Source organism: Schistocerca piceifrons, chromosome 3 (assembly GCF_021461385.2).
Source record: "Schistocerca piceifrons isolate TAMUIC-IGC-003096 chromosome 3, iqSchPice1.1, whole genome shotgun sequence".
Classification (NCBI taxonomy): domain Eukaryota; kingdom Metazoa; phylum Arthropoda; class Insecta; order Orthoptera; family Acrididae; genus Schistocerca; species Schistocerca piceifrons.
The window spans coordinates 942,612,476-942,684,564 of NC_060140.1; positions in this window are offsets into that span (position 1 = coordinate 942,612,476).

Sequence of the window (72,089 nt, forward strand, 5' to 3'; positions counted from 1 at the left end):
ACTCTCATCCAGTATTTACACTACGATAAAACAGCCATACTATTTCCATGCATAGCCCCCATTCACCGCATTCACACGCTCATTCCCTCTCTATCAATCAAGCAGAGTCCCCCACTACTTCCATTTCAAGTAAATAGTGTGAGTATGGGAGGGTTTCCACCCCATCCTCACAAATGACTCTTTTATCGTCATGAGGAGACAATCTGACTTTAGACTGTAGCACAGTGTACACCTCGTGACCTCTTGATCGAATGCTAGTTTGCTGAACCATGTGTGGATGAGTGCCTTGAACACTGTGACCATACAGGCATTGCAAATAATCCTTGACCATAACAACACGAGATGCCATGCATCTAACACCCTTTGCCCACCTCTGAGTACCCCCTTCCATTATACGATATGCATACATTTTGGACCTCAATTCCACAAACTCTTCAATTGGTAAACCATTCGAGTCGTTTTTGAGACCGATAACCTTCTTGCTCTGAGGGACAATACCATAAGGATTGTAGGTCCCATAAGAAGACGTGTCGAATTCTTTACCATTGCATCTAATTACTTCATATGGATTGCAGTTCTTGATCCAGTAGATAAAGTTATCTGTATCCATATAAAGTAATTTGGGTTCTACGAAATGAGATTTCGCAAACTCATAGTGGAATCGGTACATCTAGAATTTGGAGATATCCAGTATGCACATCCCCAAATAGATGGGCTTCATAAACGCTACTGCATTGTTCAACACCTCCACAGCAACAAAGTTTTCAAATGGCTCTGAGCACTATGGGACTTAACATGTGAGGTCATCAGTCCCTTAGAACAGAACTACTTAAACCTAACTAACCTAAGGACATCACACACATCCATGCCCGAGGCAGGATTCAAACCTGCGACTGTAGCGGTCGCGCAGTTCCAGACTGAAGCCCCTAGAACCGCTAGGCCACACCTGCCGGCTAACAAAGTTTTCTTTGAAGATTGTGGCCCACTTAAAATTTGGCCTGGCTATACATTTTCTCACCCCATAATGCCATTCCCATGTGGTTTTAATCACAACATCGCGTTCATTTCGCACATTCTGCATAGTTTTCCCGAAAATGGAATTATTCATTAATTTATAAAAGTCTTTTTCAAAATAATTACTCGCGACCGCCCTCTTTCCGGTATTTAGTTCAATATATTCCTTCAACCATGGGGATTGCTTGAAGGAGATTGCCCAGGTGTCTGTAACAGGCTTCATCCCAAATCTGAGGCACTGCTGGAGGTTATGATAATGAATGATATACCTCTGCCAACAGTAGCCAACAATTTGGGGATGGCGCTTCCGCGCGGAATTTGTTGCTCTGGACATAACAGCAAGTCGCTTGTCTCTTCACGCAAATTATTAGGGTATGCAATGTCTGCCTCGAGCACATACCCTACATCAGAATCAGCCGCAAAACCCATTATTTGTCCACTTAATCCCTTCAATTCGTCTTTGGATAGCCACCTAAACCCACCAACCAGCAACGGTTGCATCATGGCGTGCCTGTATAAGTTGTTAACATATAAGTACAAAATGTAACTAGAATCAAGGATGCGTTGAACACGACACCCATCTGTGGGTTATTTGCCTTGGCGTGCCTGTGAACACACTGATGAACTCCACCACACATCCCTCACTCAAAAAATAGAAGCATTGCAGGATCAGTCAAAAGTTCAATGCTGCGGCCCATTTTTTTTAGCATAGCGTACCACGACAACCCAGATGCTGTGTAATAAAAGGCAGGGTCCAGAGAGTACGTGGTCATACATACACTCCACAATTTTTCGAAAACATCTGCAAGCAAACGCACGCCCATGTCCATATATAACCTTGAATATTCTCCCAAAGTTGGGACGTTGAATTCCCGCCAGACATTCACGGCATGCTCATAATCTGCGGTGGTTACGTCATCGCCTGTAAGAGTACTTGTAAAAGCAGATACGTCGGGAAGCCTGGTTTCATTGAGTTTTGCCATACTATCAACATACTCATATGGGAAAAATCCTTTCCTAGTCGCTAGTTGGAACTTTTCCTCATCGAGAAATGCAGATTGTGTGATATGCATATCATTCTGAGGTAAAGTCTCAACCAGTTTCTGGAGTGAAGTCTGCACAAAGCGTAAAGGGTCAAGGAAGCGGTGCGTAATTTTTGGCGTCATTCGTTTCGAAAAAGAAATGTACTTCTCAACACTCTCAGGGAGGACACTGACCTGATCATTCTTCATACCGAACTTAGCCAAGAGCTCAACGAGAAAATGAGCGTCATACCCGCTAAAATTATGCGAAAAAGACGGTTATGTGTCTAGGTAACTGATACTTCAATTGCATGCATTGTGAGCTGCACCGCAGAACTTACCTGTAAGATGACAGTGGTCTCTACAAGGAGTTTCCGCTTTTCTATTAAAGCCAGCCCACAAATATGACAATTAACCGCCTTTTCATACGATTCATCATCTTCCTTTGATTTGGTCATGGGAATGTTGGTGCTGTAGAGCCTGTCAACTTCTCATGAGAGTTTTTCAAGCTCAGTGAGAACCCAAACTGCTGGATCGTTCCCTACATAAGACTGACAGTGGTTAGGTTTAGAATCATATCCACATACAACTTGGAATGCTGCCGCATACGGTATGTGTTTTTGTGTGAAATTTGTATGTGAGGCTAGGGGTTCCCTTCACAACGAGTAATAGGAGCCAGCAAGCATTCAAAATCGGCGTACACAACAAAAGAAAATCGCTGCTGGTGGTGAGCATTGTGAAATTTAATGAAGTTATTTTCCTCAGTGGGCATAATCACACGTACTGGGTCCTTGGAAGCACAATCTAATAGATGTGTCGCTAATAACTCTTCAGAAGAAAAATAGTTCAAACACCTTAAACAAATATGCTTTTTACACCATTCGTCACTTAACTGGGAACAAAGGAGTCGGGACATGTCTTTGATCCAGACATAGTAATAATTATCACCTTCAGAGAAGAGCAGCATGTTTACATGCAACTCTCGCTCACCTGCAGATTTTGAGAAATGGAGGGTGCTGATGTCAGTGTGCTTGTCTTGCTCTTCTGACTTGTCCTTCTTCTCCAGGCCATAAACGTGAACCGATATTCTGGTATTCTGATTCTCGAACTTATGTATGTCGTGGATCTTTACAGGGAACTCTAGTCCATCAAAGTTATACTGTCTCTTAATATCTCTGAGATTGTAACTGCCCGGACACTTGGAACTGTTCTTGTAATTTCTCTGATAAGCCAGGACTGACCATGCAAAACAAACATTATCATACTGATTTTGAACATTAATGCTGTGAGCGTGGGGTTGCTATTCTGTTATTCTGACATGTACCCTTTAAAAAATGGTTCAAATGGCTCTGAGCACTATGGGACTTAACATCTGAGGTCATCAGTCCCCTAGAACTTAGAACTACTTAAACCTAACTAACCTAAGGACATCACACACATCCATGCCCGAGGAAGGATTCGAACCTGCGACTGTAGCAGTCGCACGGTTCTGGACTGCGCGCTTAGAACCGCGAGACCACTGCGGCCGGCCCTGTACCCTATACCCCGTGGCTCCCGCAAGATGCAATTTCCACACCCACACTACTAACAGAAGTCAGACATACGCTCATACGTTCTAAAGGGAAATGCCTGAAAAACTTTCAGCAATAAATATCTTCTGGAGTCGTCCGCTGTAAGGAAAAGACACAAAAATTCACAAAATTTCGTATGTAACTAGTGGGATGCTTGGGTACTGGAGTAGTGCTAGTTAGTGTAAGAAAAACATGAAACTAACGAAAATTATTATTTATTTTGCAAAAATTCTGAGAAATCACAAAGGCACTTTTAGTTATGAACTGAACAAATTATTTCCAGGTTCTTTTCGGAATGTGAAGTTACCTGTTAAGGATAGGATTCGCTAATGAAATTTCTATACATAGTTTAAGATTGTTATTGACTTGGCAGGATAGCTGAGAGCTGCGCCTACTCAACTTGAATAATTGTGGGTCAGAATGTTGCTAGTTATGGTCGAGGCTGTCGTGTGTGAAATACAGAGAAGGGTACTGTCGTGGAGGAAATATGGGGCTCACAATAGCTATAGCGCACAATACAGTAAGCTGCAATGACTGCTGTCTGCGCCGCTCACTGCTGAAAAATAAGATAACTCTTGTTCTATCTAGATTGACCTTTGCCAATCAAACTCACCCTACGCCTTGATGAAGTCAAGGACTCCTATTCGCCCCTAGTCTAACTATTGGCATGGTACACTGGTCAGATAACCAGTCCACCACGATGCCACTCAAAAATTCGCTCGCAGGCGTTTAACTATAACTCTGTCCGTTCACACCGCACACTAAGTGTGGCGGCCAACACAGTGAACAACACTTAATCGCAAGGAGTCAATATAGAGTCGCACTTTGATTCGCTCTCGACAGATGTGCTCTCCCAGTGAAGTACTGAGGAGAGACTTGTTCCTCTCTCTTTGAGTACACGTACGAGCGCGCACGCTCTCGTTACGTGTTCTAACTCCAAGAGTGACAACGGAACGGCCCTCTCCACGCCAGACGTGAAGGGGTATATCTTTTGGTCTCTTCCATTACTCCTTCAGCTCAAGGTATCAGAAATAGTCTGCCAATCAGCATTGCTCTTCTAAAACGGGAGAATGACGTTTCGTTTAAGGCAATCAATCTGGAAATCTGTAGCATCAGCATTTGGCGTTTGCTGTCTCCCTGTGAAAACCTCTGAACCTGCATGCCATGTTTGTAAAGAATGCGTAGGCTGGGCGCTCCCACACAATGTAGCGGAATTTGCTTTTAAGCCGAACATGGGGTCGTTCCCCCTTTCCTCTCAGGCTAGCGCTGTCTGCTCTATGGGCGGTAAGCGGCTGACATAGATGGCCTGAGTCGTCCTCTGAAGGGACCAGCCCCCTGGCATGCGGTTTGCATCTCCTGAACTAAAAGCAAGCCCCCGCGACCATAGTGTCTTGAATGTGTGTGTGTACGCCAGCCTCAAGTATTTCAACCACGGTGCACTTACTTATTATTTGCATATCGCTTACACGAATTCATATAACATTGACTTTATCTTATCAAGTTTGGGTTTGAATGAAGTGTCTTGATGTCTGGAATATAATTGTGAGGGCGGAATATGTAAGCAATGAAGGTCAGGAGACTACGACGTCTTACGATGCATCTGTGCTTATTAGCAATGTCATTAGGGAATTTAATATAACTGGACCCTCCATGTATTGGATCAGAGACATGTATATGTATGTCGAGGTGTGGTATATTGCTGAGCGCTTTAGCGGACCCATTTACTCCCATCACGGAAAATCGGGCAATAATAGTGCTCAAGGTGGATTCTCGGTATCACTCAGCAATCGATGTGCTCCGAGAAATAACGCCATTATCACCCCATATACAGTGTAGAGTCGTTGTCTCCGCCTCAACTTGATGTTTAGGTGAGTGACTCAGTTCGCAGCATGAAACTGGGCTGCATGTAATGGCGTTAAATCCTGAATCTTGTAGGACTTTGACGAGCTCCGTCTCCAAGACAGGGAGGTCCACTTGTAAAAACCCGACAGTTCGTGATACCTCCCACACGGATTCTCAATTCTGCTGAATGAGACTCGCCCCTCAAAAGCCCTAGCTACTGCTGAGTATTCTAAGGGGGTCATCACGCCATTATTCTGATCGAATTGACTATCGATTGGACAGGAGAGAGAACTACCGCTAGCGACAGGAAAATTACTATTACTACTACTACAGCTAGGGGTCCACCCGGTAGAGGATGGGGCTGGCAAAGGTGCGTCGTCATCGTTTGCAGGGAGGGATATACGTGTAGGAACGCGTACCTTGTGCAGACGACAGCAGCGAGCTGGTTCAGTAAGAGGAGGAGGAGGCAGTGGCAGCTGACTTGATGGGCCTGGGGGTGTGTTGCTGCTGCCGCTACCTGCTGTGGTGTGGGGGGGCTGTTGTTCTTCTTCTCGGTCGCGACCAACCGCTTGAATTGCCCACGTACGCCAGAGGGGCTGCGGCGGTGCTGGGGACGAAGCTTGCGCGCCTTCCGCCACTTCTCGTGCAGCCCTGATTGGGGCTAGACAAGTCGCCACTTGTCTTTGCGGCTGTGCGCCCTGGATTCCCGCCCCTGCAACCACCGCTCTAGGTACACGGACTACGCCATGTGTTATACGTGTAACATAAATAAGAAGAAAAAATACTTTAATGATTTAGATTTAAAAGAGCGATAAATAATAATAATGAGAGTAAATAATGGTAATTATTTGCAGTAATGTTAATGTTCAAAAGTATTCACCTTCTCCGCTCTGGCTCCATGATTTGAGCAACTCATTGCCACATTCAACAAGGTCCCCAAACCAGTCGGGCAGGTCGAGTTCCTCTTCCTCCTCCTCCTCTAAAAACTGGGTGTTCCTTGGAGCAGACATCGTTTGAACGCTGTCACCTTGTACCCTTTGTTGGTACACCCCTCCCTGTGCACAGAATTAGTAACATCTACAAGAAAAGACAAGAACTTGAAGACTGAATATATACAAACAGAAAACGGGTATGTGCATATATATATACACTCCTGGAAATGGAAAAAAGAACACATTGACACCGGTGTGTCAGACCCACCATACTTGCTCCGGACACTGCGAGAGAGCTGTACAAGCAATGATCACACGCACGGCACAGCAGACACACCAGGAACCGCGGTGTTGGCCGTCGAATGGCGCTAGCTGCGCAGCATTTGTGCACCGCCGCCGTCAGTGTCAGCCAGTTTGCCGTGGCATACGGAGCTCCATCGCAGTCTTTAACACTGGTAGCATGCCGCGACAGCGTGGACGTGAACCGTATGTGCAGTTGACGGACTTTGAGCGAGGGCGTATAGTGGGCATGCGGGAGGCCGGGTGGACGTACCGCCGAATTGCTCAACACGTGGGGCGTGAGGTCTCCACAGTACATCGATGTTGTCGCCAGTGGTCGGCGGAAGGTGCACGTGCCCGTTGACCTGGGACCGGACCGCAGCGACGCACGGATGCACGCCAAGACCGTAGGATCCTACGCAGTGCCATAGGGGACCGCACCGCCACTTCCCAGCAAATTAGGGACACTGTTGCTCCTGGGGCTTCGGCGAGGACCATTCGCAACCGTCTCCATGAAGCTGGGCTACGGTCCCGCACACCGTTAGGCCGTCTTCCGCTCACGCCCCAACATCGTGCAGCCCGCCTCCAGTGGTGTCGCGACAGGCGTGAATGGAGGGACGTCTTCAGCGATGAGAGTCGCTTCTGCCTTGGTGCCAATGATGGTCGTATGCGTGTTTGGTGCCGTGCAGGTGAGCGCCACAATCAGGACTGCATACGACCGAGGCACACAGGGCCAACACCCGGCATCATGGTGTGGGGAGCGATCTCCTACACTGGCCGTACACCACTGGTGATCGTCGAGGGGGCACTGAATAGTGCACGGTACATCCAAACCGTCATCGAACCCATCGTTCTACCATTCCTAGACCGGCAAGGGAACTTGCTGTTCCAACAGGACAATGCACGTCCGCATGTATCCCGTGCCACCCAACGTGCTCTAGAAGGTGTAATTCAACTACCCTGGCCAGCAAGATCTCCGGATCTGTCCCCCATTGAGCATGTTTGGGACTGGATGAAGCGTCGTCTCACGCGGTTTGCACATCCAGCACGAACTCTGGTCCAACTGAGGCGCTAGGTGGAAATGGCATGGCAAGCCGTTCCACAGGACTACATCCAGCATCTCTATGATCGTCTCCATGGAAGAATAGCAGCCTGCATTGCTGCGAAAGGTGGATATACACTGTACTAGTGCCGACATGTGCATGCTCTGTTGCCTGTGTCTATGTGCCTGTGGTTCTGTCAGTGTGATCATGTGATGTATCTGACCCCAGGAATGTGTCAATAAAGTTTCCCCTTCCTGGGATCTAAGAACTACGTTTTTATTAGAAATGTACTAACATTCGAGCTGTGCTTGCACCCACTCCATCTTGAGCTGCTGGTCTACAGCAGCAAGCATTTGAGGGATGAAATCTAGAAAGATGGAAAGAAAAAAAAATGTTCAAATGTGTGTGAAATCTTATGGGACTTAACTGCTAATGTCATCAGTCCCTAAGCTTACACACTACTTAACCTAAATTACCCTAAGGACAAACACACACACCCATGGCCGAGGGGGGACTCGAACCTCAGTCGGGAACAGCCGCACAGTCCGTGACTGCAATGCCTTAGACCACTCGGCTAATCCCGCACGGCTGATGGAAAAGAGAGAGTATAATATCGAGTATGGAAAGGAAAATGTGCAGAAATCAGCAGACCAGTACATATAGGCAAAAAATGAAAGAAATGAAACATTTATATAGAGCACTACAAAACAAATATAACAATAAGACAAAATTTGTTAAATGACACATCAGTCTGGGTAGAATGCGCTACAAAACAGTTATAAGATAGAGACACACAAACAAAGAATCTGTTAAATGACACAGCATTCTGTATAGAATGCGGTCCAAAACAGATATAACACGTACCGCAAACATACAATCTGCTAAATGACACAGCATTCCGTATAGATTGCGGTCCAAACCAGAATAACACACAGAGACACACAAACATAGAATCTGTTAAATGACACAGCATTCTGTATAGCAGATGCAACACAGAACATAGAGACACACAACACGAGTAGGTTCAATCTTTCTAGAGAGCACTATAATACGGATATAACACGTAATAGAGAACACACACAATCTATTAAAATACACAGCCATCTTTATAGAGAGCGGCCAAAAGCGGATATAACACGCAACATACAGACACAGAACATGCACTATCCTTATATAGAGAGGTCGAAAACAGATGTAGTACTCATACGCAGAGTTAAAGAGTACAGCTATCGGAACACTGAAAATGTACTTACCAGGTAATGGAACTTCCTCTAAGCGGGATCGTTTGCTGCTTCCACTGGCACTGTCGGTGCTGCTGGTGGATCCTGATCGCTCATATCGAAAGTTTGCTAACTACGATAAACGCACTGGATCAAGTATAGGAGCAGAGTGAGGGCGAGTTGGGTTATGGTCTGGTTTATATAGGTTCTATGACGTAGAGTCAAGTGACTAGTGCAGTAACGAATAGGAAAGCCGCATCCTAGGGGCGGGGGCGGGGGGGGGGGGGGGCGGTCGTACGTCATGAAGGACCACAGCGCCCCTAGTGGGAAAATGTGAAACTTGTCATTTGTTCATTGAATATCGAAGTGGTACATTAAAGGTGAAATAGAATTAAGTACTTGGGTAATTCATACGTTAGATGCGGGATGTGAGTGTTAGAATATTTACGAAATACCATGCCCAGAGCGTGTATGGAGGGAGCGCTCGGCCGCTCACGGGCCTGTGACGTCAGGAGATGACTCAAAATCGTCAGCTTTCTCTCTCGCGCCGCATCACGGTGGCGACCTCTGATGGCACGGTTATGAACTAAGCCAGTTGCAGTCCAGTCTCAGTGGCGAGCACATCTGCTTCAAATTGGTTAATTAATAAAGACAAGTGCGTTTTTCTCGTCATTGTAGTACTGGAATTTGAACTTCCCACCATTTTCTGGGGGGAGGGCGGCTTAGGTTAGTGGAGGTAGCCCAAGTGTCGTATCTTCCCGCCAAAATCCACTATCTTTGACAACGTCACGGTGGCGCTCTCTGCTGGCGACAATATGAACTAAGTCAGTTGGAGTCCAGACCCAGTGGAGAACACACATGCTTGATATTGGTTACATAGTAAAGACAAGTCCCTTTTTCCCGCCATTTTCTTTGCTTAGTAGAGATAAGTGGGGTGTGATACATTATCATGTTGGAATTTGAACTTTGCGCCATTTTTCTGGAGGAGAGAGGTGTGGCACTTTCCCATCAAAATTCAAACTTCCCTCCAAAATCCGCCATCTTGAATGACGTCACGGCCGCCGTATGGGATGACGTCATCGTCGTCATCTTGGATAACGGTCCTTTGTGCCAAAATCACCCTTGTTCCAATACTACTGACACATATGTGCACAATGAAGTTAGCCTTGCGTTATCAGCAATCATTGGTTGGTGGACCAGGAGATCATATACACGTATTTAAAGGCATTTTACGAGAACTTGAATTCATCTTCAGTGAAGATGACATGAAGAAACAATGTGCAGTGAGAGAAACCAATGGAACGGGGAATAAGAGCAACCAATTGGCCTTTAATAATGTTTACAATTACAGTAATAATGTTCGGGAAGGTAATCGTTATGGGAAGAATACTAATCGCCCATGGGATAATAATAGCTATGGTTTTGGCAACTCACAGAGGTCAAACAATAACTATGGTTTTGGTGAGCTAGGGATTACAATAATGGATTTGGTCCAGAAATTATGGTGGTAACTATAATTCGTGATATGATCACCAAGCAAACGAAGCAGGAAGGCTTAGAGGTTTTCCACCACAAAACCCAAATTATTCGGGTGGAACTGGAATGCCTAGAAAGCAGAAAGTTTGGGAGAATCAGAGTTTAGCAGGACAACATACACGAGATGAACCGGTACAAGAAGTCGAGTTGAGGCCACCAAACCCCAGTAAAAAAACAGAATTGACGAGATGAACGGCACGAAGACCAGTCACAAGAGATTCAGTCGGCAAATGAAGTTGGTTTTATAATTAAATATGTAAATAGACTAGGCTTTGATCAACAAGATTCTGAAGTAGCTTTAGGGAGTTGGTTCAAATGGCTCTGAGCACTATGGGACTTAACATCTATGGTCATCAGTCCCCTAGAACTTAGAACTACTTAAACGTAACTAACATAAGGACATCACACAACACCCAGTCATCACGAGGCAGAGAAAATCCCTGACCCCGCCGGGAATCGAACCCGGGAACCCGTGCGTGGGAAGCGAGAACGGTTTAGGGAGTGATCAGATACAAATACCAGTATACTGGGAGACAATTGACTGGGAAGCGTCCGAGGATGAGGAACAAGAGTTGTCTACAGTTAATGTGTGTGGCTGTACAAAAACTGATGATAACCAAATTGTGGAGGATGTAGTTCATTTATACGAAAGCGAGAGAGAAATGGTATGCCAAGAGGATAATGCGCCATTGGCAATATCAGTATTGATACCCAAGTTATATATATATAGGACAGGAACGTATAAAGCGATCACAGAGGCGTTTTACAAAGAATATGGGCAAATAACTTCATCCCAGAACATTCAGATGACAGCTGTTAAGAGTAATAAGGAGAATAAAGTGACTGTAGTAAACCAATGGGAAATGAAGGCCCAACACATTGACAGGTTAAATATGACTCGATAGAGGAGGCGTTAATGCATGAAAATGAAACTAAGTCCCCTCATGAGATGCAATTGATCATTCGGGCTGAGACAGGTGGCAGTATTGTAGATGCCGTCCTTGATACGGGAATCGAAATGACGGCGATTTCGGAAGAACTTTTTGAGAAATGTAACGCTTAACAGGCGCTACCAGTGTTGTGGACGAAACGTGTTAAAGTTAAAGGACCGATTATGGGAGCGTCAGCGGTGATTACTAGGCAAACGCATGTCACTTTTTCCTGTCAAGGGCATGAAAGAGAAGCGAACATTGTAACTGTGCTGAAACTATCTGTGTTCATAGTCATTGGAGCCGATTTCATGCGTCAAATTTGTGTCACACTCAATATGGACGAAGGGTATATGATGCTCAGGAAGGTAGGTCATACTCTTGAAGAAAAACTCAGACATGAAGAGATGCCAGGTGCTTACACACAACTGACCATGCAACTGGCTCTGTATCATTCGGAGGAGGGACATCCACAGTATAGGTGGGCGAAAGAAACAATACCTGCGGATGACGAAGTAATGGTGGAAATTTGTGAAGAAATAGATAATAAGTTGCGACAAGTAAGGGGTATTTCAGATACAGACAAAGCCGAATTGGAAGGAGTATTACTGAAAAATGCTGAGGTGTTTCTACCAAAACCCGGTGCCACTAAAAATTCTCAATACGAATTCAAGGATAGAGCTTACAAGCCGTTTAGAGTATCACCTTACACGACTCCACTGTGTTACCGAAGACAAGTATTTTTAGAATTAAACGGATGCTAGATGATGACATTATTGAAACTTCAACCTCGACATACAACAGTCCTTTGCAAATTGTGGATAAGAAGTATGGAAATATTAGGTTGGTCATTGATGCAAGACAGATAAATTCCGTTATCAGTCCTGAGACCAATCGCCCAGAAAAATTGGAAGAGCTTCTACAAAATTTCTTCGGGGTTAAGATTTTATCTTCCCTTGATCTGAGGGCTAGTTTTTGGCAAATAGAACTAACACCTGAATGTAGAAAGTATATGGCTTTTATCGCATTTGGACGAAGTTAGCAGTTCAAAAGGAACTGAATATATCCTCTGCTGCCTTTATGAGAAGTTTAGGAAGTGTATTGGATAAAGAGCTCCAATAATGTCTCACCTGTTATGAGGTGACATATTAGTAGCTGAACCATCATGGAAACTTCATAATGAGGAGCTCAATAAGTTGCTAAGGACATTAAAAGAATATGAAGTAACTGTGAAAATAATGAAGTCCACTTTTGGAAACAAAAAGGTTAAGTTTTTAGGCCATATTATTGCTGGACAGGGAATTGAACCAAACCCTAGCAAACTGCAAGCAACAGAAAGACGCTACGTGGCTTCTTGGGAGTCATTAACTTCTACAAAAGGTTCATTTGGATAGAATCCCTTGCTACCCACGTTTATGTGTGTTAGCTAGTAAAAAGATGTCCTGGGTGTGGGATGCCCAAGCAGGAGTTTCAACAACTAAAAAAGTCACTGGCAAAGGCACCAATTTTAGCGCATTCCGATTTGACGAGGGAATTCTGTATGGCGACCGACAGTGGCAAAGCAGGTTTGGATGTGGTACTCTTTCAACAATATGAAGAAGACGATAGCTTTCGCTGGTCGAGTACTGACCAAATGTGAAAAAAATTACTCGATCACAGAGTTAGAACCCTTGGCAGTAGTATGGAGGTTTCGTAGATTCAGATACTTCCTGTTTGGTCGAAAAACCAATGTGTTTACTGACCATAAGGCACTAGAATTTATCTTAAGTGCAAAACTATTGCCAGAAGATTAGGTCGATGGATGTTAACGTTGCAGGAATATGATTTTCGTATCACCTACGTGCCTGGACCATCAAACATCATAGCTGATGTCCTCTCCAGATTGCTGGAACGAGTTAACGGAAGCAGAGTGAGTAATACAGAAGAAGAGCAAGTAGCAATGTATTACTTGAAAAATGTGCTATTTGAAAATTACGTCACCAATACCTTAAAACAGTTAGGTAGCGAACAAAATAAAGACCCAGATCTCGCCATGGTTAAAGCTAAGTGGAAAAACAGTGAATCACGGGCCGTGAGACAATTCTGTCTCATAAAGGACACTGTCTTACTCTACAGATGTAATACAGATACAAGTTTATGGGTTGCATGTATACCACAGGATCTGATAAATAAGTATATTTGGCATACTCATTTGAGTAACAGTCATTTTGGTCCTAAGATTTTTTTTTTTAAATTAACGATGTCTTGGCACTTTGCAAATATGGTGCGAAGAATCAGACAGGTTCTGGCTAGATGTAAGAAATACCAGACAGCTAAACATGTAACTTTTCAAACGAGACCACCAATGTTCCGTATTATTCCAGAGTAACTGAGACACAAATAGAGCAACAGATGTCATGGGTCAATTACCTTGTACATAGAGAGGTCATGTATTCATTTTCGTGGTCCTAGAATTAACGTCGAAATATGTTACGTTTACTCACTTGAAGAAAGCAACTGGGAGCAATATAAGCAAGGCACTGACACAAAATTTCCTTCGACAGGTTGGTCGCGTCGATAAAATGCTGTCAGACGATGGACCACGATATCGTTCAGCGCAATGGCAAAACACTCTGCGACGGCATAAAATCGAACCTATTTCTATTTTCAAATATATGTCAAGCGCCAACCCAGCCGTACGAACGATGAAGGATCTGGGAACGTTTGTATTGTAGTAAGCAGCATAATACGTGGTATAGACATTTGTCTGACTTCCAAGGTGTGGTAAACGAAATGCCACATAGCAGTACATTATTGCCTCCAATAAGTGTTCTGAAAAATAAGCCAGCACCAAATAAAATCCAGGAAATAATTAAATTCCCACCAGTACCCAGAGTACAACATCAACATCTAGTAAAATTGGCATTGACCAATTTGAAGGCTGGGGAATTAAATAGAAAGAACCGAGCTGACAAGATGACTACTTCATGAGTATTTTCACTAGGACAAAAAGTGCTTGTGAAAACCCACCATCTCTAGCAAGAAAAAACATCAAAGCCACAAGTTCTTTTCAGTATATTAAGACCCTATGGAAGTAAGTGAAGTGGTTCATGACACTGTAGTCGAATTGATTAACCCAAAACAGGAAAATCATTGGGCTTGCTGCATGTGAGTCACTTGATATTGTATAAAGGGTAAAACAGCAAATATTAACTCCACAAGAAAAATTAGTTGTAGCAAATATCCAGATTCCAATAAGAGCAAAATCTTGAAGTCAAAGAGTTGGGAAGCTAAGAAAATGCATACAGATAAAAAAATTTTAATTGTACTTATCTCAATAAAGTAAATTAGTTAACTTTCTCAGTATATCAAAAGAATACTTGTGAAGGAAGAACAATAAAGTAAGAACTAAAGTAACTCTTCTCCAGAGGAAATGTGTTATGGGGGATGAGTAAAAAGAAAGGAGAAAGATAGAAATTAGCATGTGGATAGTTTGACGAAATAGTAGTAGATTCTCTCTTAAAATGTAGTGTGAAGCAGAAAGAAGTTGATTTTTTGTTGATTAAAGGAAGCCAAGAATTAGGAAGGAAGTAAAGAATTAGGTAAGAAGGAAATATCATTTGTGGTTTGTTCCATCACAGACGGTGAACATTTAGTTGAGGAGATAGTCGGGGGGGGGGGGGGAATGAGAAGCATTTATGATTTGTGGAAGGTACCAGAACTTGCTATAAAAAGAGAATTGAATTATTAAGGAAAGCGAGAAACATGTTATTTCTTGGAAGGGTGTAGACAGAGGGATGTGAGTTTAACACAGGGATGATTTCAATAAGGAAGAGTAGGATAGGGGAGAAAGTAACATAAAAGTTTATTGTTTAGAAGAAGGAGACAGGGATAACTACAAGTGAGAAAAATAAGCTCTAAAATCATAGAATTGGACAGTGCAGAAAGTTTTGAAAAAGAGGGACAAATATTATATTTTGAAGTTCTGTTACAGCTTATGCCGAAAAGAAGAGACTGCAGAGAAAAAGACGCTGGAGTCGGAGTCAAGGTGCGGAGTTTTGATAATATGATGTACCTGTAGTTTAAAAAAAGAAAAAACAAACCTACTAATACATTAAACGTCATCACCATCAATTTTCCTCTTACAGTCCATAGTGATGAAGATGAGAAAACCATAATATTTATATTAACAGAAAAGAATTGTACATATAGAATGGGGATGGATGTTGATCTAGTAAAAAAGATATAAACAAGAGTATAATAAGTAGAATCCTATGTATAGTTTAAATAAGGAATTTTTGTAAAGTCTCTTAGTAGTTTAGTTTTTGTAACGCTTGTAATGTATTGTAAGGGAGAAAGGCTTGTGATATGACAGGTAATAATACCACGTAAATTAGAGGAATTTGGCGATGTAAGGTGGACAAAAGTGTGCACAATGTTGTGTTATACATAACATCCTCAAGCACGATGCATCATCATTCCGGTCGGATCGACAGCAGCAATGAGTAGAGCAGTTAGGCATGAGAGGAAGGAACAGTGAGTGTGGGTGCCTGGTACATCAGCTTTCGAGATGACGAAAGCAAATGCCTTGTTGGAAGCAACAGTCTGAGAGGATAACACGTCTGGGCAAAAGTAAGTGGGTCTACGAGGAATCCTGGATATGGGCAATATTTACCATGACTCGATCATTATGCATGTGAAAGTCACATGCGATCTTCATAACAACAGTGATACGTTTCTAGCACTACTGTCACAAACAGCTTAGAGCTGCATAAGGAGATATGATGGCTGTCCACCAAAACGGAATTGAGGCAGACACGTTGCATCAAGGAAGAACGAATGTTTGAATTCACTGGAAGAAGAAGAGGAGGCTCATTTCTGTAACTCAAGATACAGAATGGCTGAAACTATCGTCATACCATATGGAAGCCAGTGACCACAGAACATTCCCTGAACACTCATGAGAGTAAGCAAGAGAACGATGGAAGGCTGTCCAACCTATCCCAATGAACAACCTGATACAATAAATGATACACAACGATTTGAAAGAAAATACCATAAGGATGGATTATACAATAACGAGGTTAAGCATGTCTTAAATCCTAATTCCCAGTCCAGAGAGGATCGAAGGCCTGAATGAGAAGACAGCAAGATGCAACAAGAAAAGAAGATTTAACACAGAAGATTAGGAAGAAAGAAGACCTGGACCAGACGAAGTCAAGAATCCTTTCTAAATCCCTTCCCATACAAGACCATTATTCCATCCAACTACAAAAAGAATGCAATTGTAACTGTTGAAACATCCCCTTTGAACAATTTATATAGGACTGTGCTTAACCTGACACACAATACTTTGTTAGCGCAACGCAATCTGACTTTCAAAATTCCCTACAAAAGAATGGCCCTGACTAACATTAAACTATACCTTTCACAAATCACTTACCTCACAAAAATCTTCGCTGCTCAAGCTACTGCAATACAGCAAGCGCCACTACTGCCAGCTAAATAAAAGATTCAAACTACTAAAGGCACTAACAACTGATAGGGATAGTTAGCAAATGAAAGATATTAATAGAGACCAAACAATGTATTTACCTTAATATCATCACAAGTCATAATATATATATCAGTTCATGACAAATTGCAAACCTCCGCCATCTCTCTCCCCACATCCACCACTGCTGGCGGCTCACCTCCAACTGCGCAACGCTACGCGCTGTTCGCAGCCAGCTGCCTAACACTACAATGGCGAGTATTACAACAATGCAAAGCAGACACAGACTGCCCACAGCACAGCCAGTGATTGTCATACAGAGGTGGCGTTACCAATAAAAAACCTAAACAGCCTACTTACATAGAGAAAACATAAACAGCCTACTTACATAGAGAAAACATAAACAGCCTACTTACATAGCCCCCATGCTCCCCACAAAAATTTTTACAAATGGTGTTGGGCACTGGCCAATACAGATTTGACAAAAATTTTTCACAATTACAGTAACAAAGATATAAAATGCACACACTTATTAATATTATGTTGGTCAAAAGATCAAAATTTCTCACAGTCCATAAAGACAGTCCACATTGTTCATCACAGTAAAAATGCAGAGTTTTTCTCAAAGTCCACGCAGTAAAAGAAAATGCACATAGAAGTAGTGGATTTCCATGCAGTCTTGAAGAAGTAGTGTTGACCTTCCAACGGAAAGACAGTGCTGACTCTCGACATGCAGACAGGTAATGGGCCACAACAGAGCAAACCCACAGCAGAGTCATTCGAAGTTTGGAAGAATATTGGTAGGTAGGTCATCACAGAGCAGACCCACTGGAGTCCTGGTAGAGATTGTGGTATTGGTGGGCCACCAGAGGTGCAGACCCACTGCAGTCCTTGTAGAAATAATGGCGTTGGTAGGTCATCATAGATGCAGACCCACTGTAGTCCTTGTAGAGATAATGGTATTGGTGGGCCACCAGAGGTGCAGACCCACTGTAGTCCTGGTAGAGACGGCCAGCAGCCATCCGTTGCGACTGTGCAGGTGCACAATCACCATCGAAGATTCTTGCAGAGAATATAGCAAGTCCATAAACCACCACTTGTGCACTCAGAAAGTTTTTCTTTTAATTGTCCTTAGAACCAGCAATGCTGTTATCCAGTCCCTTGCTGAATTACCAACACACGTGCAAACACTATCAGTCCCTACTTCTCACATATTGTCCATATACTATGACCAACAGAAACGTGTGCAGTGAAATGGAACTTACAAGTTAATAATATCATGAACTGGTGACAATTACAATTTTATAACAGAAGAATACAATAACAAAGGTACAAAATACATCATTAAAGAACATAACAATACAGATAACATTTGTAGTAAAACAGGCGTTACAAAAGAATAGAAATAGACATATACGTCAGTGTTACAGGAATTATGACATGAGTACATACATAAAAGATCACAATAACTTTTGAAACATCAACTTCACACATTAGCATTAACACAAAACAGAGTAAATAATGTCTAAACATCTTTACAAAGTAAATAACATATTATTAATGCCAATTATATTCGAGGATAACAGTATTCCTCATCATAGTGAATGTAGCTTAATATTAAAAGAAGAAAAAATTCTATGAAACTACACAGAGACAGGAAGAAAACAAATACTCAAGGGTACACAAACACATAGTGGGATAACACAAAAGGAAAGGACAGGGTTCGTTTTCAGTGTAACATTTGGTACTGCAGTCCATCCCAGAACTTCATTCTATAGATCTTTCGTCTTATTTCAACCTTTGCTTCCACCAAAAAAATCTTATCCAAGCATGCTTTCTGTATTCTGTTCATATTTCTTTCAAAATAATTATTTCTGATTGTACAATACTCATTTGGGCCCAAATCCTTTTTATATAACTTCGCAATGCATTCTTTACCTATTCTCCATAGTCAGTTTCTCATATAGTCTACCCCCTCTTAAGCTAACTTAAATCTACTGAGCTCAGATGCTAAACTAAGGGACGAGGCAATGCAGCAGCACAAAACAATTAACACAAACATCAATGACAAAAATACAAATGCCAAAGCAATTGCAATATTACAACTCATATAGGGCACTGTGCAGCAAAAAAAAAAAATAAATCTGGCTTAGCAGAGTAACACAAATTAAAGTTCAGTAGCACTATGCCTGGCAAACAGCAGCTTATATCGAAACATGACATAGCTCAAGTAGAAAAAATAGTACACTAAAGATAACAATGCAGATAAGGCAAATGTATAATCACATCTTAATGTCTAAGTAATTAAAGTGGTGCACCACAAGAAGTTATTCTACCAAAAAGTTACCAATTACTTGAAAAGAAAATTATGAATGCAGTTACTAGTTCCTTCTTATTGTTCTTTCCTTTCCAAGTGCTCCTTTTTTAAAGAATGTGGATCATAAAATAATTATTTAATAGATCTGTTGACAGAAAGTGTTCACATTAGCAAATGCATTTTATTTTATAAAAGCAATGCTGCAACACAGCTGGAAAACAGATGTCAAATGAAATAAGCAACTATGAAAAGCAAAGCATAAAAATATCATTCAGTAGTCATGTGACATTTCGTAAGTTAGTAGAAATTCTCTCAACTCTCATAGAAAGACGCTTGTCATAATCAGGTGTGCAGATGTAAAAATATTTCTTGTCATTTTATTAGGCATTTCAGTAAATATCGTAAATTAAGAGCTAGTGTAATCATATGTTTTCAAGTTCGACCGTGTCGTTTTTGCGATGCTTTCTCTAAAGGAATGACAATGGCCAGGATAATGGCCTTCCCTTTCTTTTTTTTTCTTCCTGTGCTCTGAAAGGCACGCGCTAATGACTTTTTCTCCAGGCGTCTGACACAGCTGGGTGCCCGCGACGCATTACGTGCAGGTGGTCACTTAACTTTCGTACGGAAATATTTACGACAGCAATTTTCGCTAAAGTGACAGTCTCACATAAAAATACTTCACAGGTCAAGAATTAGCGTTGCAAATCTGTAGAAACAAAATCCTATGAATATAACAGTGTCCAAAAAATGTTCAGTGGCATTGTGATACATTCACACATGATTCACACATGTCATAACTCTTAAAGTACGATTCTTGGTTTCCAACATCCTTTTTCACAAGTCAAGAGTCCCTACCCACTATTCATTACTCCTTACCTCATTATACATATACATGTTCGTCGACACTTCTTCAATATTTCATCGTGAGAAATACGTAGCATAATAAACATTCCTCAACAACATAGTACACATCGTCGTCGTAATAATAACATCATAACATTCAGTCAAATCTCAAAATCGTCGTAACTTCCTCCAATAATTTCTAAGCCTAAAATAATTCTCTGCTCATGTCAAAAGTGTCAGCTGCCTCAAACGTACTTTAAAAATCATGATCTCATACCAAATACATCATTCAAAGCTCTCATAGTATCACAATGATTCCGAAAAAATATGAACAGTTTACAAAGTACAGACAAAATACAGTTTCATAAGTGTGAAGTTATCCAACGGTGTAATTGCGTAAACATCTGTCACTGATGTAGTAAAAAACATGTTTATCTCTCAGTTAAATGATCAGATAGCTGTGTAATTTGTGTGTTAGAGAAATATGGTACCGATGTGTAAAGTTGTATAAGCAAATACCATATTAGCTAGGGCTCCTTGTGCTTGCCAAACACATGGTACACAAAGTAAGCGTGTACCCCCCTGAGGATTAATGTAATTATACCCTCAGGTGTTACAGATTACAGCAATGAAATGAAATGTATCACTGAAAACTTTCTTTGTAATTCAAAAATCTTTAAAAATAAATGTTTTAAGTACAAAATTAATCACTGAAATGCGTGTCCTGTAGCGCTAAATGTGCATATTGTTGTAAGATAATCTCTGTGAAAGTGTCGTAGTTATTTTCCTCCAAAAGCTAAGTTCTGCAGAAGCCAATGTACTTACCTCATGATAAACAAAAGTGAAATGCTTTGCGTAGAGATATCTTAGTTATTACGCTTATAGTTGTGATGATGAAAGTACTGTGCTGTAACGTATTGTTGTGCTATGGAAAAGGCTGTCTCCTTGTAGCTATACCACAAAAGTTACTAATAAAACATGTTTTGATTTCCAGAAGAATTCAGAAAACTGTGCAGATATAAAACAGATACACCACAAAAGCAACATTGTAAATTGTCACTCATTAGTAGCGTCGTGATAAAAATCGTGTAGCTGTCACTTAAACTAACCTCTGTGTCATCTGGTATCTCTCAGAAAGCACTTTAAATTCAGAATGTATTTTCAAATAAACCAAAATGTTGCATTAAAATCTCATTAGCAGTACTGGTAAATGTTCTAAGTATGTGAGCCTTATAGTCGTTACGTAATCGTGCAACAAACAAGCAAGAATGTACACACACAATAACACTGTGACGTCTGTTTACTATAACAATGCATTCGTCATTTCTGTTTAAATAAGTTCTCTTGGTTCTTGATTGGATATTTAACTTCAAACATTGTTGCATGGTAACAGTTTCTAAAGCATACTAGTAACGTGAAGTGAAACGTTTTATGGCAAAGACAAAGTTAAAAGGCAGATTATCTGTCAATAAATGGTTTTACATGAGAAATGTGGTGTAAACCTTTACTCTTCCTAGTACGCAGAGTTTCAACTTCAACGCAATTATCATGTGGTATACGTCGGATTCTGTAAGGTCCATTGTAAACTAGAAAGAATTTGTGACTCAAGTGTTTCTTCTTATGTGACAATGAATGAGCTTTAATGAGAACTTTCTGACCAATATACAATTTCTTTGCATTTGCTTTACCGTGTAGTTTTCTCCTTTTGTCTGCTGCAGATTTTATATTTTTAAGAGCCAAATCAATTATGTCTTTGTGTCGAAGTTTACGTGTATTCGGGAAAGGTACAAGCTCTCTGATTCTGTTCGGTGGTTCTTCATTCTTCAGTACAAGAGTCGTGAGGCATTTCATTCAGCACGTTTTGAAATAAGTGTAAATATCTGTCCCAATGCTGATGCTTTCTGTGACAATAAAGTCTGCAAAGCTTATTGATTTCTTTCATAATCCGTTCAGACGGGTTGCAATGTGGTGAGTACAATGAAATAAAAACAGGTTTGATTTTATGGTTGCGAAGCATGCGTGATCAAACAGCAGATCTGAATTGCGGTCCGTTATCTGAAATGACTTTACTAACGTGTCCAACTTCACGTAAGAAATTTTTAACAAAGGCGTTGGATACAGACCGTCCAGTGGCTTTACGTAACGGAGTGAAAGAAACAAATTTTGAAGTAAGTTCAACAGCGACTAGAACGTACGAAAATCCATTGGATGTTCTGACAAGCGGTCCCAAGAGATCAACAGCAGCAAATTCTTTTAATTTAGCAGGAATAATAGGAAACAACGGAGCACGATGTGAGACAGTAGATGGTTTCGCCTTTTGACAAAGTTTACAAATAGACAAGACTCTTCGAATTCGCTTTTCCATATTGTTAAAATAACAAGTCGTTCGAAGAATATGATAACATTTTCGTGGGCCAAAATGTGCGTAGCTGAAATGAATGTACCAAATGAGCTTATTAACAAAATCGTCTGGAATGCAAAGTACCCATAGCTTGTCATCAACAGTGCAGCGTTTGAAGAGTATGTTGTTTCTAACCAGGTAATAATGCCGAATCTGTGTGTGTGTCTTTTCATGCCATTTGCTCTTGATGTCTTTCCAAATCGGATCTTTATCTTGTTCATGAGCAATGTCCTTTAAAGATGTGGTGATGAAGTTTTCAAAGGCGACTTTCTGAATGTAAAGAATACTGAAATTTTTCTCGAGGTTGCCTTCTGTGGTACTTTTCTCAAGCCCAGCCGGTGCGCGTGACAGTGCGTCCGCAACAATGTTCTCCTTGCCGGGAATGTAGACTATTGTGAAGCGGAATTCTTGCAGAAACAATGCCCAACGTTTTAACCTGTCATGATTTAATTTTAAAGACATAAGAAATTGTAATGCACGATGATCACTGTATACTTTTACGTGCTTACCAGAAAGAAAGAAACGGAATTTGTTAAATGCCCAAACGATAGCTAAAGCTTCTAATTCAGTAACGGAATAATTTTTTTCAGATTTTGTTAGCACTCGGCTAGCAAAAGCAATGGTTTTCTGAACGGTAGTGTCATTTCCTATGGCTTCTTGAAATAAATGGGCACCAAGACCGACTTTAGAAGAATCCGTACTAAGGCAGAAATCTTGTGACAGATCAGGATGAGCTAGTATTGGCGCGTGAAGTAACGCTTCTTTCAAAGAATTGAATTCCAACTGTGCTTGTTCGTCCCAGTTCCAAATAGTATTTTTTCCAGTGAGAGTACAAAGTTTTGGTGTAACTAGAATTTGCATATTCAGAAAACGACGGTAAAAATTTACGAGACCTAGAAAACTGCGGACTTGTCTTTTTGTGGATGGAACTGGAATGGCTCTGATTGCTTCTAACTTTTCAGGATCCGGCTGAATGCCTTCAGAAGAAATAATATGTCCCAAAAACCTCACCTTTGACCTACCGAATTCAGACTTTTCCAAGTTAACTGTAATTCCAGATTCTGCAAAAATACGTAACAGACTGTTGAGGATGCGATTATGTTGTTCCCATGAAGCTTCCGCTATTAGAATATCGTCCACATATAAGGTGATGTGACGTTTTAAGAACTCAGGTAATATGGAATTTAGCCCGCGAATAAATGCTGCTGAAGAAATGTTCAAACCAAAGGGAAGTTTCCGAAACTGATAACAAACGCCGAAACAAAGGAAAGCTGTGTATTTTCTGCATTCTGGATGAAGTTCGATCTGATAAAAGCTGGATCTGAGATCAATGGAAGACAACACTTTTACACCATTAAAATTTTGAAGAAGTTCTTCCATCGTCTGCGGCCTGTCTGTTTCAGGAATAATGATAGTATTGATTTGTCTCGAATCTAAGACAAGTCTGATCGATCCATTTTTCTTTTCAACAACATGTAATGGATTGTTGTATGAGCTTACTGCAGGCTCAATAATGCCCTCGTCAAGCATAGATTGTATTTCTGTTCTAACACGGTCCCTATAATGTGCTGGAATTACATATGGTTTAACACAAAATTTAGTATGCTCACGAACACGAAATTGGTATTGAAATCCCTTGATTGTTCCTGTTTTATGAGTAAAAACTGTGGAATGTGCTTGTAAAATCTCAAAAAGGTCCTGCCTATCAGTGTCATTACAATTCTCAATTGTTTGAATTTTATTCTGAATTAACTTATTAATGTCAAATGCGCCGTCGATATCATCCCTGTCAGTACTTGCAGAGTGATTGTTAGTGTCTAGTTCCGTAGAAAAGTCCGAACTGTTGTCTAACAGAAGGTAAAGCCGATTAATTTCCTCGTCATGGTTTGAGAGCCAGTCTTCAAATTTCAAAGCTATTGACTTACCTTCTTTCTCTAAACTTATTTCAGCATCGTGAAAGCTTAAGATTGCTTTGTATTCATTCAAAAAGTCTACTCCCAATATAATTTCCGTCGACAATAATGGAACAATAAGAAAGTTTATAGAGAAGCTGTGGCTTTGACAAAAGAATTCTAAATTGGTTTGCTGGTGTACATCTACACTTTTTCCAAAGATTGCACCTTGTAATTTAATCTTACGTAACGGAAGTGTAGGGCAATCGTTCGATTTGTTACATTTGCTAAAGGCTGTTTCACTAATTACTGAGATGGGACTGCCAGAGTCAAGTACTGCCGTAAATTTTACGTCATTTACTGTAATGTGAATCACAGGATATGCAATATTGTTATGTTTTATGTCGTGTTCCTGGAGTAAGATGTCCCTAATGTCTTCCATTTTTACGTAATTACTAGCTACGGCAGCTGCGTCGTTAGTGTCATAAGAACGTTTTGTGGCTGCCATCGGTGTGAGTCATTGCCTATTGTCTCTTTGTTGGCGCGCGTCGTTATTGGGATTTGGAGACCTAACTTCTACAAATTCACCGTGACGAGAGGGCCCTGCTCTGTTTGAATCCCGCCAGTTCTGATGCAGTTCAGGTCTATCGTTACGATCATATCGTCTGTCGTCATGTCGGTAGATGCCATAGTTTCTTTCTTGTCGGTCACGTGGTGGAGAATTTCTCCCTGAATCGAAACTGCGCGCTGGACCGTTGCGTCTAAAGTTATTCTGTCTCCCCTGATAATATTTATTTTGGTTCCCATATTGTCTGTTTCTCTGATTGTCTCTGTGATAGTCATTACCACGGAGAGGTGATCTTTCCCTGTAGTTATTACTACTCTGCCAACGGTTGTCATACGGGTGTTGTCTATTTTGGTCACGATTTGTGTTGTGAGAATAGCCTTGTCGTGTCCAGTTATTACTTCTTTCATCACGGATTTGCGACGTATGTGACCTGTAATTGTTGTGTTCCTGGTTTCGCGTTCCGCGATTGTCAGTGTCAATTTCTAATTCTTGTAACAGTCCCTGAAAAGCTTCAATGTCGTCTTTGCAACGTCCTGCTAAAATAATATGTCGTAAATGTTTAGGCAGTTTGATTAAGCAAATGCGGATGAGTTCTGAGGGGCTGTATGGGTTTGACAGGTATTGATTCTTGTGCAACATGTCTTCAAAATATTTCACAAGACTGGAAAATTCAGATTGTTCGAAGTGTTTCATCATTATGATGTTATGTTTTACACGGTCTTGTGTAGCTTGAGAGCAATATGCTGAGAGGAAGGCATGGTAAAATTCACCCTCACTGTGGCAATCGTGAATGACCGATCACATTCTTACAGCTGGTTCATTCTCTAAGTAGCCACACATAAATTCTAATCTGTGTTCTAACGACCAGTTGGGAAGAAAACAATGAGAGAATTGATGGAGCCATGCTTGTGGATGAATGTCGTTGCCAGAATTCTTAAATGTTTTGAATTTACGTGTAGTAATGAACAGCTTATAGTCAAAATCATCATGTCGGCGAGTCGCATATCGGTCATTGTTAGGTCGTGTCGGCCGTTCCATCTCAAAATTCGGTGCACATTGCCAATTTCTTTCATAACTTCCGAAATGCCCTGTGTTATTATTTTGTGTCTGTTCCGTATTTGTATGTCCCTCTTCCCGTATTGGGGCGCGAGTGACCTCAGAAATACGTAATTCTTGTACTACTTGTGCCAACTGATCTTGCACTTCCCGGATTTCTCTTTTGTACTGTGTATTGATTTGATTTTGATTTTGTTTGAATTTTCTAATTTGTTCATACTCTTCAGTGTCCATGAAAGCTACAGGTGTTGTGTCATTCAGATCATCATCTACCTTTGTAGATAAGTTAGTGAACTGGTCTGAAAGTTCGGCTACTTTATCCGATAGTGAAATCATTTCCTCTCTATGTTTTTCTGAACCAAGTTTCAGAGTGTCCATTTGGGTTGCAATCGTGTCTACTGTGACCTTTAAGTTTTCCTGAGTTTTTGCAAGTTGCATAACCGTATCGGTAGATGCAACTGAGTCAAATTTTGCTTGCAAGGTCTCATGATTTTCATGAACAATAGTTTGCAGTTCTTTTATAGCTGCTTCGTGATTCTGTAGTGCATTTTCATGACGCGAAAAAATAGGTTGGAAATGCTCACAAATTTGTGTTTTTACGTCATTACAGACTTTTTGACATTTCGATTCAATGTGATGTAACTCAGCAGTTAAATCCTCACGTGTTCGTTCAAGAGTTTGCTCCAATGAGTCTAACTTTTTAAGATTTTGTTCCATTGTGTCTAACTTTTTGAGATTTTGTTCCACTGTGTCTAACTTTTTAAGATTTTGTCCCATTTGTCTCTGATTTTGTTCCATTTGTTGCATTAATTGCAATAATAATGTATTAGTGTCTGGAATCTGTTTCTCTACGCTTTTCGGCAGTGCATTTGCACCGGCAACATTCACATTTTGACAAGCAGAAAATGCGTCTTGACTTATTTGAGAAAACGGTGATAACCCAAAACCTGAATCTACAGTATTTGCGAAATTGTGTCCTGTCATTTCGGATTCCTGAGACGAGCTGTTGCCGACCGATCGATCGATAATGCTTCCCTCTTCACTAATTGTTTCACTGTCCGTGCCATTGTTTGCCGCCCGCTCCATTTCCCTATGCACGATTACCAAATTACTACTTTGAACATCAGTTAATTCATTACTCTGCGGCGCTAACACACTGCCTTCGTCTTCACTGTCATTTCTCAGTTTACTTTGGAGCCTAGTATTACGTTTTTCACACGCCATTATTGTCACAGTATTTCACACGACAACACAGAAAAACACAATTTGAAGAGCAAAATAAAATAACGTAGCAATGGAAATAATGTCTAGTTAATTGCAGCTGCGAAATACTTGGTGCAAATCTACATGCATGCCACAACTGTTTTACTCTACAACAATGAAAAACTACAACTACAAAGGAGATTCTCTCTACAATTACGCGCTAGCAATAAACAAAAGCTACACTAAATACACAAACTACAAGAAAAAATCAGAAGATTCCAGTGAGGTATCCTCGGCTAAGGGTCGACATATGAAACATCCCCTTTGAACAATTTATATAGGACTGTGCTTAACCTGACACACAATACTTTGTTAGCGCAACACAATCTGACTTTCAAAATTCCCTACAAAAGAATGGCCCTGACTAACATTAAACTATACCTTTCACAAATCACTTATCACAAAAATCTTCGCTGCTCAAGCTACTGCAATACAGCAAGCGCCACTACTGCCAGCTAAATAAAAGATTCAAACTACTAAAGGCACTAACTACTGATAGGGATAGTTAGCAAATGAAAGATATTAATAGAGACCAAACAATGTATTTACCTTAATATCATCACAAGTCATAATATATATATCAGTTCATGACAAATTGCAAACCTCCGCCATCTCTCTCCCCACATCCACCACTGCTGGCGGCTCACCTCCAACTGCGCAACGCTACGCGCTGTTCACAGCCAGCTGCCTAACACTACAATGGCGAGTAATACAACAATGCAAAGCAGACACAGACTGCCCACAGCACAGCCAGTGATTGTCATACAGAGGTGGCGTTACCAATAAAAAACCTAAACAGCCTACTTACATAGAGAAAACATAAACAGCCTACTTACATAGAGAAAACATAAACAGCCTACTTACACTGTTATAGCAATACAAATGTCCGATATTCGTTATGGAAAATTGTAACACTTCCCAATGTCACACTGAGAGATGGGAGATGACTATTCGTGTAGAAAACAGGGGATGAATTAACCAACGATGGATTGACATAAAGATTCAAGGATTGACGAAGAACATATGTTTATGCTACTAATAATAGATGTATAATATAATTTCGCCATGAGTACATGCAGAATAGAACAAAGACAACCAAGCATGCACAACACACTAAAACCTTCTGCAATCTTTCTCTCTGCCAACCGCCATTCCATGCTCAGGAGACACGTTGAAGTACAATGACGACTTCAATGAACCATGTTGAAGATATATGAGAAAGGACTGTCTGTGACAGACTAGTATCAGATTAATCTTGAAAAAGAAAATTTTTACGAACACACAGAGTGTGCTGTTGTTTAAAAATATTTAATTTTTGAAGAGTTTTGTGTGAGAGACAGATTTTTGTTAACAATACTTTTAAGATTTTTTAATCTTGACATATCAATAATATTTTCTTCTATTTCATATTTTACAACACATCTAAGTTAAGAAATGTGTTTGTTAAAATATAGGTTATGTAGACTTAATATTCATAAGGTAATTAGTAGGATTAGGAATGTTTGTAAGAGTCAAGGAATAATTTAATTCATCTGTAAAGTTATAATGCATAAGTTTAAGATTTTTGGGAGAATATAAATATGTTGGTGAATGGGATTGTGCCTGGAACGTTATGAGAAGGGTGCTGTTAAGTATGACATAAATTAAGAAATTATTGTAAGAGATGAAACTTTCTTGAATTATTATTGACTAAGGTTGAGAATCAGACATAAGTATTGAAAAAAGGGAAGGATAATTTTAAGTGAAGGTTCCCTCAACTTCAATACAAGTCCATCATCATTTAACATAAGACATGATGCAAAAAGAAAAAAGTCTCAAAGTTAAAAATTATGAGTGGTAAAAATTTGTAGGTAAAATCTAACTTGTTTAAATTTAAAATTAAAATATAGACAACTATGAAATAGAAAGAAAAGGCTTCATATTATTTAAATAATTGTATTAAATCAGAAAATTAGTAAAAACATGTTAAATTTTGGAAAAACATTACTTCAGTGCTCAAATCAGTAGTATACAGAAAATCTATTACAGTGGAAAAAATAATGAAAAAGAGACTTAAAGAACAACTATTTGATAATGCCATATTAAGATAGAGAGATGGTCAATACTAATATATAACAATTGCTACAGTCAGCAGTTGAATACAGTTTTGCACTGACTTCAATCAATTTCTCAACTGTTGATTGACACAGTGCAAAATTGATCATTGAAGGAGGAGGATATATAAGGTGGCAGACTGAATGAATGTCAGTTTTGCACCTTACATGAGAATTTTATATGTCGTAACAAGTAGAGTATTTCCCTGACGTACATAGGGGATAATGAGCAGATTTGCCTATTAAAATGTACAGTATGTAATGCAAAGGAATGACAATCGATTCGATGGTATTAACCCACCGAACCCAAATCCTGCATGTCAGTGAGCAAAAGGTGAAAAAACCTCCTGGAGGAAACATTTTAGTTTGGGGGCAGACGCGAGTTGTGCCATCACGGCCGAGTACAACAAAGCGCTTTTAAAAAAGGATTGGTGACCTGTGGTGAAGAGGACAAAGAATGCGCTGAGTGATACATCGAGGAGAGGAGGTAGCGGGCCAGTGCTGTTTGCTAAGGAGAAATTCTTCAGAAAACTGCCCGAGGGAATTTCAAGATGGGGGCAACCAGACCAGCGATGCAGCTGATCACGTGAAATGCCCATGGTGCACATGTGATGTACGCGTGTAACTTCTAGGCATCAGGAGTAGGCACAAAATGTCCGATTGGCTGGAATAAACTCGGAAGGAGTAGAAAGAGACGAAATAACTATGCAGTTTGAAAGTAGGCCCCTGGCGATTCGCAGAGGTAATTTCCTCAAGATGAAAGGAACGCTCCCATTGGTTTGAAAAAGCCGTGACGTCAAACACAAAAGGACACAGGTGGGGGAAAGTTTGCTACAAAAGACACTAGCTCAAACACTCTGAACCAGTGTCAAGTGTAGAACAGGGCGCATCATGCTCTGTATGGCGACAAAAGAGAAATTTTGTGTGAAGACTGCGTTCACTTCGGCTGACATTCAGCTAGAAATTAGCTGAAGAGTCGTTGAGTTCCGATAGCGGAGAAACGAAGCAGCCACGTAGTTAATTTTTCTTGCGAGAACTGAGAGGGCATTGTAGTATACACGCTGCTCCATCTGTGCATGTGTATATCGCCGTATTTCCAGACTACGGATGAGTGCATGTTTTCTCGCCTAACGAGAAACATAGATCAGTTTCTGCTGATAAGATCAGTAAAGATTTTGAGTAGCTTTTTTACAGGATTTTCAGAGGGCGAAAGGCAGCCCTCCAGTCGTCAGTTCATCGCAGCTAAGGTAAATGCTGCTAGCAGAGGTGTAAACTCGTTGGTTCACTGGCTTGTCTTCACTGTGAACTCGAGCAGCCTTGAGTAATCTTTTGCTCATCTTGTCACAAAAGCTAACCATCCTCTCTAGACTTGTCATCCTAAATAGTACCGAAGTTAGAACCAGAATCGGATGATTTGTCGTAATACCGGCCAACTTCAGCTTGTAGAGAACATTCTATTTAAATCTGATATTGTTGTGTTCAGTGTAATTTCGGATAAACAGGACGTAATGCGTTATCTTGACAACTGTCCTAACATTGTCATGTCACCACATGTGTAAATTCGTGTACTTCTTTGACAAAAATTCTGAAATTAAACAAATTGTGTACAGCTAAACACAGATGTGCTCTGTCATAGAATGAGGGTCCATTTCTAACCATAATCATTTATTCTATAGACGCTAATGCACTCACAGGGTGTTTTTGCTGATGTCTGACAAACGTGAAAAGGAGTGGAGTGTCAAAAGTTCTTATTGCGCTTGAGGTCACACATGCAGCATGCCAAGTACAATCGAAATGTCTCGAAACGCCAGATACTACCCTAGCTCCTGGGTCACAGCTGCAGAGTAGCTGATATGGAGCAAATGCTTGAGTCAGCAGGTGTCAACAAGCACGATGTTGGCATTTGTCCCTGACTGGTGCTTACACCGTTGTAGTAATAAGTTACTGTGTAATAATTGCTTATTCTGTATGTGATTTCAGAGTCACTAGTCACACTTTTAAATTCTGATAGCTTTCAGACAAAGACAAACTTAGAAATTCTGTACACACACTTGTACTTGTGTGCATTGTCGTACTTCGTTACTAGTGACTGAAATAGAGTTGTAGACACACAGTATTTGCATAACTGTCGGGGGGACTGTGATACACATAGGCTGCAAGTAGTTCTCATACAGATGATGCTGTCTCAGACTGATTCAGTCGGCAACGTCTAATACCTCGTCCTCATTGACAATCAGAGCCGATGTCAAGTTAAAAGTCTTCATCATTTAGAATAATTGGCAGTAAAATAATTTCTCTATCCCTGTTGTTCTACATCTACTACATCTACAGCCATACTCCGCAAGCCACCTGACGGTGTGTGGCGGAGGGTACCTTGAGTACCTCTATCGGTTCTCCCTTCTATTCCAGTCTCGTATTGTTCGTGGAAAGAAGGATTGTCGGTATGCCTCTGTGTGGGCTCTAATCTCTCTGATTTTATCCTCATGGTCTCTTCGCGAGATATACGTAGGAGGGAGCAATATACTGCTTGACTCTTCGGTGAAGGTATGTTCTCGAAACTTCAACAAAAGCCCGTACCGAGCTATTGAGCGTCTCTCCTGCAGAGTCTTCACTGGAGTTTATCTATCATCTCCGTAACGCTTTCACGATTACTAAATGATCCTGTAACGAAGTGCGCTGCTCTCCGCTGGATCTTCTCTATCTCTTCTATCAACCCTATCTGGTACGGATCCCACACCGGTGAGCAGTATTCAAGCAGAGAGCGAACAAGCGTACTGTAACCTACTTCCTTTGTTTTCGGATTGCATTTCCTTAGGATTCTTCTAATGAATCTCAGTCTGGCATCTGCTTTTCCGACGATCAACATTATATGATCATTCCATTTTAAATCACTCCTAATGCCTACTCCCAGATAATTTATGGTATTAACTGCTTCCAGTTGCTGACCTGCTATTTTGTAGCAAAATGATAAAGGATCTATCTTTCTGTGTATTCGCAGCACATTACATTTGTCTACATTGAGATTCAATTGCCATTCCCTGCACCATGCATCAATTCGATGCAGATCCTCCTGCATTTCAGTACAATTTTCCATTGTTACAACCTCTCGATACACCACAGCATCATCCGCAAAAAGCCTCAGTGAACTTCCGATGTCATCCACCAGGTCGTTTATGTATATTGTGAATAGCAACGGTCCTATGACACTCCCCTGCGGCACACCTGAAATCACTCTTACTTCGGAAGACTTCTCTCCATTGAGAATGACACGCTGCGTCCTGTTATCTAGGAACTCCACAATCCAATCACACAATTGGTCTGATAGTCCATATGCTCTTACTTTGTTCATTAAACGACTGTGGGGAACTGTATCGAATGCCTTGCGGAAGTCAAGAAACACGGCATCTACCTGGGAACCAGTGTCTATGGCCCTCTGTGTCTCGTGGACGAATAGCGCGAGCTGGGTTTCACATGACCGTCTTTTTCGAAACCCATGCTGATTCCTACAGAATAGATTTCTAGTCTCCAGAAAAGTCATTATACTCGAACACAATATGTGTTCCAAAATTCTACAACTGATCGACGTTAGAGATATAGGTCTATAGCTCTGCACATCTGTTCGACGTCCATTCTTGAAAAAGGGGATGACCTGCGCCCTTTTCCAACCCTTTGGAACGCTACGTTCTTCTAGAGACCTACGGTACACCGCTGCAAGAAGGGGGGCAAGTTCTTTCGCGTAATCTCTGTAAAATCGAACTGGTATCCCAACAGGTCCAGTGGCCTTTCCTCTTTTGAGCGATTTTAATTGTTTCTCTATCCCTCTGTCGTCTATTTCGATATCTATCATTTTGTCATCTGTGCGACAATCTAGAGAAGGAACTACAGTGCAGTCTTCCTCTGTGAAACAGCTTTGGAAAAAGGCATTTAGTATTTCGGCCTTTAGTCTGTCATCCTCTGTTTCAGTACCATTTTGTTCAGAGAGTGTCTGGACATTTTGTTTTGATCCATCTACCGCTTTGACATAAGACCAAAATTTCTTAGGATTTTCTGCCAAGTCAGTACATAGAACTTTACTTTCGAATTCATTGAACGCCTCTCGCATAGCCCTCCTCACACTACATTTCGCTTCGCGTAATTTTTGTTTGTCTGCAAGGCTTTGGCTATGTTTATGTTTGCTGTGAAGTTCCCTTTGCTTCCGCAGCAGTTTTCTAACTCGGTTGTTGTACCACGGTGGCTCTTTTCCATCTGTTACGATCTTGCTTGGCACATACTCATCTAACGCATAATGTACGACGGTTTAGAACTTTGTCCACTGATCCTCAACACTATCTGTACTTGAGACAAAACTTTTGTGTTGAGCCAACAGGTACTCTGAAATCTGCTTTTTGTCACTTTTTCTAAACAGAAAAATCTTCCTACCCTTTTTAATATTTCTATTTACGGCTGAAATCATCGATACCGTAACCCCCTTTATGGTCGCTGATTCCCTGTTCTGCGTTTACTTTTTCAAATAGTTCGGGTCTGTTTGTCACCAGAAGGTCTAATATGTTATCGCCACGAGTCGGTTTTCTGTTTAACTGCTCAAGGTAGTTTTCAGATAAAGCACTTAAAAAAATTTCATTGGATTCTTTGTCCCTGCCACCCGTTATGAACGTTTGAGTCTCCCAGTCTACATCCGGCAAATTAAAATCTCCACCCAGAACTATAACATGGTGGGGAAATCTACTCGAAATATTTTCCAAATTATCCTTCAGGTGCTCAGCCACAACAGCTGCTGAGCCAGGGGGCCTATAGATACATCCAATTACCATGTCTGAGCCTGATTTAACCGTGACCTTCACCCAAATCATTTCACATTTCGGATCTCCGTCAATTTCCTTCGATATTGTTGCACTTCTTATCGCTATAAACACGCCTCCCCCTTCACTGTCCAGCCTGTCTCTGCGGTATACATTCCAATCTGAGTTTCGGATTTCATTACTGTTTACGTCTGGTTTCAGCCAACTTTCTGTCCCTGGTACTATATGGGCGTTGTGACCGTTTATTAATGAGAGCAGTTCTGGGACCTTTCTATAGACGCTCCTGCAGTTTACTATTAGCACATTAATATTGTTATGCCCTGTTGCATTTTGGCTACTCCTATCTTGCCGCGTCTCAGGAGGCGTTTTGTAGGGCCTAGGGAGGGGATTCTCTAACCTAAAAAACCCCCATGTGCACTCCACACGTACTCCGCTACCCTTGTAGCCGCTTCCGGCGTGTAGTGCACGCCTGACCTATTCAGGGGGACCCTATATCTCTCCACCCGATAGCGGAGGTCGAGAAATTTGCATCTCAGATCTCCGCAGAATCGTCTGAGCCTCTGGTTTAAGCCTTCCACTCGGCTCCAAACCAGAGGACCGCGATCGGTTCTGGGAACGATACTACAAATAGTTAGCTCAGATTCCACCCCGCGAGCGAGGCTTTACGCCTTCACCAATTCCGCCAACCGCCTGTACGAACTGAGGAAACTTCACATGGCGGATGTTTTACGTTATATTGACGAGCTTGTCTGTTCAGTTGTTATGTTTGCTTGATTGTATGTCCAGTGGAGCGGTTGCTATGGGTTTATAACAATAAACCAACCATCCTGGAGTGAAAGGTAACAGTGTGTTGGCAACTATTGGAGGCAGTTTCAAAAGCAGTGAATCCGCTATGCCAGGTGATAACGGATGTATATGGATTAATACAGAGACAGATATTGGGTTTCAATTGCATGAGTGTTTCTTAATGTAGTTTCTGTTTTCAAGAAAACTGTAAAGTGCGAAAGTGAAAGTGCGTATTATAAATTCCATGGGTGTTAGTCTGACAAGGCACAGGTGCCATTCACAATGAGGACCCAAAATAATATGGTACAGCTACAAAGCACTGATGGTGTATTATTTCCAAACGAACTTGAACGTTAATCATGAAAAGTGAATCTGTCAGGCTGTGAGTCCTTAAAGATATGGTAGAACTGAGTTTAAGTGTAGTGCAAATGCATGGACAGTAGCGTAAGAACCTACCTTCAAAAACCAGTAGGGATATTAATCGAGATTTTTCAAATTGTATAAGGCCTACAAAAGTGTCAGGTGCGTCATTAATTATTTCGAAGTACGGCCGCATCGTGGCAATGCCACTAATTTTTGTTGTAAGTGATTCGTATGGCGACCTCTACATTTACAGAAAGACATTAAATTTTATCAAATTTAAATTAACAGTTGAGAGCATGTCTTTAACAAAGGGTCTAGTGAAGCAGGGGATACAACCCGTCGGCTTTGTCCAATGACGTCAGAATTGGTCAGAGAGCGTTTATTACACAGATGAAAGAGCTGACAAGACTGTTCAGAAACAAAGGAATACGAGAGACGAAAAATACAGTTGACATATATCAAGGCAAGTAGTATTTTCACGTTAAGCATATCGCGTGTTTGTATCATATTATTTCTGTGGAAAATGAAGGGGTCTCTCAAGGCGAACCATGTCCCTCGTCAAATGGACCGCCACAACCGATCTTAGCTGCAGCGCCATACGGATAAGTCGTGAATACGGCGACGAGATACACTTGTGAGGCGCATATGTTCGCCGCACTCACGACATCGAACATACTCGGCAAAGAGACCACACATTTGTAAAAAACAAATCGTGGTCCACATGTCTACGCCCATAGCCTCTCTCAAATCACCCAGGTTCATCGGAACAGATAAATCCATACCTACAAACGAAAATGAGATACTAAAAATTGTCCTAAAATAAGAAACCAATGTTCCAAATTACCTCAATATCACTAAGAATGAAATTAAGTACCGAATGAATTGCAAACAACCAATTATTTAAATAAATGCGCACGAAGAATATTTTGAGCAATATGTAGCGATCTCTTTTAAATTCACATTCAGTTATTTTAATGTACAATGATAGCGCTTATCCGGAACACAGAACTGTTTTATTATCTATGGCTGAAAGTGAAGACATTATTATCTATGAGTAATGTATGAAGTCATTGGTCAAGGCCGACGGGTTGTATCCCCTACTTCACTAGATCCTTAGCAAATGGTACAAATGAGTGTACCAAATAAAGGACGTATTCGACGCTGCTATGAATAGACAGATATTAAACACAGAGGATAAAAACGTTAAACAGTACAACTAAAGCTTGCAGTTCGCCGTTCTGGATATGTTTCTCCATTCCTGAAGACAGTTCTGTGCACAGAAGATACAGGGTGTTTCAAAAATGACCGGTATATTTGAAACGGCAATAAAAACTAAACGAGCAGTGATAGAAATACACCGTTTGTTGCAATATGCTTGGGACAACAGTACATTTTCAGGCAGACAAACTTTCGAAATTACAGTAGTTACAATTTTCAACAACAGATGGCGCTGCGGTCTGGGAAACTCTATAGTACGATATTTTCCACATATCCACCATGCGTAGCAATAATATGGCGTAGTCTCTGAATGAAATTACCCGAAACCTTTGACAACGTGTCTGGCGGAATGCCTTCACATGCAGATGAGATGTACTGCTTCAGCTGTTCAATTGTTTCTGGATTCTGGCGGTACACCTGGTCTTTCAAGTGTCCCCACAGAAAGAAGTCACAGGGGTTCATGTCTGGCGAATAGGGAGGCCAATCCACGCCGCCTCCTGTGTGTTTCGGATAGCCCAAAGCAATCACACGATCATCGAAATATTCATTCAGGAAATTAAAGACGTCGGCCGTGCGATGTGGCCGGGCACCATCTTGCATAAACCACGAGGTGTTTGCAGTGTCGTCTAAGGCAGTTTGTACCGCCACAAATTCACGAATAATGTCCAGATAGCGTGATGCAGTAATCGTTTCGGATCTGAAAAATGGGCCAATGATTCCTTTGGAAGAAATGGCGGCCCAGACCAGTACTTTTTGAGGATGCAGGGACGATGGGACTGCAACATTGGGCTTTTCGGTTCCCCATACGCGCCAGTTCTGTTTATTGACGAAGCCGTCCAGGTAAAAATAAGCTTCGTCAGTAAACCAAATGCTGCCCACATGCATATCGCCGTCATCAATCCTGTGCACTATATCATTAGCGAATGTCTCTCGTGCAGCAATGGTAGCGACGCTGAGGGGTTGCCGCGTTTGAATTTTGTATGGATAGAGGTGTAAACTCTGGCGCATGAGACGATACGTGGACGTTGGCGTCATTTGGATCGCAGCTGCAACACGGCGAACGGAAACCCGAGGCCGCTGTTGGATCACCTGCTGCACTAGCTGTGCGTAGCCCTCTGTGGTTGCCGTACGCGGTCGCCCTACCTTTCCAGCACGTTCATCCGTCACGTTCCCAGTCCGTTGAAATTTTTCAAACAGATCCTTTATTGTATCGCTTTTCGGTCCTTTGGTTACATTAAACCTCCGTTGAAAACTTCGTCTTGTTGCAACAACACTGTGTTCTAGGCAGTGGAATTCCAACACCAGAAAAATCCTCTGTTCTAAGGAATAAAACATGTTGTCTACAGCACACTTGCACGTTGTGAACAGCACACGCTTACAGCAGAAAGACGACGTACAGAATGGCGCACCCACAGACTGCGTTGTATTCTATATCTTTCACATCACTTGCAGCGCCATCTGTTGTTGAAAGTTGTAACTACTGTAATTTCGAAAGTTTGTCCGCCTGAAAATGTACTGTTGTCCCAAGCATATTGCACCAAACGGGGTATTTCTATCGCTGCTCGTTTAGTTTTTATTGCCGTTTCAAATATATCGGTCATTTTTGAAACACCCTGCACATACACTCGCTTACAAAGTCGACCTGTGCGCCTAGGACAGCCCTTCGTGGTTGGTTACTGAGCATACTGCGATATTTCATATCTGCAAAAAACAACTTAACTGGGACACCAGTCCCAAATACGTTGTTCGTCGGAAAACAATGCAGCTGATTGCACACGTGTTAATCTGAAACTGGGGGAACAAGCGCGCGATAGTAGTAAACGTCTAATTATTAGACCAGAAAAGGCGTTGCTAAGCCACGAAGACATTTGAGTCGGTTAGATTCAAAAGCCAGTAAACGCATTTTTGTCGATTTTGAGTTGAGCACACTACCGTATAGATTTTTCCAGCACCGACACAACGGAATAGGTGCCAGGGTGCAAAACCCGCTATAAACCATTGAAATTGGCTGTAGAAAACCGTGTTCGGTTGCAGAAGTCGCTAACTGCAAGTTTTCTTTGGGTACAAAGATCACTAAACGCCTATCGTTTGCGAAACATGCCAAGTTCGATAGGCAAGGCAATCGACGTGCCATGTCCAGATGCAAGGAATGCCAACTGACATCAGACTTACCAATATCTAAACATTCAAAGCTACCTTCCAGTTTCTTACGATTCGAAAGGATGTTTTTCTTATTCAGAGTTAGGTTGGCTGCGGTGTAGCGAACGCGTACACAACAATGAAGCTCTCGCTGCCGATGCGTTGTGGAAATATATACCGGGAAGCACACAGTTCATATGATCGGTGGAGTGTTTGTTGAGGTATTTGCGTATCTACATCTACATCTACATCCATACTCCGCAAGCTACCTGACGGTGTGTGGTGGAGGGTACCTTGAGTACCTCTATCGGTTCTTCCTTCTATTTCAGTCTCGTATTGTTCGTGGAAAGAAACATTGACGGTATCCCTCTGTGTGGGCTCTAATCTCTCTGATTTTATCCTCATGGTCTCTTCGCGAGATATACGTAGGAGGGAGCAATATACTGCTTGACTCTTCGGTGAAGGTATGTTCTCGAAACTTTGACAAAAGCCCGTACCGAGCTACTGAGCGTCTCTCCTGCAGAGTCTTCCACTGGAGTTTATCTGTCATCTCCGTAACGCTTTCGCGATTACTAAATAATCCTGTAATGAAGCGCGCTGCTCTCCGCTGGATCTTCTCTATCTCTTCTATCAACCCTATCTGGTACGGATCCCACACCGGTGAGCAGTATTCAAGCAGTGGGCGAACAAGTGTACTGTAACCTACTTCCTTTGTTTTCGGATTGCATTTCCTTACGATTCTTCCAATGAATCTCAGTCTGGCATCTGCTTTACCGACAATCAACTTTATATGATCATTTCATTTTAAATCACTCCTAATGCGCACTCCCAGATAATTTATGGAATGAACTGCTTCCAGTTGCTGACCTGCTATATTGTAGCTAAATGACATGGGATCTTTCTTTCTATGTATTCGCAGCACATTACACTTGTCTACCTTGAGATTCAATTGCCATTCCCTGCACCATGCTTCAATTCGCTACAGATCCTCCTGCATTTCAGTACAATTTTCCATTGTTACAACCTCTCGATATACCACAGCATCATCCACAAAAAGCCTCAGTAACTTCCGATGTCATCCACAAGGTCATTTATGTATATTGTGAATACCAACGGTCCTATGACACTCCCCTGCGGCACACCTGAAATCACTCTTACTTCGGAAGACTTCTCTCCATTGAGAATGACACGCTGCGTCCTGTTATCTAGGAACTCCACAATCCAATCACACAATTGGTCTGATAGTCCATATACTCTTACTTTGTTCATTAAACGACTGTGGGGAACTGTATCGAACGCCTTGCGGAAGTCAAGAAACACGGCATCTACCTGGGAACCAGTGTCTATGGCCCTCTGAGCCTCGTGGACGAATAGCGCGAGCTGGGTTTCACACGATCGTCTTTTTCGAAACCCATGCTGATTCCTACAGAGTAGATTTCTAGTCTCCAGAAAAGTCATTATACTCGAACATAATACGTGTTCCAAAATTCTACAACTGATAGACGTTAGAGATATAGGTCTACAGTTCTGCACATCTGTTCGACGTCCATTCTTGAAAAAGGGGATGACCTGCGCCCTTTTCCAACCCTTTGGAACGCTACGTTCTTCTAGAGACCTACGGTACACCGCTGCAAGAAGGGGGGCAAGTTCTTTCGCGTAATCTCTGTAAAATCGAACTGGTATCCCAACAGGTCCAGTGGCCTTTCCTCTTTTGAGCGATTTTAATTGTTTCTCTATCCCTCTGTCGTCTATTTCGATATCTATCATTTTGTCATCTGTGCGACAATCTAGAGAAGGAACTACAGTGCAGTCTTCCTCTGTGAAACAGCTTTGGAAAAAGGCATTTAGTATTTCGGCCTTTAGTCTGTCATCCTCTGTTTCAGTACCATTTTGTTCAGAGAGTGTCTGGACATTTTGTTTTGATCCATCTACCGCTTTGACATAAGACCAAAATTTCTTAGGATTTTCTGCCAAGTCAGTACATAGAACTTTACTTTCGAATTCATTGAACGCCTCTCGCATACTCCTCACACTACATTTCGCTTAGCGTAATTTTTGTTTGTCTGCAAGGCTTTGGCTATGTTTATGTTTGCTGTGATGTTCCCATTGCTTCCGCAGCAGTTTTCTGACTCGGTTGTTGTACCACGGTGGCTCTTTTCCATCTCTTACGATCTTGCTTGGCACATACTCATCTAAGACATATTGTACGATGGTTCTGAACTTTGCCCACTGATCCTCAACACTATCTGTAATTGAGACCAAACTTTTGTGTTGATCCATCAGGTACTCTGAAATCTGCTTTTTGTCACTTTTGCTAAACAGAAAAATCTTCCTACCTTTTTTAATATTTCTATTTACGGCTGCAATCAACGATGCAGTAACCGCTTTATGACCGCTGATTCCCTGTTCTGCGTTAACTGTTTCAAATAGTTCGGGTCTGTTTGTCACCTGAAGGTCTAACATGTTATCGCCACAAGTCGGTTCTCTGTTTAACTGCTCAAGGTAGTTTTCAGATAAAGCACTTAAAAAAATTTCACTGCATTCTTTGTCCCTTGGTATGGATAGTACGTGTGACTGCTGAGTACGGACGCAGGAGGAGCTGGCCACTGTTTGCGAACAGCTGAATGTGTTGATGGCCGCGGTCAGCCGTCTCCAGGCTGCTGCCTCGGAGTGTAGCGGCAGTGGGGAGTCTGGTGCGTCGCATGGTACACCCCAGGTGTTACACGCTTCACCCACTGACCCTGCTGTCGAGACATCTTCGCGGGTACCGGGCGCGGTTGGGCCACCCTCTCCCCAAGGGGAGTGGCGGGTTCAGCGGCGTTCGCGGCTCACGAGGCGGAGGGTCAATGTGGAGGCTGGCCGTGTGGCATCGCCCGCTCTGCCTGTGAGTGGACATGTGGCCGCTCTTTCAGCGAGGTCCGAGCAGGCACACGGGGGGAGGGGTTTATTAGTTATTGGGAGCTCCAACGTTAGGCGGTTGATGGAGCCCCTTAGGGAAATAGCGGAAAGGTCGGGGAAGAAGGCCAGTGTTCACTCTGTCTGCTTGCCGGGGGGTCTCATCCGAGATGTGGAAGAGGCCCTGCCGGCGGCGATAGAGAGCACTGGGTGCACCCGACTGCAAATTGTTGCTCGTGTCGGCACCAATGACTCCTGCCGTCTGGGTTCAGAGGTCATCCTCAGTCCGTACAGGCGGTTGGCGGAGTTGGTGAAGGCGGGAAAGCCTCGCTCGCGGGGTGGAATCTGAGCTAACTATTTGTAGTGTCGTTACCAGAACCGATCGCGGTCCTCTGGTTTGGAGCCGAGTGGAAGTGTTTTGAAGAAAATAAGTGATGTTGTGGATGGTTTACATGCAGAAGATGGTACAAACGATGTGGGAGTAATTGAAACAGTAGGAATTCTGCAAGAAGTTGTATCCATCGTCGTAGTTGCAAATGAGAAGAACGAGACGTAGGGAGACAGTCCCTCCCGGAAAAGAGGCACCCTGATCAGTGCAAAAGAAATGTTTCCAAAACAGAAAGGTAAAAACATGAAAAGTATTATTAAAGCAACGTTATGCAATGAATACTGTGTTGACACTAATTGTTATGACATACTTGGCCTTCCAAGTTACTGGTAACTGGCATTTCCAGATTCAAAAACCCAAAAAAATTGTATTCACGAAAAGCAAAAACAAGAAATTTTGTCTAGTCCAGAGCCCTTCTACAACTTTGAAGCTGGAGATGGGAAGATCATTCTGAAGAGTGGAAAAAATTTCGGCAAAGGAAACGGCGCAACACCAATCACAGCTGCTGTAAAAACTTTCAGAAGCCAAACTCAGAGACGTCAAAAAAACTTTTGGAGCCCCACTTTGCTGAAGACTGGGCGACCAACGACAAACTCAAATTCTACACTGAGGTGTTGGACGAACAAGAAGGCACTTCTAGAGCCGCTCCTGCCGCTGCCAAACATCTGAAGATGCCGGAAGCGATTGTGAGTCGATGGGCAGTGTTGAGGTCGATCTCACTTAAAAGCAATTTTCAGCTGATTTCATTTTCTAGAATTTCTTGTCGCTGTCTTAATTCAGATGCAACTTCCGGCCAATTTTATTACTTTCTAAAATTTTGTCAGTGTTTAATCAGATGCAATTTGGAGTTAATTTTATTTTCTGCAATATCTTGTGGTGCCAAAAACGTGATGGCGAATTTTTTTGGGAAAAAAACTTAATGTTAACCCTTAATATCTTTTCTATTTTAGATGTTAAGTAAGTCAGTTTATCCTGGTAAAATAATGTCACCTTCCTATTTTTATATGCCAATTTTGTAGAATTTTCAGACTTCTCTTTGAAATAAAACTTATTCTGTTTATGTTCGCAATAATTAAACTCCATCTCTTTATCATTCTTAACGTATCACCGTATAGCGAGTTTTGGAATCGAACGTTTATTGTCTAATCGGATCGATACGTTTGCAGAACCCGCTGGCTGCATAACTCGGATGCAAAAACTGCTAAGTCAATATTTCATTTAAGATTTTTATATACTAAACAAAATCGCAGATTTCAACCATTAATACCGTGTAATTAATTGCTTTTTTACTTATTTTTTAGAAAAGAAATTAAGTCTTTAACTATAATGGTCTGGATGCAACGAGTTTTACGCGATTATCTCAGTTTCGCTTATCATGCAGTTAGCGGCTTTTGCATCTGGTCTACTCACGTATTTTCTCACTAATGTTCCTTTCATTTTAGAAACAGTTGGTGGCGGCCAGCGTAAGGAACTGACAGTATTTGTCAGCGCACCCTACCTCTTCGCGTACAATATCAGCACAGGATTGTTAGTGTCCAGAACATGGGTATGATGTCATTCAGCATACCACATTACAGAAACAACATAAAAGCTGAATTGCATCCCTAGTAAAACGGCTACCATGATTCCAGACATTCTTCAGTGAAAGCTTATGATATATATATATATATATATATATATATATATATATATATATATATATATATATATATATATATATATATACATAGGGTGGTCCATTGATTATGACCGGGCCAAATGTTGTTGATGTGGCCTTTAGTCCTGAGACTGGTTTGATGCAGCTCTCCATGCTACTCAATCCTGTGCAAGCTGCTTCATCTCCCAGTACCTACTGCAACCTACATCCTTCTGAATCTGCATAGTGTATTCATCTCTTGGTCTCCCTCTACAATTTTTACCCTCCACACTGCCCTCCAGTACTAATACGGTGATCCCTTGATGCATCAGAACATGTCCTACCAACCGATCCCTTCTTATGGTCAAGTTGTGCCACACACTCCTCCCCAATTCTATTCAATACCTCCTCATTAGTTACGTGATCTACCCATCTAATCTTCAGCATTCTTCTGTAGCACCTCACTTCGAAAGCTTCTATTCTCTTCTTATCTAAACTATTTATCGTCCATGTTTAACTTCCATACATGGCTACACTCCATACAAACACTTTCACAAACGACTTCCTGACACTGAAATCTGTACACAACATCAACAAATTCCTCTTCTTCAGAAACGCTTTCCTTGCCATTGCCACTCTACATTTTATATCCTCTCTACTTCGACCATCATCAGTTATTTTGCCACCCCAAATAGCAAACCTCCTTTACTACTTTAAGTGTCTCATTTCCTAATCTATTTCCCTCAACATCACCTGACTTAATTCGACTACATTCCATTATCCTCGTTTTGCTTTTGTTCATGTTCATCTTATACCGTCCTTTCAAGACACTGTCCATTCCATTCAACTGCTCTTCCAAGTCCTTTGCTGTCTCTGGCACAATTACAATGTCATCGGCGAAACTCAAAGTTTTTATTTCTTCTCCATGGATTTTAATACCTACCCCGAATTTTTCTTTTGTTTCCTTTATTGCTTGCTCAATATACAGATTGAATAACATCGGGGAGAGGCTACAACCCTGTCTCACTCCGTTCCCAACCACTGCTTCCCTTTCATACCCCTCGACTCTTATAACTGCCATCTGCTTTCTTTTCCAATTTGTAAATATCCTTTCGCCCCCTGTATTTTACCAATGCCACCTTTAGAATTTGAAAGAGAGTATTCCAATCAACATTGTCAAAAGCTTGCCCTAAGTCTACAAATGCTAGAAACGTAGGTTTGCCTTTCCTTAATCTTTCCTCTAAGATAAGTCGTAGGGTCAGTATTGCCTCACGTGTTCCAACATTTCTACGGAATCCACACTGATCTTCCCTGAGGTCGGCTTCTATCGGTTTTTCCATTCGTCTGTGAATAATTCGCGTCAGTATTTTGCAGCTCTGACTTATTAAACTGATAGTTCGGTAATTTTCACATGTGTCAACACCTGCTTTCTTTAGGATTGGAATTATTATATTCATCTTGAAGTCTGAGGGTATTTCGCCTGTCTCATACATCTTGCTCACCAGATGGTAGAGTTTTGTCAGGACTGGCTCTCCCAAGGCTGTCAGTAGTTCTAATGGAATGTTGTCTCCTCCAGGGGCCTTGTTTCGACTCAGGTCTTTCAGTGCTCTGTCAAACTCTTCACGCAGTATCGTATGTCCCATTTCATCTTCATCTACATCCTCTTCCATTTCCATAATATTCTCCTCAAGTACATCACCCTTGTATAGACCCTCTATATACTCCTTCCACCTTTCTGCTTTCCCTTCGTTGCTTAGAACTGGGTTTCCATCTGAGATATTGAAATTCATGCAAGTGGTTCTCTTTTTTCCAAAGGTCTCTTTAATTTTCCTGTAGGCAGTATCTATCTTACCCCTAGTGAGACAAGCCTCTACGTCCTTACATTTGTCCTCTAGCCATCACTGCGTAGCCATTTTGCTCTTCCTGTCGATCTCATTTTTGAGATGTTTGTATTCCTTTTTGCCTGGTTCACTTACTGCATTTTTGTATTTTCTCCTTTCATCAATTAAATTCAGTATCTCTTCTGTTACCCAAGGATTTCTACTAGCCCTCGTCTTTTTACCTACTTGACCCTCTGCTGCCTTCACTATTTCATCCCTCAAAGCTACCCATTCTTCTTCTAATGTATTTCTTTCCCCCATTCCTGTCAATTGTTCTCTTATGCTCTCCCTGAAAATCTGTACAACCACTCGTTCTTTCAGTTTATCCAGGTCCCATCTCCTTAAATTCCCACATTTTTGCGGTTTCTTTAGTTTTAATCTACAGTTCATAACCAATAGATTGTGACCAGAGTCCACATCTGCCCCTGGAAATGTCTTACAATTTAAAACCTGGTTCCTAAATCTCTGTCTATCAATTATATAATCTATTCGAAACCTTCTAGTATCTCCAAGTTTCTTCCATGTATACAACCTTCTTACATGATTCTTGAACCAAGTATTAGCTATGATTGAGTTATGCTCTGTGCAAAATTCTACCAGGTGGCTTCTTGTTGCATTTCTTAGCCCCAATCCATATTAACCTACTACGTTTCCGTCTCTTCCTTTTCCTATTGTCGAAGTCCAGTCACCCATGAATATTAAATTTTCGTCTCCCTTCACTACCTGAATAATTTCTTTTATCTCATCACACATTTCCATAATTTCTTCATCATCTGCAGAGCTAGTTGACATATAAACTTTTACTACTGTGGTAGTCTATCTTGGCCACAATAATGCGTTCACTATGCTGTTTGTAGTAGCTAACCCACACTCCTGTTTTTTTATTCATTATTAAACCTACTCCTGCAATACCCCTATTTGATTTTGTATTTATAACCCTGTATTCACCTGACCAAAAGCCTTGTTCCTCCTGCCACCGAACTTCACTAATTCCCACTATATCTAACTTTAACCTATCCATTTCCCTTTTTAAATTTTCTAACCTACCTGCCTGATTAAGGGATCTGACATTCCACACTCCGATCCGTAGAACGCCAGTTTTCTTTCTCCTGATAACGACGTCCTCTTGAGTAGTTCCCGCCCAGAGATCTGAATGGGGCACTATTTTACCTCCGGAATATTTTACCCAAGATTTTTTTTTTCTTTAATGTATTTCAATTCCCCATCGGGGCGGGCTGGCAGCAGCACATGCGCTGCTCTTCAGCCAAAAGACGTAGAACAAACAATAGAAGATATTTAAAAAGAACAAAGGAGAGAATATGGTGAACATAGATATAAAAAAGGGGGAACATCATGGAAGGCAATAGACGAAAAACGGGGTTAACGTAAAATGGAGATAAAAAAACTGTTAAAACTGTTTAAAAGTAGCACAAACAAAAAGCTACACACTGCGACAATTAAAAGAACACAAGGCACAGTATGACTGGAGCACGATAGGTATCGACGGATGGTGTAGCACATAACGAACACTGACGGCGGACCTCAAGGCAGTACACAATTAAAATCACACCTCGTGATGCACAGGAGAAACAGCACTAAACACAACACTGATGTAGCACACTGATGATGATCAAAATAGAGGATCTGCCAGGCGCTAGGAGATGAGGGAGGGAGGGGAAGAGATGGGGGAGATGAGTGGGGGGCGCACTGAAGAGGGCCAGGTAAGGAGGGATGTGGGAAGGAAAGAGGCAAGTATGGGGTGCAGGGTCTCAGGGGAGGGGGGGGGAAGGAGGAAAATCCGCTCTGGGAGAAGGAGGGAAGAAGAAAAAGTGGGCCCTGGGGAGGGGGGGGATCAAGGCCAGATTATAGTTGGAAGGAAGGGTAGATGTCACGGCAAAGCTCGTCATCCGGGAGGGGGAGGCGTTGGAAATTGCCCTGATGAAGGAGATGGAGGGTATGGAGGTGGAGAGAGGGAGGGATACAGCGATAGAGGCGCGGCAACAGGCAGGGCAACAGGCGGGGGGTGGAGAGGAAGGAGGAAACCAGAGGGTGGGGGGGGGGGGGATCAAGCCTCCAGACAATGTAAAGGATGCGGAGATGTTGGAGGAACAGGAGGAGGTGGGGTAAGGGGATCAGTTCATACAGGAACCGTGTGGGGGAAGGAAGGCGGATACGGAAGGCAAGGAGGAGTGCATGGCGTTCAAGGATTTGGAGGACCTTGTAAAAGTGGGTGGGGGCAGAGATCCAGGCAACGCTGGCATAACAGAGGATAGGACGGATGAGGGATTTGTAGGTGTGGAGGATGGTAGAAGGATGCAATCCCCATGTCCGGCCAGACAGGAGTTTCAGAAGGTAGAGGCAGGAATGGGCTTTCTGCTGGACAGTCTGGAGATGAGGTGTCGGTCGAGGGTGAGGCCAAGGTATTTCAGGGTGGGGGTGAGCTGGATGGAACGACCATAAAGGGTGAGGTAGAAATCATGGAGGCGAAAGGAACGAGTGATGCGGCCTATGATGATTGCCTGGGTTTTGGAGGAGTTGAGATTGAGGAACCACTGGTTACACCAAGTGGTGAATTGGTTAAGGTGGGTTTGGAGAGTACATTGAGACCGTTGAAGGGTGGGATAGAGAGCCAGGAAGGCGGTGTCATCAGCATACTGGAGAAGGTGGACTGTTGGGGGTGGCTTGGGCATATCAGCTGTATACAAGAGATAAAGGAGAGGGGAGAGGACAGAACCCTGGGGGACGCCAGCTGTGGGATAAAAGAGACGGGAGTTGGAGTTGTGGAGGGTGACATAGGAAGGACAGTGCGAGAGGAAGGAAGCGACCAGACGGACAAAATGGATAGGCAGGGTGTAGGTTTGGAGTTTAAAGAGGAGACCGGGATGCCATACACGGTCATAGGCATTTTGGAGGTCAAGGGAAACAAAAATGGCGGAGCAACGGGAGTTGAGCTGGAGGGACAGAAGGTGAACAAGGTTGAGGAGTTGGTCTTCAGCAGAGAAGGAGGGTCGGAGGCCACACTGGGTAAGGGGGAGGAGGTGGTATTGAGCAAGGTGCTGATGGATACGGTGGGAGAGGATGGATTTAAGGACCTTACTGAAGACGAAGGTGAGGCAGATGGGACGATAGGAAGATGTGACAGAAGGGGGTTTGTTGAGTTTGAGGAATAAGAGGACGTGGGAGGTCTTCCACAGGTCAGGGTAGAAGCCAGTAGAGAGGATGACATTATAGAGATGGGTGAGGGCAGTCAGGAAGGAATAGGAGCTTTCTCAAAGGTGACGGTAGGTGACACAGTCATGACCAGGGGCCGTGTTGCGTTTGGACTGGAGGATAAGTTTAATGTCTTGTGCTGTGATGGGAGTGTTAATGCTGGAGGGGGGCAACTGCCCCAAGTACTGGAGACTAGGAGCAAGTGGAGCGACTGAGGTAACGGCACGTTCCATGACGGTGGGGAAAAGAGAATAATCAAAGTGGGGATCATCGGGGATGGAGAAGACCTTGGAAAGGTGGGAAGCGAAGTGGTTGGCCTTACTGAGGTTGTCAGGAAGGGGGCGATCGTTATGGAGAAGGGGGTAGTCGGGAGCGGAAAGGGAACCAGTAAGGCGATGGAAGGCGGACCAGTACTTGGAGGGTTGATAGGGAGGGTGGCCTTGAGTCACGTGCAGGTCTGGCGCCAGTCTCGGCGTTTCGTTGCTGTAATAAGGTTCCGTGCGTATCGCTGTATTTGCCGGTGGTGTTGGAGTGTATCCCTGTCACGAGTGCGCAGGAAGGAGAGATAGAGGCGGCGGGATTCACGGAGGAGGAGGACAGCCCGCAGAGGGAGAGTGGGACGGTGTGGGTGGATGGTTTTAGTAGGAACATGGGCCTCCACGGCGTCAGTAATTACCGTCTGAAGGAAGGACGAGGCGTGGATGATGTCGTCAGGATGGCGATAGGTAAAAGGGTGGCTTTCGACCTGGGTGGAGATGGAGTCCCGGTAGACATCCCAGTTGGCATGGTGATAGTCATGGACGACCTTGGGATGGGGTGCAGGGTGCGGAGCCGGAGGGGGGCGGTGAGCAGACGTTATGGTGAGGAGGAAAGGGGGATGATCGCTACCTGTGGGGTCAAGGACGGCGACAGCGATACGCCAAAGGAGGTTGGCGGGGGCCATGACAACATCGGCGGTGGTGTCACTTTCAGGTCGGGTGTGCTGGGGAAGGGGAACAAGGTCACCTTGGATCGTGGAGAGGAACTGATGCCACCGCCGAAGGGCAGTAAGAGTGCAGCTATGGATGTTGAGGTCAGCAGCAATCACATAGGTGGAGAAGGTGCGGTCAATGTGCGAGATGAAGTCATAAGGAAGAGGAGCAGTGGAACCGACATAGATGGTGGCACAGGTAATGGTGAGGGAGGGGAAGAAGACGCTAAGGATAAGGTGTTCAGTGGGGTCATTGAGGAGAGGTTGTGGGCAGACGGGGATATGCATAAGGTGGCCAATCGCGACTCCACCCTGAGCACGAGGACCAGGAGTGTCAGTGCGGTGGAGGATATAGGGAGAGGTGCGGATAGAATGGTGGGGCTGGAGAAAGGTTTCGTTCAAGAGGAAGGTGTCGACCTGGTGGTGGGAGAGGGTGTGCATGAGGAGGTATTTGTCAGAGCGGAAGGAGCGAATGTTCTTGAAGAGGATGCGATACTCGTGCCACGCCATGACGGGAAGGAGGGGGGGAAGAGAGGGAAGGGAAGAGACTTAAACTAGGGTGTCGAGGCGGGTGAAGGTGAAGTGGGCTCGGTTGTGTGAGTAAGTGGCGAAGGTATTCAGGTGGAAAACGGAGCGAGCGGCAAGGGAGATTTGTGGGAAGGTGTGGGGATGCTGAAAAGGGTGAATGTTTTGGAGTACAACGGTAAGGAACCGGAGGATGTCCTCGGCCGTGGGGGGTGGACGGAGGGAATTGTTGGGACGGACAGGGGGATCGACGGGACAAACTGGAACTGTGAGCTCAGGGGTGGCTGGAGGGGTTTAGCTTTACACTTGTGGGAGTAGGTGGGATGGGGGCCATTGCAGGTATTACAGGAAGGAGGAGCAGCGAGGTTGGGGCAGTTCTTACGAAAGTGGGAGGCCTTGCAATGGGGACAGGTGGGGGGGGGGGGTTTGCAGTTGGGAGTCAGGTGGTCATCGTACATGAGGGACCGCTGGCAACGGTAGGATTGGGGAGGGGATTTGGAGGATTCAACAGGGTGGCGGCAGTGGTATATCAGGGCACCCTGGGTGAGGAGATAGTCAACGGATGGGGCGGACTCAGAGAACACCTGCACGAGGGAGGTGGGACCAGAGGCATTGTGGATACGGCGGGCAGAGCGGATTTCCAAGTCCAGGTGGGAGTTCAGTTCTGCCAACACTTCATCCTCTGTGATCACCGGGCTGAGCTCGGTGATCACAGTGGTGTAGGTGGGGGGGCGATGGGGAGGCTGGGGCTGATGAGGAGTGGAAGCGGAAAGAAAGGGTGTCAGAGAGGCGTGAGGGCCATACATAACTCGTGGAAGTTTTCGCAGGAGGTCCGTGTGAAAGGATGGGGATGGGGACTCGATAAGGACCGAGTACCTGTGGGGAATGAGTCGGGAAATGGGATCACCAGGTAAGTACTTTCGTATCTCCACAGTGAGGGTACGAGCGTCGAGGAACTTAGGATCGGGAGTTGACAGGACAAAGGTGTGGAGGGTGGGGGCCGAGGTATGGGTGGCTGGAGGAGGGGTGGTGTCCGTGGAGACGACAGGAGGAGGGGGAGGTGGTGTTGACTTTTTGTGGGAAGTGGCGGGAGAAGAGCCGGTAATGACGCGCTTTTGGGGTTTTTTGGAGACTGGAGGCTGGGAGGAGGGGAGAGGAATGGGGAGGAGAGGGAGGTGCCGGGTGGCAGATCCCTGTGGTGTAGTGGAGGTGCCAGGAGAAGCAGCTGGTTCAGCGGTGGCGACGGTGGCTCGGCGCGACGCGATGCGTGCGGGAGATGCAGATGACGAAGTGACGGGGTGGGTGAGAGAGGGGAAGCCGACCATCTGAGGGGCGGCAGCAGAGGCGGCAACAGAGGCGTACGTGAGGGCGGGGGTAGTAGTGGGAGCTGTTGAGGGTGTGGAGGCTGGAGGAAGGGTGTAGAGGTGTGGGTATACAGCAGGGGAGGAGATAGGGGGATGGGTAAGTGGGGGAAGGGGAGGGGAGGTGTAAGGAGGGAGGCCAGGGGCGGCACTCCTGGAAGTGACTGTGGGAGAGGGGGAGGGGGAGGTGTAGATGACGGTGGAGGTGGGAGTACTCATTGCAGGCGAACGGCGACTGACAGACGGACGGACGGGCAGCAGGCGGCGGCGCCGGCGGCGGCGGCAGCGGTTACGGCGACGGCGACGGACAGCGAGCAAGCAGGCGGACGGACGAACAGCTACAGCAGCAAGCGGCGGACAGACAGACAGACAGACACAATCTTCGAAAACGGAGATTCCACCCTGAGAGTAGCCCAGGCTTTGCAATCTGACGTTTTCGAAGGAGGGGATCCAACCGTCTAGATGTTGACAACATAGTTCTTTCCAATACATATATTCTTTTTGAGACAGCCTGGATCGAGATGAGAACTGTAGGACTGATATTTTACAGGTCATAAGCGTCTAAATAGCTTATGAGTGTTAAATTAGTTGAAGTGGAATAATATCTATGTTTTGTGTCTTTCATTCTCGCTACTTGGAATATTTTTGTTTCCTTTTGCCGAAGCGACTTCCCTTGGCCACTCTCACAGCCATGAACGTGGTGGTAGTGTTTTGCATGTCGTTTCTGGCGGAATCTGCGCTGCAGCGATTGCCGGAGATGCTACATGATGGCGCTGTGTTTGGTAGACAGCAATGCTACTGGAGCTGTAAGCCCAAGTCACCACCAGAGAACGCCACAGAATAAAGCGGTTCCAGCTGCTGACATCTGACCTCTGTCAACTGACGTTGCGCCTATCCTGCACTCACTACAGTCAGTGCTGGATTAAGCAAGTGCGGAGCCTGTAGCAAATTCTGGCAAAGGGCCCTTGGTTTGTTTAGGTCGTATGGTTTAGGACGTAAAATAAAACAAGATCGTTACAAAAAACATTTCTCGATTTAATTTCGGCAAATTTAGAAATAATACAAGTTATATCAATGTCTCTGAGCGTAAAGCCCATTCCTGCCTCCGCCTTCTGAAACTCCTGTCTGGCCGGACATGGGGATTGCATCCTTCTACCATCCTCCACACCTACAAATCCCTCATCCGTCCTATCCTCTGTTATGCCAGCGTTGCCTGGATCTCCGCCCCCACCCGCTTTTACAAGGCCCTCCAAATCCTTGAACGCCATGCGCTCCGCCTTGCCTTCCGTATCCGCCTTCCTTCCCCCACACGGCTCCTGTATGAACTGATCCCCTTCCCCCACCTCCTCCTGTACCTCCAACATCTCTGCATCCTTTACATTGTCTGCAGGCTTGATCCCCCCCCACCCTCTGGTTTCCTCCTTCCTCTCCACCCCCCGCCCATTGCCACGCCTCTATTGCTGTATCCCTCCCTCTCTCCACCTCCACACCCTCCATCTCCTTCATCAGGGCAATTTCCAACGCCTCCCCCTCCCGGATGACGAACTTTGCTGTGACATCTACCCTTCCTTGCAACTATAACCTGGCCTTGTTCTCCCCCTCCCTCCCCAGGGCCCCCTTTTCTCCTCTTCCCTCCTTCTCCCAGAGCGGATTTTCCTCCTCCCCCCCCCCCCCCCCCGTGAGACCCTGCACCCCATACTTGCCTCTTTCCTTCCCACATCCCTCCCTACCTGGCCCTCTTCAGCGCGCCCCCCGCTCATCTCCCCCATCTCTTCCCCTCCCTCCCACCCTTCTTCCAGTCTCCCTCATCTCCTTGCGCCTGGCAGATCCTCTGTTTTGATCATCGTCAGTGTGCCACCACATCAGTGTTGTGTTTAGTGCTGTTTCTCCTGTGCGTCAAGAGGTGTAATTTTAATTGTGTGCCAGCCACGGTGGTCTAGCAGTTCTAGGCACGCAGTCGGGAACCGCACGACTGCTACGGTCGCAGGTTCGAATCCTGCCTCGGGCATGGATGTGTGTGATGTCCTTAGGTTAGTTAGGTTTAATTAGTTCTAAGTTCTAGGGGACTGATGACCTCAGATGTTAAGTCCCATAGTGCTCAGAGCCATTTAATTGTGTACTGCCTTGAGGTTTGCCGTCAGTGTTTGTTATGTGCTACACCATCCGTCGATACCTTTTGTGCTCCAGTCATACTGTGCTTTGTTTTCTTTTAATTGTCACAGTGTGTGGCTTTTTGTGTGTGCTACTTTTAAACAGTTTTAACAGTTTTTTTATCTCCATTTTACGTTAACCCCGTTTTTTGTCTATTGCCTTCCATGATGTTCCCCCTTTTTTATATCTATGTTCACCATATTCTCTCCTTTGTTCTTTTTAAATATCTTCTATTGTTTGTTCTATGTCTTTTGGCTGAAGAGCAGCGCATATGCTGCTGCCAGCCCGCCCCGATGGGGAATTGAAATACAATAAAGAAAAAAAAGTTTCTGAGCAAATCGTATTCAGTGTTCGTTATACTGAGGTCATTTAGACGTTCCTGTCCCATTGTATTTCTTAATTCATTTTTAATGCGCTTTAACGTTGAAAAAGAACGTTCTCTGCTGCATCTGGTGATCATTAAAGATAAGTAAATGAGTAAGGCTATTTCTACATTTGGAAAACACTATCCTAACGAATTTTCCATTAAAAATTTGTAAGTCTGTACTTCCAAAGCATCCTTCTATTTCCTGTCAATGGCAGCAGCGATATCCGTTTCCAGCAGCTCAGCAAACTGTACCAGTTCGTCGCCTAGCGACTCTTCTAAGTCACCTGGGTAAGCATTCACGATATTAGGAGTTCCTTTCAAGATCTCTTCTGCTGTAAGAGATAAAGTCCCTTAGTATTCCAAAAGTATTAGTCAGGTGATGTATTTTATCCAGCGTTTAGCTAATGTAGCTAGTACATTGTCAATTATCACAATAAACACCTGAAATTCAAAATGTTCTTCAGGTGCTTGATTTTCTACAACTTAATCGAGTGTAGTTGATCCACTAAAATGGTCGTACTTTGTACTTCGCTTGTGTCGTTTTGAAGCTTGTTGCTGATATTCTTCATAGCTAGTCAGGGATTTGGCTTTTGCCTCAATTTCTGAAAATGTGAACCGCATTGCTTGGATATATTCATATAAGGATTAATAAAGTACATATCCGGTGCTCAGATCTTGATCAGATAACTGCAACGAAACGCTAGTTGCTTGCCAGCGTTCTAAGCGTCCCAAGCGAACACACATTATTCCCGTTTCCAACTTACTCATTATCAAAACCAGTTCGTAAGCCTGATTGCGGCACTCTACCTTTTGATGTCCATTAGTAGATATGTCATTGAAAACTTGTTTGATTGTATGAAAAGCAAATGCCTTCGTAGCATCAGCTCTGGCCTAGTGTCCGATAACCTTTTAAATAGCGGAATTTTAGTACTATCATTTCTCAGTGATTTCAAAAGAAGGTCTCATCGATAGGTAGAAGCGGAAAACAGTATAGAGGCTTCCAAGGAAATAAAAAAAATGGATGCTTCTGTACAACATTCTGCAGCACACTTAGCGATCAAATTTAGCGAGTGTGGAAAACAGGGAATATATTCAGCGTACTTATTTATACCTTTAATTCGTACTTCTAAGCTAGTGTTCCTACCACTCATATTACTGGCATTGTCATAGCTTTGTCCACGACAATCTTTGATATTAACGCCATTCTGCTGTTAAAAAAGATAGTAAGCTTTGGGAGAGTTGTTCAGAAGTATGACCTTCCATATTCAAAAATTTCACAAATCTTTCCACTGGTCTGCATGGTAGAACATAGCACACTATCGAGTCAGTTGATCTATGTGAGATATATCGGGAGTAGAACCCAATGAGACTTAATAGTATTTGAATCTCTTAATTTCGCAAATAACACACACATCAAAAAAGTTTTGGATTTCTGGGACCTGTACAGAATTGGAATAGAGATCAACATAAACATCATTTCTGTCCTTTTTATTGCCCATGAAAACCACACATTGCATGTTGTACCACCATACAGCGAGATCTTCAAAGGTGGTGGCCCAGAGTGCTGTACACACCAGTACCTCTAATACCCAGTAGCACGTCCTCTTGCATTGATACATGACTGTATTCGTCCTGGCACACTATCCACAGGTTCATCAAGGCACTGTTGGTCTAGATTGTCCCACTCCTCAATGGCGATTCGGCGTAGATCCCTCAGAGTGGTTGGTGGATCACGTCGTCCATAAACAGCCCTTTTCATTCTATCCCAGGAATGTTCGATAGGCTTCATGTCTGGAGAACATCCTGGCCACTCTAGTCGAGCGATGTCGTTATTCTGAAGGAAGTCATTCAAAAGATGTGCACGATGGTGGTGCGAATTGTGGTCCATGAAAAGGAATGCCTCGCCAATATGCTGCTGATACTGTTGCACTATCGGTTGGAGGATGGCATTCATGTATCGCACAGCCGTTACGGCGCCTTCGATGACCACCAGCGGCGTACGTCGGCCCCACATAATGCCACCTCAAAACAGGAGGAAACCTCCACCTTGCTGCACTCGCCGGACAGTTTGTCTAAGGCGTTCAGCATGACTGGGTTGCCTCCAAACATGTCTTCGACGATTGTCTGGCGACACTCATCAGTGAAGAGAACGTGATGCCAATCCTGAGCGGTCAATTCGGCGTGTTGTTGGGCCCATCTGTACCACACTGCATGGTGTCGTGGTTGCAAAGATGAACCTCGCCATGGAAGTTGGGAGTGAACATGGTGGCGTTGCTGTCAGGGTTCCATAATCCATAGGTAGCTGTCATCCACTGCAGTAGTAGCCCTTGGGCGGCCTGAGCGAGGCATGTCATCGACAGTTCCTGTCTCTCTGTACCTCCTCCACGAACAAGATTACTTTGGTTCACTCCAAGATGCCTGGACACTTCCCTTGTTGAGAGCCCTTCGTGGCACAAAGTAACAATGCGCACACGATCGAACCGCGGTATTGACCGTCTAGGCACGGTTGAACTACAGACAACACGAGCCACGTACCTCCTTCCTGGTGGAATGGCTGGAACTGATTGGATGTCGGACCCCCTTCGTCTAATAGGCGTTGATCATGCTTGGTTGTTTACATCTTTGGGCGGGTTTACTGACATCTCTGAACAGTCAAAGGGACTGTCTCTGTGATACAATATCCACAGTCAACGTCAATCTTCAGGAGTTTAGGGAACTGGGGTGATGTTAAAGTTTTTTTGATGTGTGTATGATCCGGTATGGCTGATGCAATTAGATGGATAAATTCCTCGCATATTGTTTTTGACTATTATGACATATGCCCGTGTTTATTTTATTTGCATGACTACATATATGTTGGGCCAGAAACATGTCATATTTGGCTAGTAATTCTAATAACCCTAAATTTGGAAATTTGTGGTAAGAGCCTATGGGACCAAACTGCTGAGGTCATCGTTTCCTAAGCTTACACACTACTTAACCTAACTAACTTACGCCTGACGCTAAGGACGACACACACACCATTGCCCGAGTGAGGACTCGAACCTCCAACGGAGCCAGCCGCGCGACTTGTGCAAATCCCCCGAGACCGCGCGCCTACCCTGTTCGGCTTAACCCTAATTAATTTCTATTGGGGGGGGGGGAACCAACAATTGGGTGAACCAACAATTTCATTACTACCTTGAAATGCGAGCCCTCGCTCAGCTAAAAAACTTATAACTGCAACAATTCGTTGTAAGAATGTTCGCCAGCGCTTTTGTTCGCTCTCAGATGGTTAACAAGTTGAGAATCAACATGCGCATCCTTGTTTTTTAGAACAGAGAAATTATCGCTTTTCTATGCGAACTGCTTTCTTCATGTCTCTTCAACAAAATACACTCCTGGAAATTGAAATAAGAACACCGTGAATTCATTGTCCCAGGAAGGGGAAACTTTATTGACACATTCCTGGGGTCAGATACATCACATGATCACACTGACAGAACCACAGGCACATAGACACAGGCAACAGAGCATGCACAATGTCGGCACTAGTACAGTGTATATCCACCTTTCGCAGCAATGCAGGCTGCTATTCTCCCATGGAGACGATCGTAGAGATGCTGGATGTAGTCCTGTGGAACGGCTTGCCATGCCATTTCCACCTGGCGCCTCAGTTGGACCAGCGTTCGTGCTGGACGTGCAGACCGCGTGAGACGACGCTTCATCCAGTCCCAAACATGCTCAATGGGGGACAGATCCGGAGATCTTGCTGGCCAGGGTAGTTGACTTACACCTTGTAGAGCACGTTGGGTGGCACGGGATACATGCGGACGTGCATTGTCCTGTTGGAACAGCAAGTTCCCTTGCCGGTCTAGGAATGGTAGAACGATGGGTTCGATGACGGTTTGGATGTACCGTGCACTATTCAGTGTCCCCGCGACGATCACCAGTGGTGTACGACCAGTGTAGGAGATCGCTCCCCACACCATGACGCCGGGTGTTGGCCCTGTGTGCCTCGGTCGTATACAGTCCTGATTGTGGCGCTCACCTGCATGGCGCCAAACACGCATACGACCATCATTGGCGCCAAGGCAGAAGCGACTCTCATCGCTGAAGACGACACGTCTCCATTCGTCCCTCCATTCACGCCTGTCGCGACACCACTGGAGGCGGGCTGCACGATGTTGGGGCGTGAGCGGAAGACGGCCTAACGGTGTGCGGGACCGTAGCCCAGCTTCATGGAGACGGTTGCGAATGGTCCTCGCCGATACCCCAGGAGCAACAGTGTCCCTAATTTGCTGGGAAGTGGCGGTGCGGTCCCCTACGGCACTGCGTAGGATCCTACGGTCTTGGCGTGCATCCGTGCGTCGCTGCGGTCCGGTCCCAGGTCGACGGGCACGTGCACCTTCCGCCGACCACTGGCGACAACATCGATGTACTGTGGAGACCTCATGCCGCACGTCTTGAGCAATTCGGCGGTACGTCCACCCGGCCTCCCGCATGCCCACTATATGCCCTCGCTCAAAGTCCGTCAACTGCACATACGGTTCACGTCCATGCTGTCGCGGCATGCTACCAGTGTTAAAGACTGCGATGGAGCTCCGTATGCCACGGCAAACTGGCTGACACTGACGGCGGCGGTGCACAAATGCTGCGCAGCTAGCGCCATTCGACGGCCAACACCGCGGTTCCTGGTGTGTCCGCTGTGCCGTGCGTGTGATCATTGCTTGTACAGCCCTCTCGCAGTGTCCGGAGCAAGTATGGTGGGTCTGACACACCGGTGTCAATGTGTTCTTTTTTCCATTTCCAGGAGTGTATTTGCATTGTTCCGGTCATCTAATCCGTCTTTCGTAAACCGTGGCGAGCCGTCAGAATCTGCCACTTTGCAAACAAAAGAGAACAGTCGCCCTTTGGTTTCTGAATAGCACAAGCAATCTCTCATGAAAGTTGTATTCGTTAGTTTATGTTTGTGTGTGAAAAACGACTTTATGCAGAACCTAGGCTTATTTTCCTTCTCATATTTTTCATTGAAGCCAAAAAAACTACTGTTCACATGCTGAATTTCGCTACTTCCTTTCATAATCCAACAACCTCTGTCAAAGTTGTTTCGCCACTGACCAATATTGTTAGAATACATTTTACTTTCACTTCATGTTCCACATGTTCAAGATGGAGTAACGTCACAAGCCTGTAACATTTTATCGACTTTTCTTTGTCTGGAAGATGAGGTCTCTGGGCCGATAGGACTTCCTATGCTTTTCAGTTCAGTCTGGCTTGAAAACGATATAGCTGAACTGGGAAGACTTGCCGTCTGTTCAATTGCAGTATCACTTGCGGAAAACGTAACTACATCGGAAAAAATTGGATATTCTGATGAATCTTCTATAGTATAACTATCATCCTTACAATCAACTACAGCTTTTGAACTTTGTACTTCATTTTCTGTATATTTGGCAAAATCATTCTGAACATTAAAAGACTCAGACAGTTTACGTGTTTCAGATATAACAGTATGTGTCTATTTCTCCTTTTCATCTCTTGCTTTACGCTTTGCACTTCCAGAAGCGTAGTGACGTCCAGTATCTCTCTGTCTGCTGCTCGTGGTCGTTAGCTCGATCTGTGTAGAAGGGAAATTTTTTATTTTATTTCTTTAAATTTTTGAATTTCAATTCCCCCCGAAGGGGGCGGGCTGGCAGCAGCTTAGTATGCCGCTCTTCAGCCTACAGACTTTGTTAGAAAGATGAAGAGAATAAATAATAAAAACAGGCGATAAAATCGGAGACTTAAAGAGTAACATGGCGAAAAGAAATCGTGGAACTTAAAACGAAGAACAGAGGGATGATAGAAGGGAAAATGAATTACAAAATAAAATGGAACACTACTATTTAATCAGATAGGGTAACGTGTAAGTATTACAAATAACACACGTCCATTTTATATTGAAGCTGGTGCCAGTTGACTGCGCAGATGCTAAGCTATATACAGGGTGGTCCATTGATCGTGACCGGGCCAAATATCTCACGAAATAAGTGTCAAACGAAAAAACTACAAAGAACGAAGCTTGTCTAGCTTGAAGGGGAAAATCAGATGGCGCTATGATTGGCTTGCTAGATGGCGCTGCCATTGGTCAAACAGATATCAACTGCGTTTTTTTTAAATAGGAACCCCCATTATTTATTACATATTCGTGTAGTACGTAAAGAAATATGAATGTTTTAGTTGGACCACTTTTTTCGCTTTGTGTTAGATGGCGCTGTAATAGCCACAACCATATGGCTCACAATTTTAGACGAACAGTTGGTAACAGGTAGGTTTTTTAAATTAAAATACAGAACATAGGTACGTTTGAAATCTTATTTCGTTTTTTCCAATGTGATACATGTACCTTTGTGAACTTATCATTTCTGAGAACGCATGCTGTTACAGCGTGATTACCTGTAAATACATTAATGCAATAAATGCTCAAAATGATGTCTGTCAACCTCAATGCGTTTGGCAATACGTGTAACGACATTCCTCTCAACAGCGAGTAGTTCGCCTTCCGTGATGTTCGCACATGCATTGACAATGCGCTGACGCATGTTGTCAGGCGTTGTCGGTGGATCACGGTAGCAAATATCCTTCAACTCTCCCCACAGAAAGAAATCCGGGGACATCAGATCCGGTGAACGTGCAGGCCAAGGTATGATGCTTCGACGACCAATCCACCTGTCATGAAATATGCTATTCAATACCGCTTCAACCGTACGCGAGCTATGTGCCGGACATCCATCATGTTGGAAGTACATCGCCATTCTGTCATGCAGTGAAACATCTTGTAGTAACATCGGTAGAACGTTACGTAGGAAATCAGCATACATTGCACCATTTAGATTGCCATCGATAAAATGGGGCCAATTATCCTTCCTCCCATAATGCCGCACCACACGTTACCCCGCCAAGGCCGCTGATGTTCCTCTATCGCAGCCATCGTGGATTTTCCGTTGCCCAATAATGTATATTATTCCGGTTTACGTTACCGCAGTTAGTGAATGACGCTTCGTCGCTAAATAGAACGCATGCAAAAAATCTGTCATGGTCCGGTAATTTCCCTTGTGCCCAGTGGCAGAGCTGTACACGACGTTCAAAGTCGTCACTATGCAGTTCCTGGTGCATAGAAATATGTTACGGGTGCAGTCGATTCTCAACACCGACGTTTTTGAGAATCCCGATTCTCGCGCAATTTGTCTGCTACTGAAGTGTGGATTAGCCGGGACAGCAGCTAAAACACCTACCTGGGCATCATCATTTGTTGCAGGTCGCGGTTGACGTTTCACATGTGGCTGAACACTTCCTGTTTCCTTAAATAACGTGACTATCCGGCGAACGGTCCGAACACTTGGATGATGATGTCCAGGATACCAAGCAGCATACATAGCACACGCCCGTTGGGCATTTTGATCACAATAGCCATACATCAACACGATATCGACCTTTTCCGCAATTGGTAAACGGTCCATGTTAACACGGGTAATATATCACGAAGCAAATACCGTCCGCACTGGCGGAATGTTACGTGATACCACGTACTTATACGTTTGTGACTATTACAGCACCATCTATCACAAAGCGAAGAAAGTGGCCCACCTAAAACATTCATATTTCTTTACGTACTACACGAATATGTAATAAACAATGGGGGTTCCTATTTAAAAAATAAAAACGCACTTGATATCCGTTTGACCTATGGCAGCGCCATCCAGTGGTCCAACCATTGCGCCATCTGGTTTCCCCCTTCAAGCTGGACGAGTTTTGGTCTTTGTAGTTTTTTCGTTTGATGCTTATTTCGTGAGATATTTGGCCCGATCACTATCAATGGACCACCCTGTATATATGAGAGGCTTTCACCCATAGAGCTTTTGCAAATGATACGTCCCGTGTAAGCAGAAGCCAGAGTCTGCTCACTAGCACTATATGAGAGTGAGGCGAAACCAACAGTCGCCTTCCAAGAGTTTAGACTGCTACACAGTGTTGCCAACTCTAAAAAACCCGAGTCGCTAGATTCAATATCAAAAGTCGCTAGAAAGTCGCTAAAACTGATTTTACTAGGGGTGTAGTGAAAATTTCGTGCTGTGAATGGTGTAATAAGCCAGTGGGGGGGGGGTAATAAAATATTAATAACAATTGTCTGATACGTAATTGCTATATTCTCTTCATTAAATGACGCATCGCTTGCAACAACTTACATATAAAATACGCTAACGTTTAATTAAACATGTTATCATAATTGACACAACACATAAATTGTTGTTTCAATCGCAGTAGTCAAATATACTAGAAATATACAACTATATTTCTAACAAAAGAAAGCAAGAACTCAAATTAGGTTACAAAACATCTACATACCGGTATGTGAGCTATTCATCGTCGTCACTCAGAAGATCGAATAACTCTTCTGTTTCATGCTCTGACAGAACTGTAGTTGATGTAGAGGGTTGAACGTCACTCAAAAGATGATGTTGCAGTTCGACTGGTTTTGTCGCAAGAGAGGAACTTTTGTTCCTTCCATTAAGCTCCAATACGTCTGACGGTATGTCAAAAGATGCACAATCTTTATATTGTTTCTTCAGCTCGTGTCCCAATATGATCAAAGCATTAATTGTCTTTAACGATAATCTGTTACGTTGTTTAGTTTTTATAATGTTCATAGAACTGAATATTCTTTCCACTTCTGCATTTGAATGCGGTAGGCAGAGAACAGTCAGTGCTAGCTGTGAAATCAAAGAAAAAGGATTCTCCCCTGCGGCATTTTTATACTGCTAAACCTCACTCCAAAATCGAACAGTGTTAGTAGTGTTATTCCGCCTAATGAAGTTGATATTATGCCATTCTTGCAGCATATCGTCTATGAAATCCCCACTAAAACCCAATTCTTCGGCTACATCCGCTACAGCATTATTTTTATTCACTTTTAGTATTTCTTCAACATTCAGAATTGACATTTTTTTCAGGGTCGTAACGTTACTTGGCAGTCTTTGTTGAATTTCTTTTATGAGTTTCATACTAAACTGAATGCATCTCTTCTTCAAGTAAACTTATTTTCTTCAGACAAACTTGACTCAGACAATTTCTGTTCAAACATAAAGCCAAGGTTCGGATTTGAGTACATACATTCGCTTGGAACTGGTATTGTCAACAAATTAAAAGTTGGAAAAACTATGTTTTGTCCGAGTACTGCATGAGAAATACAAGTGTATCTAGTAATTTAGTGGGGTCATTGTCTTCTCCTTCAAAAGTATCTATTGCTATTTGTACGTCTTTTAAAGCATGTTTAAGGTAAAACGTGTAAAGATGATTTGAGTCGTCACAATACATCTTGTACAAAAGATCGGCAGTTTAACAATTGTCTTGAACCATGGCAAGTGAAAAATGTAGTTTTAGTTCTTCCCACTGCTCCAGAATTCTTCGTATTGCTGGTTCAATTGACAGCCAACGTGTTGCACAGACCTTCAAAAATTTTAGTTGCTGTTTTCCACAATTTATTATTTATTATCTCATAAATATTTTTATATTCCTTTTGTCTTTTGGGTGAAATGAAGAACCAATTGTAGGTTTCCGTACAAGGAACACTATGTTTCTAGGTACGGTATTCACTGAGGCGTGCGAAACTGCAAGCTGAAGAGATTGACAAATGCAACGGATCAATACCAAATGCTTCAAACCATATTCCCTCTTGAGTTGTTCGAAAAGCCCATTGTTTATTCCAACCATTGCAGAAGCATTATCTGTGCCAATTCCTACCATATTAACGATTGAAAGTTTGAGACCTTTCGAAGAATTCGCAAGAACCGCAGCCAGATTCCTTGCATCTGCAGTTTCTACTACAGCGAGTTTGAGAAATGCTGATCTAATGGTTTGGTTTTTTACACTATAGTACCGTATAACGACACCTAGCATTTTAGATATTGATACTTCTGTGGATTCGTCTATTAGTACACTGTATTTTTGGTTACCGATATCTTCAACCAATGATTGTGTAAAATATGAACCCAAAACTTCAGTTATAATGTTAGTGCACTTTGTACGCTGTAATTGCACGTTTTTAGCGCCCTCATCGTCGGGAAACAACTTCTTGCACAGTATTCCTAAATGATCTACAGCTAAAATAGAACAATGTTCAGCAATAAATAAAGAAAGGGCGCCTTCCGCTCTGCTTGCTATTCTAACTGTAGTTTTCGGAACAATTTTCACAGGTCAGGTGGTTTGTGTGTTTTTAAATAAATTTTTTGTTTGTGCTTAATAGTTTTTGAATGCTTTCTAATATCACACAATTTAGCATAAAACTCTGTTGCACATACTTGACATCTTGCCTTGGATAAGTCTCCAATGACTGGTTTCAGCCACGCATTGAATTCAGGTTCCGCTTCCCACGCATCCCGATATTTTTGAGCGTACTGCTTCTTCTTCTGCGGTAAATCCATTATGTAAGCCACCACAAGATAAGTCTCACCAATTTATAATCACTGAAAATACATTAAAACTCAGGCGACCTAGAGGTCATGAAACAATGTACTCATTTGGTAACTCGATATCAGTCCTATTGTTCATTGCTTAAAACTTAATAATGTCTGAGACACCCCCACCGAATTTTTGTTGTTTTACCATTGTGCATGTGGCAATAATTTGACTGCGAGTTAACATTTCGAAAAATTAGAGGTTGCGGGACAGGAATGTATTTTATTATACTTAATATTACGTATGTTTTTTGTCAATTCGAGAAATAAAGGGAGTTCAAAAGTTGAAGAATTGTAGATCGATACGCTATCGACAATAACAGGCTCGTGGGTAATGAATAACGAATTGTTCTATAGTCAAGGTTTTCTTTCTCTGTAGGCAATTCCCACATTCAGGTTTACTAAATGCTAAACAATGCTACATGATCTGCTAAGAACTTAATTTGACTTAGTAAATCTAGAACAAAGTCAGTATAGTACCCATTCTATAGTTAAAATCTTAGTTTTATTAATGAAAATACTGGCCCAGAATAGTTTTGATTTGTGCTTCAAAAGTCGTCAGTACTTCAAAAGTCGCCAGATAAGTCGCTAAATAATTTTTGTCGCTAAAAAGTTTTTTTTGTCGCTAAGACGAAGGCAAAAGTCTCCATTTCTAGCGACAAAGTCGCTAAATTGGCAACACTGCAGTGCTACAGCTTCCCGCCTATCGATATCTATTGAATCTCTGCCCATAAAAATTGTGCAGGAGGAAGAAGAAAACGAGTTGAGAGTGAGCTCTCAGCTGTTACCTACCCATCAATATAAACCCTGGCACATGTTTAAATTATTCATAATCAGCGCTCTCAACAAATCTTCATCCACTTGGCTTCATGTTTTATATTTAATCAGGGCAGCACGTTGCTAAAATGTCGGCTCCCACAAACGATCTAGCTTGAGAATGTGGGCCATCTAGTGAAAGTATGCAGGTAAGACCTAACTATACTCGTGTGCACTGGTTGTCCGTCACTGGCTCTGCCACACTGCAGCCATTTTAAGCCTAAGCGCGGAGGACACACGTAACCTTGGCTTACCGGCTACCCACGAGCTACAGTGCGGCAGTTCCTGGATTTTAGTGGAAAGACAGTCAAATTGAAACGGTTGAATGTAAAATAGCGAGAGATAGTAAAGACATGACTGGCTAAAATCATTGTTTCCCGGCTATTTCACATGCAAATGGAAGTGTATGGGCTTTTCTTTGCGCTCTTATTTATACGTTTCAGTTTTGTTGCAGATGTGATAGACAACTTTCTAAATGAAGATGCAAATAATGGACTGACGTTCGATACTTCTTTACAATCTCCAATGGTGGTATGGACAATGGACGCTAAAACGAGGAAGTAAGTGATAATGAAGACTGTTCTGAAGATTCAAAATCAACAGTAATAGCTCGAGACGATAACGAAAGAGTATGGGAAACGGTCTGTCATTTTCTGGAAGACTAAGAAGAAGAGAATCTTTCAGGCCTATTAAGAAGATTTTTTAATTACTATAAGAAAAACGATCTGTAATTAACAGTAAATAGTGTAGAAAGCGATGTACGTGTGTGAAAATGTTTTCAAAGGCCAACATACTCGTTCTGCATGAATTTAATATCGTATGCTACAATAATGTGACGGTACGTGACGTTAACATATTGAGCAATGGGATGTTAGAGCCATAATACAAGTGGACGCAATTTTTAAAAATACTCTGTTATGTGGGTGTACGTATTCAATAAGAGTTGAATATAAATAAATAAATGAATAGAAATAAATAAATCTGTAAATATAATGTATGCATTTTGTGCCATTTAAGGGAATGGGGTAGATAATAGGAATATTAATCTTTATTTCTGTATTGTAATATATATATAGGGGTAAGCGGGGCAAGACGGGGAGGTGGGGTCATACGGGGAAGGGCTATAAGCTACAGTTAGAGTGCTGCCATCTGTGGATAGCTACGTCAACATCATCAGTACACAGGTCCCAGTGAGTCGACTTTGCTGAACCTTAGTGTCGCGGCGGTTTCTGTGAGCTTTGCAAGGTACATACAAAGATTATACTTATTTGCAATGTTTTACACCTTTCGATGTCCTAAAACATGTATTTCGTGAACATTTGTCCATACTGTACATATAGCACTGAATAGTACGTCTTATTAACAGTAAACTGCTGTGTCTGTAGTCAATGTTCACTAAAAAGTGTACATGTAGGCGTAACATAACCTAACAGCGTGGTAGGGGGCAAGACTGGGTGGGGAAAGAAGGGGAGCTTTCCCATCTTGTCCCTACTATTTGTCCAACCATTACGTTCTTATCTTCTCACGTGTTTACCTCGCTACGGGTTTTGAACACGTGCATTATACGTTGAATACAATTGTAAATAGAATGGTATTCGTTATTCCAACGTTTCCTAATTAATAACAAAGTATGCCTTAGGCTATATGGTGAATAAAAATACACAAAATGTGCAAAGTCAGTATTCTTGCTACGCTTTAACGACTGACTGTTGGATATATGGTATTTACTATGTAATATAGATTACCAGGAATGATCTGACTCAATAGTACGTTCCACGTGTTTTATTTCAGATGGCTCGCAAGTATCTGCGACAAACATCTAGGCAAGATTGGTCATTGGAATCAATGGAAGGCGCTGTAAATGCTGTTATAGAAGGTCATATGGGTTCTTTCAGTGCTGCTCGACAGTTCAACCTGCCACAGGCAACGACTGAACGACATGTGGCAAAGAAACGTGCTAATCCTGGCTATACAGTTGTGAAAAGGTTAGGACCAATCACTAGTGTGTTTACCCCAGAACAAGAGGCAGAGCTTAAAGACTACTTAACACAGATGGAAGGACAGTATTTTGGCCTAACACTTAAAGAACTTTGTGAACTTGCTTTTCAGCTAGCTGAACGAAACAACATCAAACATCCATTTAATAATACTGCATACGAAAACCAGAGGCCACATCAATCGCACGAGCAATGGGGTTTAATCGAGTTGTTGTAGATCAGTTTTTCGATCTGTTAGAAAGTCAATTAGACACATTCAAGTTTACGCGAGACAGAATTTTCAATTGCGATGAGACTGGTTTAACAGTCATTCCAAAAGATCACACAAAGGTGGTTGCTTTGAAAGGGCGCAGACAGGTGGGAGCAGTTACTTCAGCAGAAAGAGGCCAGACTGTGACTGCAAAAATCGGTGTTTCAGCGTCGGGGCTCTACGTACCACCTATGTTAATTTATCCTCGAAAACGAATGCAACAAGCGTTTTCGACTGGCCTGCCCCCTGGTGCTTGGGCAGAAGTCCAAGAAACTGGTTGGATGACGAAAGAACTATTTTTGACTTGGTTTAAGAAGTTTATTACATTTACTGGAGCGTCGAAGGAAAGACCAATACTTCCCTTATTGGACGGCCACAAAACGCAGACCAAGAATTTAGAACTGATAAATGTGGCCCGCGAAAATGGGGTTGTCTTGCTGTGTTTGGCACCACACTGCTCACACCGTCTTCAACCATTGCACGTGGCATTTATGAAACCTCTCAGTAAATTTTACGAAGATGAAGTAACACCGTGGCTTCGCACCCATCCTGGAGAAGTTGTTACACTGCATCAGATCGCAAGTTTATTCGGCAAAACCTTCATTCATTCAGCTACAATGTCCACAGCAGCGAATGGGTTTCGGAAAATTGGCATTTGGCCTGTAAACAGAAATGTGTTTCAAGAAAGTGATTACCTTCCCTGTTCAACTACAGACGTTCATCAAGCTCACACATCTGAAGTTACAGAAACGGAGGACCAAATACCAGAGATGTTATCAAGACGTAAAACACCTGAACAATTAACAACTGACGATCAAGCCTCTGTTTCGTCTAACTTTCAGGTTACCAGGCCTGAAATGGTGTTAGATATTCCAAAGGTGGATAAAAAAAAACCAAAAGGAAACCATCTAACAGGCGTGGAAAACCCGCTGTTTTAACCGAATCTCCGTATAGGAGTGAAGTATCTGAAGAAATTAAACGAAAAGGAGTCTCCAAACGTGCTGCATGTAAACGAAAACTTTTCTCAAAGACGTTTAATAAACCTGGGATACCACCAAAAGGACATAATGACAACGAAAAAGTGACGATTAGATTAGATTAGATTAATACTAGTTCCATGGATCATGAATACGATATTTCGTAATGATGTGGAACGAGTCAAATTTTCCAATACATGTCATAATTAAGTTAATTTAACAACATACTTACGTTAATATAAGAACTTTTTCATTTTTTTTATTTTTTATTTTTTAAATTTTTTTTGTTTTTTTTTAAATTTATATCTAAAAATTCCTCTATGGACTAGAAGGAGTTGTCATTCAGAAATTCTTTTAATTTCTTCTTAAATACTTGTTGGTTATCTGTCAGACTTTTGATACTATTTGGTAAGTGACCAAAGACTTTAGTGCCAGTATAATTCACCCCTTTCTGTGCCGAAGTTAGAGTTAATCTTGAATAGTGAAGATCATCCTTTCTCCTAGTATTGTAGTTATGCACACTGCTATTACTTTTGAATTGGGTTTGGTTGTTAATAACAAATTACATAAGAGAGTATATATACTGAGAAGCTACTATAAATATCCCTAGATCCTTAAATAAATGTCTGCAGGATGATCTTGGGTGGACTCCAGCTATTATCCTGATTACACGCTTTTGTGCAATAAATACTTTATTCCTCAGTGATGAATTACCCCAAAATATGATGCCACATGAAAGCAACGAGTGAAAATAGGCGTAGTAAGCTAATTTACTAAGATGTTTATCACCAAAATTTGCAATGACCCTTATTGTATAAGTAGCTGAACTCAAACGTTTCAGCAGATCATCAATGTGTTTCTTCCAATTTAATCTCTCATCAATGGACACAACTAAAAATTTGGAATATTCTACCTTAGCTATATGCTTCTGATTGAGGTCTATATTTATTAATGGCGTCATACCATTCACTGTACGTAACTGTATGTACTGTGTCTTATCAAAATTCAGTGAGAGTCCGTTTACAAGGAACCACTTAGTAATTATCTGAAAGACAGTACTGACAAGTTCATCAGTTAATTCTTGTTTGTCAGGTGTGATTACTATACTTGTATCATCAGCAAAGAGAACTAACTTTGCCTCCTCATGAATATAGAATGGCAAGTCATTAATATATATTAAGAACAACAAAGGACCCAAGACTGACCCTTGTGGAACCCCATTCTTGATAGTTCCCCAGTTTGAGGAATGTGCTGATCTTTGCATATTATGAGAACTACTTATTTCAATTTTCTGCACTCTTCCAGTTAGGTATGAATTATACCATTTGTGCACTGTCCCACTCATGCCACAATACTTGAGCTTGTCTAGCAGAATTTCATGATTTACACAATCAAAAGCCTTTGAGCGATCACAAAAAATCCCAATCGGTGGTGTCCGGTTATTCAGATCATTCAAAATTTGATTGGTGAAAGCATATATGGCATTTTCTCTTGAAAAACCTTTCTGGAAACCAAACTGACATTTTGTTAGTACTTCATTGTCACAGATATGTGAAGCTACTCTTGAATACATTACTTTCTCAAAAATTTTGGATAAAGCTGTTAGAAGGGAGATTGGACTGTAATTGTTGACATCAGATCTATTCCCCTTTTTATGCAAAGGTATAACAATAGCATATTTCAGTCTATCAGGGAAAATGCCCTGTTCCAAAGAGCTATTACACAGGTGGCTGAGAATCTTACTTATCTGTTGAGAACAAGCTTTTAGTATTTTGCTGGAAATGCCATCAATTCCATGTGAGTTTTTGCTTTTAAGCAAGTTTACTATTTTCCTAATTCCAGAGGGAGAAGTGGGTGAGATTTCAATTGTATCAAATTGCATAGGTATGGCCTTGTCCTTTAACAGCCTAGCATCTTCTAATGAACACCTGGATCCTACTATATCCACAACATTTAGAAAATGATTATTCAAAATATTTTGTTTATTTTTGTCCCTTTTGTAAGGGTTTAAAGTTAGCTTCCCCATCTTGCCCCGCCTTCCCCTATATACTAAAAATTTTGTTTGCATTTCTTGTGCACTTGACACGTTCCACATCATAACGGCTACCGTACCGTGGGATTGATCAATGGAACACGCAACCAACTAACTAACTAGCTAACTGTTATGGTGCGAAAGTTAACTCATCTTACTATAGCGGCCGGCACGAAAGTAGAGTCCTCAAGATCACGGCCGCTGCCAGCCGATAGCAGGGGCTGCGGGCCATGATTCGGCCACCTCTCAGCAGTAGGTCAGAGCAGCGGAAAGCTCAGCGTTACCGTGCTATACCGAGTGTTCACGTCTGATTTCAGTGTGTTACTGTCTTTATAAAGGTGCTTTGACGTGTGTTTGGTGATGAACAACAATGCAGGAGCAACGGCCTACTTGTACTACTCCTCTGGTCGGTGTGTGCAAAGGGCGGAAAGACATTCGTAAACAATCGAAAATTATCATATCGAGTGTACTGAAGTTTTTTACGAGGTGCATTTAAGTTCTAAGGCCTCCGATTTTTTTTCGCCATACTGGAAAGAGATAGAAACATGCGCATTGTTTTAAAATGAGGCCGCGTTCATTGGCAGCACCGTACGGCAGATGGAATTTTACCGCCAGCGGCAAGAATGAGAACTTTTTTAAATACTTAAAATGGCGACGTTTTCCTTACTTGAACAGCGTGCAATCATTCGTTTTCTGAATTTGCGTGGTGTGAAACCAATTGAAATTCATCAACAGTTGAAGGAGACATGTGGTGATGGAGTTATGGATGTGTCGAAAGTGCGTTCGTGGGTGCGACAGTTAAATGAAGGCAGAACATCGTGTGACAACAAACCGAAACAACCTCGGGCTCGCACACGCCGGTCTGACGACACGATCGAGAAAGTGGAGAGAATTGTTTTGGGGGATCGCCGAATGACTATTGAACAGATCGCCTCCAGAGTTTGCATTTCTGTGGGTTCTGTGCACACAATCCTGCATGACGACCTGAAAATACGAAAAGTGTCATCCAGGTGGGTGCCACGAATGCTGACGGACGACCACACGGCTGCCCGTGTGGCATGATGCCAAGCAATGTTGACGAGCAACGACAGCATGAATGGGACTTTCTTTTCGTCGGTTGTGACAATGGATGAGACGTGGATGCCAGTTTTCAATCCAGAAACAAAGCGCCAGTCAGCTAAATGGAAGCACACAGATTCACCGCCACCAAAAAAATTTCGGGTAACAGCCAGTGCTGAAAAAATAATGGTGTCCATGTTCTGGGACAGCGAGGGCGTAATCCTTACCCATTGCTTTCCAAAGGGCACTACTGTAACAGGTGCATCCTACGAAAATGTTTTGATGAACAAATTCCTTCCTGCACTGTAGCAAAAACGTCCGGGAAGGGCTGCGCATGTGCTGTTTCACCGAGACAACGCACCCGCACATCGAGCTAACGTTACGCAACAGTTTCTTCGTGATAGCAACTTTGAAGTGATTCCTCATGCTCCCTACTCACCTGACCTGGCTCCTAGTGACTTTTTGCTTTTTCCAACAATGAAAGACACTCTCCGTGGCCGC